Source organism: Molothrus aeneus, chromosome 1, assembly GCF_037042795.1.
Source record: "Molothrus aeneus isolate 106 chromosome 1, BPBGC_Maene_1.0, whole genome shotgun sequence".
Lineage (NCBI taxonomy): Eukaryota > Metazoa > Chordata > Aves > Passeriformes > Icteridae > Molothrus > Molothrus aeneus.
This window is the reverse complement of record NC_089646.1, coordinates 114,261,397-114,332,145: the sequence shown is the minus strand read 5'-3', so window position 1 is coordinate 114,332,145 and position 70,749 is coordinate 114,261,397. Positions and strand designations below refer to the sequence as shown.

Genomic DNA, 70,749 nt, shown 5'->3' with positions numbered 1-70,749 from the left:
GACATCTTCCACTAGACCAAGCTGCTCAAAGCTCCATCCAACCTGTCCCCTTGAACACTTCCAAGGATGAGGCATCCACAGCTTCTCTGGGAAACCTGTTCCAGTGACTGCCTCTCTACAAATGGAGGTGCTGTCTGATAGTCATTTTGGCTCTTCTGAGCCACAATGATGAGATCAGCTCTCTTGCTGATGATTTCACCAGCTCAGCTCCCCCAGCTGTCCCTGATTGCTCCAACAGAGCAGATTTCATTTGTAGGTACTTTTTAGTCAGGTGACTGCCTGTCAGTGCTTTTTAGACTATTAGTCACCTGGTACAGAAAAGAGGAAAAATCATTACTTATGGTACGGTAATGGTGGCTCTTCTGGTACATGGGCAGTAGAGGCACCAGAAGTCATCTATTGTCCTTTACTCTGAATGCGTCTTTACTGTTGGCAAACCTGAGAGAGGTTGGACTGGGGCATCCTGACATTAGTTTGCTCCATTACCACCCTGAGCAGCAGCAACTCCTTGCTTCCTTGGGTTGCATTTGTTCATCCTCTTTCCTTCCTCAACTAGGATGCCAGTCAGTGTTTCAGCTTTCCAAACTTCACAATTCCAGCTAGGACATCAACTCTTGCCCATCTATTGCTCTCCCATGCCCGTGCTCCCCTTCATCAACTACAGCAAACCTTGCCAGCTCAAGTCGCATCAGCACCCAAACCCCTCAGGTGGGAGCAGTGGTTTGGGAGCAGCAGGGGAGAGGGAGGTTGCCAGAGCAGCGCGTTGCCAGCAGTGGCGCGGGGGATTGGGTTTGTGCCACGGGGTGAGCGAAGGGCAGAGCTGGGAGCTGCCACTGCTGCTGGCCGTGCTAGGTGGGGCAGTGGTGGCCCTGCTGGGGAGTCCTTTGCCTTGTTCAGAGCTGAGGTGGTTCACAGGCACAGCCTGGATGGCTTACTGACTTCAGAGGCCTTGGTCCTGTCCGTGTGAGTACGTGCTCACCTGGGATCTGTGCGGACAGCATTGCTTAAAGAATCACAGTTCCGTAGGGTAAGTAACCACTTTCCATTTTGTTTCCTTAAAGAAATATTTGAAACCCACGATGACTCTAATGCTATTAACTCCTTACTGAGTTCTACCATTACTATGGTTCTAATATTTCTAGGACCCTTCCTTTGGTTTAAAACTGATTGATTTCAGGAATTGAAGCTAGATTTGCTGTTTTGTATAAAAGGTGAAATGACAAATACTGTGTTCTCAGTACTGTGTTCTCATTATTGCTCTTTTATTTTGAAAGAAAATAACCATGAAACTGTTGTTTTCCTTTACTGTGCTTGAACCCTCTCAAGTATGAAATGCAAGTTGGGAGCAGGATTATTGGTTATATTTCTGTATTGTCTGCATGATCCTTTCAGTTGAGATACCAAATGTTGTAAAATATTTTCAAGTGTAACTATCAGATTTTTGAATAGGAACTGTGAATTTGGGGGAAGAAGTGTTACTCTTTTTAATAATAAAAAGGAGTATATTATTTTATATTTTATATTATTTATCTTCCACCTAAGGGTTTTGGGGCACTTTTTTTTTAGTTGAAATTGAAATATTATCTAACCTGGAATTATCAGGGTGTTTGGAGACTTAGCAAAATTAGTGCTTCATAAATTATGGAAGATCTGGTAAATTGTAAGAATTGTAAGAATTCTGACAAATTAGAGAAGTTGTGTTTTGTTATACCCAAGTGGGCTTTGGGCACATGCATGTGACAGTGCATTTTGCAGTGTGATGGTTCTCTGCTTCATGTGGAGAATACTTTGAACTTTGTTATTCATTAAAAATTCTTCCTACCTCATCTATGTGAAAAGCTTAGTAACACTATGACTATAAGCAGTTACTAGGAGAATGGTACATCTTTGTCCAGTAATATGCCTCATATATTTTTTAACACCAAAAGCTTCTGAGAAAGTTGGTCTAGAAATCAGCATTGTCATGGACAACTTCTGTTTTCTGTGCATAAAGAAAAGTCTTTTATCCAATAGCATGCTTATTGTTGCAAAAATAGGAATTATTTTATCTTTTCACTTAATCCTGTCAAATGGAGTAAATGTTTTCATTATTCATACAAACATAGCCCCTTTTGTGTGTACATTGTTGAGCTCTTTCCATAATAAAGGCCCTGTAGAAATTGAGATCCCACTAATTGTAGGTGTAGCATTGCCCTCACCTGGATCCACTGCATTGTGATTTTGCTGAATTCGTAAGGTAATGAATGAATGAATGAGAGCACCTGACCGTCCTCCTTCATTCTCCTCAGCATTTTAGCTACATCACGTGTTTATCTTGTTTATTTACTTGTTCCAGCTGCTTCATTTTCCTCTGATTCCATAGTCCTTCCATGTCTCTAGTGGCCTGTCCCTGAGGTGATCTCCTTTTTGCTAGAGTGACTTTAGATGTGTGGTGAGCATTGAGGACTATAAACATTTAAGAGAAAATGTTAAATGCCACTGAGAGGACTTGATAATATTTTAACAGGATTTGTTGGGGTCTTTTTTCCAAACAGGAAATAGTTTGTAAATGTGAATAGTGAAGGAGCTAAGTCCATGAGGACGTAGTCCATTACATCTATGTGTTTGTCTTTAATATTGTCTACCTAACAATAGTAGTACATTAGTAGAAACTCTTAACAATAGTAGTACCTCAGTAGAAACATCTGGGGAATGGAACTCTTCCTTTGTGATGTTGGAAGATGTTGATATGGGCATTGAAGGGGAATGGATTTATAAGGGTCTGCTGGGAGAGGAGGTAAGGAGTCATCATCATTTTCTCCCTTAAACAAGATGATTTGGGAACCCCAAAAAGTGGAGGTGAGAGTTGTGCTCATTAGTTGAAAAGAGAGCTTTTTATTTGAGTACTAGAGCTGTTTCTGCCACCTGCCTGTATGTACAAAGCCCCACATAAATGTTCTCAGCCATAAGAGAGCTTCAGTCGGTTGTTCTGAAGCACTTCTGACATCAATAGGTGTTTAGGGACACCTGTTTGCTCACATTCACACTCACCAACAGAGGATGCTGGGGCTGTGTAGAGCTGAACTTGGTATCAAAAGGAAGAATGATTTCTGGAATGAATGGGAAGCCAGAAGGGAAAATGTTTTGTGGGGGAGAAATGTTACATTACCACAGGGCTCCTGCCAAACAGCTTCAGCCTGCTGTGGGGTATGTGTAGGGCTTTGCCCTTACACATCTGGAAGAATTGGACAGGATACACCTCCCCATTACAATGAGGCACTGAACATGTTTTTTATGTAAAGCTGTGTCATCCAGGAGGCCTTCTAGCAAGACAAGGAAGACCTGCTGCAAATTTACAAAAGGATGATGGCAGGGGAAAGGGAGATACAAGGGAAATTCCAAAAAGGCCCTCTCAGTTTGCTCAGGCATACCTAGACTTGCCCTCCTTTGAGATTTACCTGTAGCATGTTCATCATTAAGAGGTTTTATTATTTTTTTTAAATTAATTTTATTTTCCTTTGCAGGTCACCTTTTAAGCTGCTATTTCCTGTATAATTAAGCAGAATGAAGGCATTAGGTTCTAGTAAAGTTGGGCCTTATCCAGAATCTTCTCTTATTCAGTCCTTTCTGAGTAAGAAACTCAAGTCTGGGCCCAGCATTTCACATGTTTTGCTGTTACATCTAAATTATTTGTGGTCTGTGGATTTTTATTTTTTTTAACTACATGAAAACTCCTTTGCTTTTGTCTAATTTTATCTCTTTATGTGTCACTGTCCAGCATAGCATTAGTTGAAATTATGTAAGTATACTGCAAATTGAAGTGCATAATTGCTACTGATAATGCAGGAATGATTCCTACAGTTTATAATTAACAGTATATAATGTTCTGTGCATGGGTTGGATCTGTCCCTTTTAACTTTTCCTTTCTGATTCTTTCCAATCCCTGGTCTTGCCGCATCAGAGCCTTTATGAATGCGCTGGTTTCGCTGGAGTCTAGTCCATTGTTCCTTTTGTTTTTCAGAGCAGTAAAAATGGGAAGTACTGGATTCTGGTTTCCTCCAAGAAGAGTCAGCGGAACTGGTTAAGACCAAAATCTGAGGACTTTAGTGGGCAAACATCAGGTGTGCATTGAACAAAGGCTGCTTTAATCCTCTTTAAGTATATGCTTCTTTAAAAATAGTATTATATATAAGCTTTTGTGTAATGTGTTTGTTATATTTGATATTGCATATAATCATTCATCCTGCAGTTGTGAAAGCACCAGTAAGAATGTGGATTTTAAGTGATAATATGTTGAGACACAAACAGGCGGTATTACTCATAAAATTCTTTCAGCTGGTCTTTGGAAAATTTAATATTTGAGGATCAGTGTTTTTATAAAGTTTTATCTCCATTGCTCAGTCTATATATCCACATCCATAAAAAGGAAAAAAAGTGGTTATTTGCTATTCAGAGATCAATACTGACATTCTTAATGCCTCACCTATTGAGAAGTGATACTGAGATAATAGTGCATACGTGTTCTTTAATAAAACTCCATCATTATGAAAGATTGGATCCACACTATATTTGTTCTAGTGATGCATTTTTAAGGACACTTAAACACAGTTCAAAGTCAGCTTAATTAGTTTTGATTGTAGAGGAACAAAACCCAAATTTTTCATCTCTGTGAATGTTCTGACTGGTTTAGCAGCTAGGTTACCTGAAATTTTGGAGAAATCAACAGTGGTCTTATATTGGCCTGAATATAGGATGGTCTCCAGCCTGAGGTGTGATCTTTGCATTGAGAAAAGGAGTGAGAAGTTGTCAGATGTTAATTTGTTAAGCTTAATATGCTGTTTCATAATGAAGGCTGCTATTGACATCACATCAGATTCACCCTTCTGCATGGTCTCATATCCTGCAACTCCCCAGCTTGATGCATGTTCAGTTCCTTCCCACCCACCCCAGTGTTACCAGCTCACCCCTGTCCTCATGTCCTTAGATATTCCCAATGCCTATGCAGCACTCCCTGAGCCTCCCTAGCCCCACACCCTCATCCTGGTTCTGTGCACTCTCCCTCCCTGTGCTGGCTCATCCTCCTTCCCTGTATCTTTCCTGCTGTCCCTGCTTCTCTTGTCACTGTCTGGGCACAGACTCCACTTGCTGCTGAGCTGAAGCAGCAAAACTCTTACGCAGCAGACTGTGGAGGCTGTTTCCTTGCCTTTCTGCTAATCCTGCTTTCCCTGTCTCAGGCTAGGAATGGATTTGGCTGGGGGGCCAGAGAGGCTGGATCCCTTGTACCCCATTGGGGCTGTAGGTGTGCCCTGGCCATGCAGTGAGGGCTGTGACTGCTCTGCTCTCAGCTCTGTGTGGTGCGTCTCATGCAGGTGCCTGTGTGGTATAAAAGTACCCTGTGCAAGTGTAGGTCAGGTTGGATTTTTCTTCTCCCCCCTGAACTTCATTTGTCAAGAGAGATTAAACTAAAAGAAAATTTCGTTCTACATTCAGGCCAATATTCACTGAAGACCAGAGTGTTCATTAACAGAAGAACAAAATTAATTTTATTAATGGATTCTGATTAAAGCCTATATTAAAAAAAACAAAAACTTTCAATCCACAGATATATCACAACTTTGATATGAATCAGACTCTCCTTTTGATTACATTGGTGGCTTCATTGAAGTCTTTGGAACTGATCTTCATTTACTTTTATCGAAGAAAATTATTGCTCTTAGATCTCCAAACAACTGTTCCTTTTGAACTAGAATTAGTGAACTAGATTGTTGATTATGAGACAGAAAATAAAATTAAGCTGATACTTTGAAGACCTGTGCATTTTCCCACTCATGGAACTGATGTCTCCAGGCTTCATCCCATGAGTGGGAATGAGTTTGAGACAAATCTGAAATCAAGAAAGTGCTTAAAGAAATGCCTTTTCTCTCATGAGGTGTCTTTAAAAGAACTTAGTGTTTCCTTATGTAATTTAAGGGAATAAGGTGGTCTTGCAAAACTGCTAGTTTAAAGGAGGTAGAATAGTTTAACCTGTTATTCAAGGACTTCAGGGTTGAAAGGAAGCAGATTTCCATCTTGGTGTACCAGTACTTCTCTCCTCCTCTAAAGACAAGGGAAAATGGGGAGGAGGGAGGAAAAGGCTTAGACAAAGACATACTCTGTATACACATTTCAAATGGAGGTCTCAAGTCTGAGGATTTCTTATAATGCAGACATTAAAGAGGCACATCCCCTTCCTCTCCCTGCTTCTCCTGTCCTGCCATGCATTGAGGGAAACACAGGCTTTCCTTCCTTCTCACTTTCTTCCAGGACCATGCTGGGGCACTTGCAAAGACCGTGTAGTTTCCCCCCTGGCACACCTGGGCACTGTTCTCCACTTCTGTCTGGAGCAGTTGGCTGCCTCCATCTCTGCTGAGCCCCAGCAGGGCTGAGAGGACATCTAAGGCCGGGGCTCCCTCCCATCTACCCGGCCTCCCTCACTGCCAGCAGGGAAGAGCCCGGTTTGTTTTCCAGGGAGGTGGCATTGGGCTGGAGCAGCTGCAGCCTGGTGGTGCCTGCCCGGCTCCAGCTGCCCAGCTCCACCTGTCCCAGCAGCTGCGGCCTCCCAGGCCCTGCTGCCAGGGCTGAGACGCTGCCCGGCCGCTGAGCCCTGGCCCGGCCGCTGAGCCCTGGCCCGGCCGCTGCCCGGCCCCGGTGCCGCCCGGCCCGGCCCAGCCTGGCCCAGCCCAGCCTGGCCGCCTCCTGCGCAGCTGCCCCGGCAGGGACCGGAGGGGACAGCAGCTGCCAGCCATGACACGGGGGCTGGGGGTGGGTGCTGGCACTTTCAAGGGAGAAAGGCTAAATTTTGGGGCTTTCCAGCCCTCAAAAATGCTTGCAATGAGTGCTGTCCTGCTGTCCTCCTTGTCCCTGCTGCTGCAGACCTCACGCTCCACCCTTCCCACTCTGGGTAGCACAGGATTTTGGTATCTATAGTAGCAGTTGTGCTCCAAGGATGAAGTGAAGCTGTCAGCAACTCCTGACAAAGGAGGGCTGTTGAGTACCCTGTGGTGGCAGGTGCCCAGTTGCCACTATATGATACCAGATGACAAATTTAAATCTTCTCACGCACAGTCAGGCACAAGGATCACGTCACACACTTCTGACAGTGAAAGCCTCCGGTTTAGTTGACATTTTGCTATGCCACAGGGTCAGGATTTGGAGCTTCCATCCTGAGCTAGCCTGAGTCTGAATGCTTACAGCCTTCGTGTCTCACAGGGTAGCATGAGAAGGCTGGGGGTCTCCAGCACTGGGCTGATAAAACCCTGATCTGTCTAATCTAACCCCAATTCCATGGGACTTCTGTCATTCATACATCAAGCCTCTGTTAGTAGAGGGTGAGTTTACAGGAGAATTTCACCTGGTGTTAGGCATTATTGGCAGTGCATGCATTTTCCCAGCATAGATGCGTAGATGTGCAGTAATCACGGGGAGGGAGGTATATCCAATAGGGAACATGAGCCTTGCCCTCCATAGTGTCTGCATGGGTACTGCTGTGTTTTGTGCAGGTTTTCAAACATTTTGAGGCTTACAGGCTTTGATAGTTGTGTGTGTGTTGGGAGAGGGGGGATGTCTGTGCAAACACCGGAGGCGTGGCTGTAATTCCTTTGAAATCAGAAGCTGCCAAAAGGTGCCTGGGTAGGTAGGCCTTTGCCTGATGCCTCCCTTAATCTGAGAGAAACTCTGCTCTTCTCCATCAGTGCTTGAGGGGAAAGTTGTGAGGTGTGATTTCAGGGCATATGTGGATCTGTTCATCCTGAGCAATGCGTTTTAAGAGTTGCAGCAAATAGTATAAAGAAACCTGTAGGTATTACGTTAGACCAGCTGAACCTAACTTTATTTTTAAGTTTTATTCAGAAGCATCACATAGCAAGTAAACTTCAAAATCTAAGTTTAGTTACAAACTAGTTGTTTCTTATTTTTTTTTTCCAGTCCCCTTTTGCTTTCTTTTACGACCACATGAAACTTGAGAAGCCATCTAAAGCTAAATCATTTAGTGGAGTTGGGCAATTCCCAAGTGTCCAACAAGAAGGCCTGGTTTAGGCTGCGATGGCCACTGTCATTCCTGGTGATTTGTCAGAAGTAAGAGATACCCAGAAAGTCCCTTCAGGGAAACGTAAGCGTGGTGAAACCAAACCAAGAAAAAACTTTCCTTGCCAACTGTGTGACAAGGCCTTTAACAGTGTTGAGAAATTAAAGGTTCACTCATACTCTCACACAGGAGAGAGGCCCTACAAGTGCACACAACAAGACTGCACCAAGGCCTTTGTTTCTAAGTACAAATTACTAAGGTATTAAACTCTATTTATCTTTCAGATTATATTATCTATTTTATGTTGGCCGTGTTAAGCCGTGTAAAAGTATATATTTCTGTACACCTTCAGCTGATTGCAGAGAGGATGTGTTAATTAAAGTAGCTATTGGATTGTTTCTAGAATTCTAAATTACCTAAGTTTGCAAGCTAATGTCTTTGATTTTGTTTCTTAATTTGTTTTCTGCTTTTGTTTTCCGTTTGTTTGTTTTTGTTTTTGTTTTGTTTTGTTTTTAATGAGCGTAGAATTTTCATTTGTATAAGGAATTGTCACAAGAAAAAGAGTATGGACTGAAAGTTCTTTGGCTATGGACTTTTACATGAGTACTTTCATACTTGCCCATACACCCCTGTTACCGTAGCTAAGACCCACCAAAACTAAAGTGTCAATTTAAGAGAAATGGCTCGCGTTTTGCTATATTTAAATTTGTCAAACTGTCTTTGTAGTGTCATGCTTTCAGTTAAAAGGTTCTGTTGCAAAGCAGCCCTTAGCATAGTATATAGCTGCCATTAAAAAATGAGCTCATGTGTTTTTTGATCAAAATAATTACTTACAGAATATATCTGTGTTTAAAGGCATATGGCTACTCATTCTCCTGAGAAAACCCACAAGTGTAATTATTGTGAGAAAATGTTTCACCGAAAAGATCACCTAAAGAATCACCTACATACACACAATCCCAACAAAGAGGCCTTTAAGTGTGAAGAATGTGGAAAGAACTACAATACCAAGCTTGGGTTCAAACGTCACCTGGCTTTGCATGCTGCAACAAGTGGTGACCTCACCTGTAAGGTATGTTTGCAGACTTTTGAAAGCACAGGAGTGCTGCTGGAGCACCTAAAAACTCACGCAGGCAAGTCATCAGGTGGAGTGAAGGAGAAAAAGCACCAGTGTGAACACTGTGACCGTCGGTTCTACACCCGAAAGGATGTCCGCAGACACATGGTAGTGCACACTGGAAGAAAGGACTTCCTCTGTCAGTACTGTGCACAGAGATTCGGGCGCAAGGATCACCTCACGCGCCACATGAAGAAAAGTCACAACCAAGAACTTCTGAAGGTCAAAACAGAGCCAATGGACCTTCTAGATCCCTTTACCTGCAATGTTTCTGTGCCTATTAAGGATGAGCTGCTTCCAGTGATGTCTTTACCTTCCAGTGAACTGACATCAAAGCCATTTACAAACACTTTGCAATTAAATCTCTACAACACTCAGATTCAGTCCATGCAGAGTTCTGCATCTGCACACCAAATGGTTGCCACATCGTTACCATTGGGAATGCCTTGTCCAATAGATATGGAGTCTGTCCACCCTTCTCACCAGCTATCGTTGAAATACCCACTCGGTACTACCTCATACTCAATTTCTATGCCTGAAAAAGAACAGCCATTGAAAGGGGAAATTGAAAGTTACCTAATGGAGTTGCAAAGTGGTATGCCTTCTTCATCCCAGGATTCTCAAGCATCTTCATCAAAACTAGGGCTGGATCCACAAGTAGGGCCACTAGATGATGGGTCTGGGGAAGTTTCCCTTTCCAAGGGCTCCGTTCCTATTAGTGAACCTCTAAATGCCCCATCATTGGACTTTTCTCAGCTGTTCAACTTCATACCTGTAAATGGCCCTCCCTATAATCCTTCTGTTTCAGTGGGAAACCTCGGGATGAGTTATACGCAAGAGGAGGCACATTCTTCTATGACTCAACTCCCACCACAAACCCAGGATCCGCAAGATCCTAGCAATAGTATAGGTCTTGGGTCTCTGCACTCATTGTCAGCAGCTTTCACAAGCAGTCTAAGCACAACCACCACCCTACCACGATTTCATCAAGCTTTCCAATAGGATGTACAAAGCTGGCTTGTTAACTGTCTATTTGTAGAAATGCCTTAGGTGACCATTTTTAACTTAGTGCCTACTATAAAACATTATGAATTCTCTGCTTTTGTACAGTACCAATCTCATGAAGCCAGTAAGAAATTTAAATTAACTTTTTTAAAATGTTTTGAAAGTGTTTATTCTCAGCTGTGTTTACTTTGGTTTGTTGGTTTTTTTTAAACAGTCTCATTGTATTGTTTTCATTTTCACTGCCAATTTACACATTTAAAATGTTCAGTAGAAAGTCATCCCAAGCAAACTCACAACACTCATCCCGTTTTTAAAATTTTTTCAACCATACCAGCTAGTCTGTTTTATTGATGTCAGTGGTAGAACTGCCACTTTTACCTTTTAATATATTCTACTATTTGCAAATAATCCATTTAAAATATGTATCACAAGGATTCCTGAGATTTGGGAAAAAAATTCTGCAGTCTGTTTCCAAACAAATCCTCTTCCCAAATGGTGACACATCTGACCTGTTCTATAATGACAAATCTAAATTTTTAAAATAAATATAGAATTCAGATTTTTCTGAAAACTTGTGTGTGTATATATAGAGTCCATATATACACATGTACATATATATAGCATCTTGACTTGTATTGAAGTCATTATAAAAGTTGTTAAGAATTTTGCCATTTTCTGGCTTAAATTTTGGTGGCCTGTTATGGATAACAGAAGAAAAAGAAAATTAGTGTAATTCTCTAAAATTAGGGCTGAACAGAATTTCCACAGAGAATCTCTGCTTGCCTAAATGACAGATGTTTCAAGTTGAATTTGAAACTGTTGTTGTGCTTTCGTGACTCTGGTATAGGGAAACAGGCAAAATGAATGGCTGATCTTGAAATATAAAAGTGTTGTAACGTAGTAATGCAGAATATTTTGTTGCAGTTTTTGTTTGAATTCTTAACTTGCTGTTTTTTTCTCTTTAGTAGCATAGAAAGAGTACTGCATAGGAACCTTCCAGTAGTGTGTTCACGTTTGTAGGCGTCAGTCTTCTCCCCGCTGCCACCGCCAAAGGGTGGATCAAGTCCAGCCAGAAAGTGTGTACCTATTTTCAGTTCAAAACTAGTGTGCAGTCAGAAAGTGAATGTAAATTTGCAACTACCAGTTTGTTTTGTTTTGTTTTTATTGGAGTGATCTTTTCAGTTGTGTTACATGGTGTATTATGTCCTCCTAAGCAACAAGTTAGATGTTAATCACACTTTCTACACCTGGGTACTTGGTTAGGGACTTTTTCCCATTGCCAAGATTTAAAGACAGGACTCTTAGGAGTGAAGTAAAAGCATATTGCTTACACCACTTTTACCTAATGCAATATATATTCTATTCCCCAACCCCTAATAACCAAAAGAGGAAAAAAAAAAAAAACCTAAAAAAACAACCAACCCTGTGATGCGTAAAAGCAAACTAGATTTGCTGTAATTCAACAATAACATTATTTTCCTTGTCATTTTTGTACAAGGAATTAAAAAATGGAACTTGAGTACATTAGTATCTCTCAAACTATGGATAATGAGAATTCATACAAGGTTTTAAGTGGTTAAACTAAATATACTTCACAGAAACAAAAGTTGCTCCCATTTAAGGAGCTCATGCTCCGGATGTTTTATCAGTAGCTCCTACTGTTTTTTTTAATGCTAGGAGCAATATGCAGGTGTAGTTTTACTATTTTATACATATGTGTATTTAAATTTTATTACTGAAAAATAACATTTTTATAAATGTGTTTGTGTTCCAAAGGCATTAAAATAAGGATGTATTAATAAGGAAAATACCTTTTGAAATTCTGCAAACTACTCCTAGATTTGGTTTTAGGAGCACGTTATCTCAAAGTGGGCGTTTAGCTCTGCTTCACAACTGCTTCCTCTGGTTTCTGTGAAACAGATTGCTCGCTTGCTTACATCTTTAGTTGAATGATTTGTTCAATATTGCTTTTTTTTCATTCACCTTTCTAAAGGAAAGAAAAACACAGATGAACAGAGCACAAGCTGAATGCAACCGAATGTAGCTCTAGTTTACATGAACGACCATAACGCATCTAAGAAAAACTTGGATTTATTCTCAATCTTTTTAATCTGAGATGAAGATAAATGGACTTAATTCCTGCAGTGGGTTATGTCCCATGTGGAGCCAAGCATCTGCAACTCTCCCTGCCACAGAGGAAAGCTGCAGGTGCTTGGCATCCTGCAGCTGGCCCAGCAGTGTGGCCAGGCAGTGCTGCCCTCCCTGGGCAGCTGGCACACGAATTTCCAGTCTGGAGCCACTTGTTATCAGCCCCAGCTGCTGAAAGACTTTGTGAAAACCAAAACCCGCAGACACTTTGCCAACACCCGTTTCTTAGTGCGTAGCCAGAACCCTTACTACCTTGTTTGTGCCTTAGCTTCCTGAAAAGGGATTGACATTTCACTTGGAGTTAGATATACATTTCACTTGAGAAATAGAGACCTCAGACAAGATATTGAACCTCATTCAGTCAGGGTTTCAGTGGGTGGCTGCACCCAGAGTGTTTGCAGCTGAAGTAGGATGTAGAGTAACAAGGAAGCAGACTGACCCTTAAAGCAATACCAACACCACCAGAGTGCTTTTGAGCATCACTTAGGCAGAGTCACTATTGGCCACTACTAAACCATCAGTTTTTAAAACCCGTTTTCTTGATTTCCCATGGATTCTTGGTGGGAGGGGGGAGGGCTGGCTGATCATGCACCACTCTTTGTGCAACTTCTAAACTTCTAGTAAGGTTGTTTTGTTGTTGGTTTTTTTTTTTTTAAATATATATATGTGTGTACTTGTTGCTTGTGCTTTATTTAGTAGTAAATTGTGGAATAGAGTGATTTATTGTTAATTTGGCAGTAGCGGTTTTTAAAAACCATATACTGACTGAAACATGAGCCAGAGCTGATTGCTTTATTAAGCTAATAATGAATGTTAAGAGTACATATTTTCAGGATCATTTGCCTAGTGAGCTAAACTTGTATTATAGGCCAATATTTTTTAAAATAAAGCTTGGTCAACCTCTATGTTACACATATTACAAGATATAGCACTTTCAAAAAGAAAACCTAAACCTTTTAAGAAAATTTCTTACAGGTTATGCTTTTTATTATAAAACCTTTTATTATAATTTGTTTCAAGTGCCATTAGATTACATATATGTAGGCCTTTGGTATAATGCTTTGTGTACAAAATGGTAGACATTGTAATTTTAAACAGGTACATTTTTACAGTGTTTTCTTATCAATTTGCTATATTGCACAGAACCAGTGTGTCTTTCTTAAGGGTTTTACAATGGTTTTTACTAGGTTTACATGTTTCAAACTACACTGTCTTCTACTGCCATTTTAAATACCAGTCAAAAACAATTAGGAGTTTGTCCTCACCATTTGCAAACTGTCTTCTGGAGTTCTTGATGGTAAACTTTGTCAAAAATATTGAACATGCAGTATTTGATACAGATTTTTTTTTATCACATCCTATCATCGCTATGCTGCTGTCTGAAGTTAACTTTAGGCCTGATCCTGCATCTGTAAATGCTATGGGGATCCTGCATCCTTTGTTATGTCTGTCTCATACACTGGTTTAGCAGCTTCTCCTGTATTCTTCTCAGTCTATAGATAAGCCTCTGAAATATATGTACTTATCTGGTATGTAGTAAACCATTATAGGCTTAGCTGCCTGTCCTGCTTCCCCCCAGTGTACAGTTTAAACCACAGCTTACTTAGCATCATGCTCAACTTACAAGTAATGCCACAGTAGTTCAAAATGTGTTTGGGTAGTCCCAAAGCTTTTATGCAATAAGGGTGTCTTACTTTTGTTGGAAGGCAGTGTCTTTTGATAACAGTTATCTAGCCCTGGAAGTGACACAGAACTATTGCTAATCATATGTAAACACTTTTCAGTATAAGCTTCAGTGGTACAGTTGAACCAGAGTGAATGTTTATCTCCTCAGAAACACTCCTGCAATATTGTTATATTGGATCATGCTGCTAATGTAACTTGGGATACAACTCCTCTCATGGTGCTACAAACCTCCCTGTCTCATTCAGATGTATTTTTACCCATAGAAAAAAAAAAAGGACTATACTAGACCTATAGTTGTATGATATATTTTTATACTGTGACTTAATTTGTCATTAATGAACTTTTGTGCAACACCACAATGTATTCATATGCACTTGCAAAAGTAAAATTTTGGACATGCAAATTTAAACGCTGACAAGCCCAGCTCTTGTTCACAAAAATAGGTGACTGCTAGTTAATGTTAAATGCGGGCTTTTTGTATGGTGTGGAGTGAAGAACATACTATATGTTACTAAAAGCCTTAGACAAAAACTGGGAAGAGTATATTGGTGAATGATGTCACACCCAAACCTGACTCGGATTGCTGAAATTATATTTTTAGCTAGTGGAAAAATTGTTTGGACTTGTACACTAAAATGTTTTTAATGATAAAAGTTTTGAGTCGGAAAAAAATAGAGAAAAAAAAAAAGAACACAGAAAACCCTGCATTCCAGACTGAATTTGTATATGTTTCTTGCATTTAAAATTTGCTATCCTGTGATATGGGAAATTGAGTTGCTTATCATGTATATGTACTTTAAAATGTATTCACAAACTACTGTTGTATTTGTATAAAATATAGACAAAAAGATTGCATATATATTTTTGTGTATAAGCTCTGTAAAATAGCAATCACATTATGAAGCTGCAGCAGAACTTCATTTTAAACATTCACATCCAAAGAAACAGACTATTTATTGTCCACATACCCTGATTATAAAATATACCTTGCTGCTATTAAACAATAGTGCTGCAGCTTCTTGTGGCCTACAGTGTTATGTTTGCTGTACAAAAATATGTGAACTCCACAAAATATATCAATAAAATTACAGAATGGTTTTAGTTAATGAATAACTTATGCCTGGCATTTCAATAGATAATCTTGATCTGCATGTTTGGGATTGCAAGAAGTAATTACAGAGTCCATCTAGTTTTGCTGGGAGTAGTTTGCAAAGGCATAACTGTCTTTATAATTTATGGCTGCTAAAATATCAGTTTTTCAGAAAATCTTAAGGCATAAATATCTGTGTTTCATGATTTCACCAAGGAACAAATGGGATGATGCTACTGTGTCTGTGACAAGACAGATCTGAACTGAAGGAAGCAATTGAGTTTGCCATCAAATTGCGCTTTGAAACACTGTGAGACACTGGAAGGTAAGTATGGGGTGTCCATAGTGGGACCATTCCTTTGGGACACATAGGTGATTCCCCATCATTTCAGATCTGTGCAAGTCTCATACATCGTTTGTTGTAGTTTGCAGGACAAACTTTAAGGGTGTGCCATGTGCTAGACACAGTATGTTGGATGTCTCTCTGCAGTATTTCCAGGAGAAACTCAGTTGCTTTGAACCCATAGGTGATCCCATAGATGTCTGTCTGGCCTGGCACTGACTTCTGAAGAAGCCAGGCTGATGCCTGGGGAAGAGGTGCCTCGCAGCCAGACAGGCAGCCTGCACACAACTGCAGAAAGTTACCTCTGCTCATTCCACAGGTGTGTTCCCTAGCATAGACTGTTGGCCAGGAATGTAAAAGAGCAGCATTTCACATTTCTTTGCTTTTTGGAACATATTTTGTTAACATCTGTAGCACTGTCTGGATTTCCCTGCTTTTGAATTCCTTTCTTTTCCAAATCTTGGCTTTTTAGGTTCCTTGCTGTAACCCAGCAGGAGAGAAATGATTGTTAGAGAGAGTTGGTGGTTTTCAGCTTCTCCACATGCAGACATCTTTCCTTTCTTGTGATCCCTACCCCACTCCTCTGAGCTGACTTATCACTTCTGTGCCACAGGTTTCTAACTTGTTTGAGAGGGTTTGCCTTGTTATTTTGAGAGTCAAAAGCTCAACACATGCTCTATGATGTGAAATACTCTGCAAAGCAATTTATAACCACCCACAGACACATACCCCCCACATATACCCTCGAGAGAAAACCACCCCATTCACTGTATTGCTGTCCTAGCTGGTCTCATCCACTGTAACTGATTTAATATGCCCTCCTTCCAAGCAGATAGCCTCCAGAAATTCCATCAGTCTCTGCAATAATTGGAATGGCATTGCACAGATGACATTTGTATTATATGGAGATCTCTTGATGCAGTCCCTCCAGAATTTCCTTGTTAAATTCAGAGCCACAGACATCTTCCCTTCTGTCTCTCCTGTAACCACTTCTTTCCAAAACTTGCATAAGAAAAATGGTTCTGCGGTATCCTCTGTAGCTGGTCTCACTGTCCTCCAGGAGTGGAAGAGGAAGGTTGGTTTAGTCTTCCCCTTCACTTTTCCTCACACCTTCTTTTTCTTTCCACATACAAGCATGTCCTAGGATGAAAACTGTTTTTTGACAGAGAAATCCAGAACTGATACAGAGCTACTGCTGGATGAGCAAGAACTGAGCAGCTACATCCTATTGGTTTCCCTGCTTTGCAAATCAAAATATTCTATAAAACTGGATAGAAATTAAGTTTTCCAAAGTGTCATCTGCTGTAGTTGGCACAGCAAAGATTGGCGATCACACACAGGCAGCAAGCAGGACAGCAAGATAAACTCTGTTACAAAATTTAGTCTGTACTTAATAGTTGAAGAAGCATTTTGGAAGATGTTAATGGTGCTTATTGGTGTAAGCTGGGGCCTTTAGCAAATAAACAGCAACACTGTATTTCTGTTTTGAACAACACCGGAGACAATGGTATTGAAAATGACAGACCCCAGCAGCAGTGTGAAGTTTCAAGTTCCTGCTCATGTGCTATATCCCAGGTAATTCAGTATGAACGTTCTCTTCTCCTAATAAAGATGTAACACTTTGCCTGGTATTTTTATCTTTCGATACATTTATTTACTGATTTATTGATCTGCATGTCCTCAAGTAATGAACGTTTTCAGAGAAATAAGTATTTGTAAAAAATAGAACGAACAATTCTATTCTTTGTTGTCATTATCATCACTCAGCCTTTTCACATTTGTGGATATTTGTATCACAAGATCACCAGCTTCAGAGCTGGTTTGCCTGAGAGGGGACTGAGAAGACATCAGCTACCAGCTGAGCTTTCTGAGAACAAGCCATGGTAATGCCTGCTGTGGCTGAGCTGGAAATCATTTGAATTGATCCCTTGATATTTTACCTGTGGGGTTGATTCTCACTGTTGCACTGAACTGCCACGTACAAAGAATGGTTTAGTGTCACTTTTATGTGTCAGATCTCTCTTTGATGTGTGCTAAGTAGTGCAGAAAACCTGAAAAGTCACAGTTCCTAAAAATCAGTACATTGCTTGAACTCTGGTGAATATTTTGTGTGCACATGTATGTGTGCATGCATGTAGGCATGGGAAAGTAATCCAAGCTGGAACAGTTGCTAAATTAATTTCAGGGTTTTTTCATTTTGCTTTCCTCCAAAATGTTTAAGTCTAAAGTGTTTGTATTTTACAAATGCAAAGTGAATCGTATTGTTTATTAAGGTATCCCCAAGTTAGCACAGTGTGTGGCTTCCCAGGCAAGCTGGCAGAGCTTCTTCCAACTACTTGATTAATCTATGAGAGACAGCAGTTTATCTAAAGGGTGCACAGACTCCAGTGAGGAAGGTGTTTGTCAGCTCTCCTTGTGTAGTCCTAGATAGAATTTCAGCAGAAAAGCTCTATAGGCTGTGCCTCTGAAATTAGGCTCAACCCTGGCTTACTGGCTTTTGTGTTAAATTGTTACACACACATGGTCATGGGTAAATCCTTAAAGTTCCTTCACAAGTACTTATATTGAAAATAAAAATAAAATACAGATTTTGGTTATGGTTTAGGGGCATACCATAAGTGGGCAACATCTGAGCTGTAACATAAGACTATCAAATATCAAAAATTCATGACAAATAAACACAGACTAAAGTCCCAAACTTTCTTAAGTCTCACCTGAAAATTGTCTCCTTTTATTTTGTCAGTGTTTGACTCCTTACACCAGTGAAGTATTAGAGGGTTGCCCCATACTTTATATGCTCTGTTCGGCTCAGGCTGAATTCAGCAGTGTTTTTACAGGAAGCTTCTGCTTACTCACTGAAAGCTTGCAATAATGTATTTGAATGGTATGACCCATTTTAATATTGGGCTTAAAACCTTTTGACTTAAGGCACCTCTGAGATTTTGCTATGCCCCACCAGAGTACCCAGGCCACCACGTCAGAGCCATCAAATTTAGAGGATTCTCTTCCCTCTTCCCCTCTACAACCCTCCCAAGAGGTGGTGTTTGCAGGAACCACCACATTTGCTATGGCAGTGTATTTAATATACATCCCAGAGCTGGGTGTGATCTGTGTTAATGGGATTGTGCAAGCTGCTGGGAGAGACTCACCCCTTTAGGCATCAGTCTAGGCATCAGCATTAAATCCATGTACCTGGCAAAGCAGCAGCCTCCAGTGCTCGACTTAGTTCTGACATTACCCCCCGGGTCCTTTGCTGTACATGATTAATTTTGCTCATTAAGCATTGAAGCTGTTTCCTAGTCCTTAAGCTACAAGTCTTAAATTCCACCACTATATCTGGCATCTCCCTGTACCCAGCTTTGCTCCAGGGGCAAGACTGCAAAACCAGTCTTGGACAATTTGGCTGAAAATACTGCACAAGGTGCCTGCCATGTGACAGCAGTCAACCTGCCAGGATAGGTATTGGTCTTTGCATGGCCAGAAAATTCTGCTGTGGGTGAGAGCCTGCAGTTTACATTTCATTGTCTTTATCCCTAAGTTTGGATTCTTTTATCTCGTCACAAGGTGCTCGTTTGAAATTGTAGTATTAATCTGCAGCAGCAGGTCTCAGATTATTATCCCTGGTCCACCTTGATCACTGAGCCCCTGTAAATTAGCTGTGAAACCTCACCTGCCTTTCCAGTGCCTCCAGTTAAAACCTCAGTGTGTTCAGGTAAGAAGAGCCTTTGCTTCATGCTCTTGAACACATGGAGTAACCTTAGTGTGAAGGAAAAAAAGCATCAAACAGCTGTTTGGCAATGTGTGTTTGAAACTTGATCTTATTATTTATAAACTAGGGTTTAACCTTTTAAAATGTTTATTATTATTATGTCTCTGCAGTAGAACAGCATCACAGTTCTTACAGATGTATTTTTTCTTTGCATTTGGGTTTGCCTTTCACTGCTTTAATGAAAACTTGCTTGTATTTGCAGTTCCAAGGTGTCATTTGTCTCACCAAAACAGTGAAACTCTGAAACATGAACTGGATTCTTTTCTGGCTTGTTCTTGTAGGGAAAAAAAAGAAAAAGAAAAAGAAAAAGAAAAAAACAAGTTGTTAATCAGTGGCCTATCTTCAGAGCAAGCCTCTGTAGGGACTGGCTCCAGACAATGCTATCACTTACACCTATGCAATTGATCATATCAGAATTCCTTTCAGGCAACTCTGAATATCATTTGAGGTCTATGAGGTGTGGTCGGAAGCAACACTTGGACTATGAAACTCTGTGCATGAGGAGAATGTAGGTTCATCATCAAATCCTAAACTGAGATCAGAGGGACTAACAGTAGAAGAAGAAAAAAGAAAACTTGGTTTCAAACAGAGAAGAAAACCTCTCAGAAGTCACTAAGCCACAGGCTACGGAGCTGTCTTGCTTTGAGTAGGACTGTAATTTAAGCACTGAAGAGCTACACTTGGCTCCTTTAGCAAGGTTACAAAGTAACCTATTAGAAACACAATGCTACCTCTGTATTGTAAGGCAGTTCTTAGAAGCCTCTGGATAGCCAAGCCTTCAAGGGATTGTTACATAGTACAACCACCAAATGTACAAATAAATTAATCATTGAGGAGAACTATATACATATATATAACTATACACTCCTAAACTCTCTGAAGTCAGTTCTGATCCCCAGCTCTGTCCCTCTCCTGTTTTAGACAAAACTGGCTATTAAGCACAAGAGTGATGCACCTTGATGAAAACAAAACTGGTGTTTGGTACGTGACCTGTGCTGTGCTGGGTTACATCCATGCCTGCCCTTTAAGGCCCTTGGTATCAGGTCTGATTCCTCCTGTGCAGAGACCAAACAAACAGCAGTGGTAACTAAGAACAATGGCAAACAAAGAGTTTCTATATTCCTGATATGCAAGTGAAATAAGAATGGGGGAACCGAGTGAGATTCTGTACTCCTTCTCATCCAGAAGCACAGAGTAGATTGGGCAGCTGGGGCAGCACTGGGTGCACAGGTATGTTTTACTTGCAGAAATGCAACACACAAGCTTGGAACAAACCCATTGATGCTGCAGTTTATTGTAGCTGTGACATATTGGAGCCCACAGGACACAGACTGTGTGCTTCCCCCCTGTCCCTTGTAAAAGCTCCTATTGCACTCTGTACTGATGACTTCTGGCTCCTACAGCTTCCTTTTCCCTCATGGAAAAGGCAGTGCAATGGGAACAGTGCAGTTGGAGGCTGCTGAGGGCTGCCCTGGGGAAGGGTGGCCGGGAAGGAAGGGGCAGTGTGTCCACAGCAGCCCTGCTCCCCTCTGCAGGTGGCTCCCCAGCCTCACTGGGAGCTTCCCCAGCCTGCAGTAAAGCCAGAGCTAAATGGGGACATGAAGCTAAACATGGACATCCTACAGCAATTGTGGCTCCTGGGAAGTCACTGGGCCAAATCATCAATGGATTACAGGAAAATGGTGTTCACTAAGAATAAAAGCCTGCTTGCATTTAAATCAGATTTAATTGTATTCACACTGAAAGACTCTGGATGTTCCCTTCCTACGGTCCTCAGCCGTAAGATTGAGGCAGGACTGTAGGTTACATTGGGCACTTTACATCCCAGAGAATGCCCCTCTTCCTGTTCAAAAATTCAGTGTATTCTCCAAGAACAATACAACAATGTCTACAATGGCAGGGCAAAACAGAAAGATTTCTGACAGAAAAGGGTAACAAGAAAATGACCTGAAATGGCAGCAAACAGACAGCTGACAGATGTGGACATGGAATTTGGAAATAATTATATGGAAGGTCTGATACAGCCTTTCCAATGAGATTTCAATCAAAGAAATTTGGAAACAGCCCTAATCCTGTCTATTTATGAACATAGATTTTATTGCTGTTTTATAGCATTCACAATCATCAGAAAGGCTGCTATAGCTGTCAGCTTAACAGGTTTGTGCTCAGTCTTTTCATCCACACATCCTTCTACCTGTGCCTCTCCACATTCAGCTTTCCCTTTGAACTTCACTGCCACCATAACCTGGTGAAAACAGGCTTGGAGAATTCAGAGCAGAAATGTCTTTCTGGTGCTTTTATATACTGTATGGCACAGAAGCTTGTTGAAGAACTGGAGCCCCACTAGCACTCAGAAAACAGGCATAAAAATCTTTCCTCTCTTCTGTAGCTTCATCCACTTTCTGCAGCTTTTCATTTCCACCACAACTCAGCTGCCTAGAAGACATTCTCTGCAAAGATTGGAAATGAAGACTTTACATACAGGCTTAACACCTGAGTACTGCTCAAGAAAGGAAAGTTAATACCTGTTGTCTCCATGGCTTATTTCACTGCGTATTTAAAACCACACTAAAGATCCTCTGGTCCTTCCCAAAACATCCCTGAGTAACTGATGATGAGCCAGAGAAATGCCCCGAAGCAGGGGTAGCAGTAGGATATTACTTGGCTGGCTCATGCTGTACAACGGGCTGTGGCAGCACCTGGTGGGTCCTGGGGCCTCTTGCACTGCCACACTCCCTTCTGGGAGGGGCCAGGAAAGAGGAGCTGATCGTCCTAAATCTCAGTACTGGGAAAGATCTCCATCACTGATTCACTGAGGAGTGATGTCTTTGAGACACCCTGGTCCAGCTGATCTAGAGTTCAGGGAGGGTCAGGAGATGACTTTGGAACATCAGGTTTGTGTGTTAGGGTGAAAAACTGAACCCATCTCAAGGAGGAGAACACTCCAGTTCTGCTTGCACACGGTCTGGCTACCCTTGAAACCCCCTCTCAGCAGCCTGTGGTCCACATTATACACACCCAGATTAAAAAAAAAAAAACCACCAAAAAAAACCAAAACCAAACAAAAAAAAAAAAAAACCACCAAAAAACAAAAAAACAACAACAACAACAACAAAACCCAACAAAAATGAAAACACCAGGACTGCCTGTAGTCAGTGCTGCCCAGAGAGAAACGCTGGAGAAAGAGGCACTGTCAGTCTGAAGTCCCATGGCAGAATCTGTACTGAAAAATCTGTCATCCAGAGGAAGTTTCTGAAGAGTGAGGAGGTAGGAAATGGCTTCCAAGTTTTCCAAGATATTTGTCAACATGTAGAGAAAGATACTGGAATTTTCAAAAATCCTTTATCCCATAAGGGTGCTCTGCTGTCTGGGCAGTACAGCTGGTACCAAACACCATGTCAGTTAGCACAAGCACTGCAAATATGTGAGAGGGTCAAAATTTAAAAATCTCCTTAAAAACCACATGGACCACTAACACAATTATGTTTCTTTGACTTCTGCCAGAATAGCGCTGTAAATTCAGCAATAATTTTTCTAAGAAGGATCCAGAAATAAAATACACACCTGTAGTACTGCAAGGGGTGTGATGAGAAAATGACCAAATACTTATGTGTAATTCTAGTTACTGTATCCAATTGAAGATGCACAACAATAATTTGTCTTTATGCTGCTATTAAAGTTGTGGTACTGCATGGGCAAAGCTGAGCACCCAAACCAGTCCCCTTGTCCCAGTTATGTTTAAGTGGTAGGGTCCTACAACCACAATTTTATATTTATGCCTGCCATAGCATCATCAAACATTAGCACTCACCACTTCAGCTGCTTCCACTGAGAAAGACTTTGAGCTGTTTAATGCACCTGATGCTGATCATTCCTGCCTGGAGCCATGGTGAAATGCAATCACCTGTCACTGCTTTATTTATTCCTGGGGCATTTTGCTAGAGGCATTCAATGGGCAGAACATATTTCTTTTTCTTTTGAGATTAGAAATGATGTGAAATACTTATGAGTTAATAATTTTTTAGCTTTAAATCTGTTTGCCTTGATTTTCTAGAGATTTGCTTCAGGGTTGGAGAAGAATGTTTCCAGGTGAACCTGATTTGGTTCTGACAGTTGGGACAGATGCAGTTCATTTGGGGGAGGGAGGGAAAATGGTGAAGGGAGGATAAAAGGCTTTGGAAGGTGGTTTAGGGTCCTTTCTATCAGGGAAGCTTTATAGTCTTCTGTCTTAGTAGCTGCCTGTTGTTTTCTCCTTCATATTATGCCATCACCTATTCCTCTTAATTGTTTTCTTTCTTTTGAGTATTCCCCCTCTGCGAATTTGCGCCCCTGCAGCAGCCCTTTAGTTATCCCTGGCAAAGACAACAAAAGCTTTTTGGGGGGAGCTTCTTCAGCCAGGACTCGCCGCTTGCCCTCACGTCTGTCCTGGTGCTCCATTGACTGGGAGCAGCTCTGCCTCCTGCAGCCCTTGGGATCTGGGGGCTTTGGCTCTGTCTACAAAGCCACCTACCATGGTGCAACGGTGGCTGTGAAGCAGGTGAAGAAGAGCAGCAAAAACCGGCTGGCATCGCGGCAGAGCTTCTGGGCTGAGCTGAACGTGGCCCAGCTCCAACACGATAATGTGGTACGTGTGGTGGCTGCCAGCACCTGCGCCCCAGCCAGTGAGAACAGCCTGGGCACCATCATCATGGAGTATGTGGGTAACATCACTCTGCACCATGTCATTTATGGCACTGGGGATGCATGGAGACAGGGGGAGGACGAGGAAGAAGGATGTGGAGGGAAGGCCCTGAGCATGGAAGAGACTGTGTGCTACTCTTGTGACATCGTGACAGGCTTAGCCTTTCTGCACTCACAGGACATTGTGCACTTGGACCTGAAACCTGCAAATGTTTTCATCACTGAGCAGGGAGTGTGCAAGATTGGAGACTTTGGGTGCTCCCAGAAACTGGAGAAGGGCTCGTCCCAGAGCGCCCGTGTTTGCCAGCAAGGGGGCACGTACACACACCGTGCCCCTGAGCTCCTCAAGGGGGAGAGGGTCACTGCCAAAGCAGACATCTACTCGTTTGCCATCACTCTCTGGCAGATGGTGACACGGGAGCAGCCATACCTGGGCGAGCGGCAGCACGTGCTCTACGCCGTGGTCGCCTACAACCTGCGCCCGTCGCTGGCTGCCGGGGAGTTCCACGAGTCTCCCGTGGGCCAGGCACTGCACAGCATCATCAGCTGCTGCTGGAAGGCCAACGCAGAGGAGCGTCTGTGTGCAGACCAGCTGCTCCCCAGCCTCAGCGCCCTCAAGCAGAGCCTCTAGGAAAACTCAGGACTCTTTATATTCCTTTTGCGGGCTTTTCTTTCCCTCTACCCTTCCTCTGAACGTGATGAATTCAGCCACTGTGTGATCTAAAGGTTTTGTTGCTGTTTTTTATACTGGAAAAAAATACCCCAAACTGTTTTGATATAGGACAATTAAAAATAAAGAGATTTAATGAAACTGTGGGGTTTTACCCTGGAAGGGGATAGTGGCAAAGATGAAGATGTTGGCAAACATGATTTTTTCTGGTTGATGTGTTGCATGCTGCCTTGCTCATTGGGAAATGTGATGTGCAGAAAAAATGTTGGTTGTAAGTAAGTAAAGTACAAACAAGGGTCTGCTTTTGGAAGGTTCTTTATACATAATACCTTCTAGTATTTTTAAAATGTCAAATATGAGTAGTTCTTGACACCAGCTAGGGTAGTGTACTTCAGCTTTTCCTCTTCACTAACCAAGGAATGAGTATGTATTACAAATCAATGAATGCAGAAAAATAAATACAGAGTGTCAGTGGTCTATTTAAACTTGTTCTTAGATGTACCTAATTTCAGTAAGTATGCTGCTTCTGATATGGAAAATGTGAACTACTCACATACTCCTTGAAATAAAGAACCTTTTTGTCAGTCTAAGGCTACTAAGAGTAAGAAGTTGCATTAACAACTTGTCTTTTTACAAGACTTCCCTGCTACCAGGTGTGTCAGTAGCAACTTGCTAGTTGGAACACTGTAAATTTTGAAGCATTATAAGAAGATTTTGTGCAGAATAGAGTTTAAAAAAGGGGGGGGAAGAATGGTAAAGTGAGGATTATTTTGCTTTATAACACATGGCTCAGTGTTGGACAAGATACTGGAAGTACTGAAAAGGAAGTTTGCTTACAGCAGCAATAATGTTCCTCTGCTGGTGCTCAAAGCATACACTATTGAACTATCCTGTGCACTGCTTATGTCTTATCTGCTATCTTTCCTAATCTGGTTGTAGTGTGTCTGGGAAAGGAAGTGCTGTAGGCAACGCTGAAGACAAAAAGCTCTGATCCCTGACTTATCAGAACTGATAATTGTACATCTGCACCCTTATCTGGAGCTGCCTGCTGTAGCTGATATTGCCACTCTGCTCAAAGCCTCTGCTTCTTTTTAAGACGGGAGAAAGAGTGATGTTTCAGTCAAATTGTTTTTCTTCTTTACCCTCCCTTCCCCCAGTTCCATTCTGGAAAAAAAAAATCCCAAAGGAATGGAGCCAGTTTCCTGATTTCTGACACACATCTGTTCTTAGCCCCGTGAAATCCTGGAAATGAGCAACTGTGTGAATTTGAGATGATTCTGTAGGTCTTTATGGTATTTGGGTTGGTAATTGAAATTAATGGTTTATAAAGCATATCTAAGCTTAACTATTTCTTGGTCTTCTGTCCCAGTTAAGTGGAAATAGAAAATGCTGGCTGGAATAAAAAGCCCTGAAGTAAATTCTGGGAAAAGTTTCCTGTGTTTCTCTGTCAAAATAATTATGCTATAGAACCAGAACTTTTTGTGTGTGTGTTTATTGTGTAACTTATTTAATAAAGAAGTTGTTTTATAGAAGTTATGATAATAAGTCAGTTACCTTTGAAATGATTAGCTGAGGGCATGCAAGATAAATTTTTAGATAAAGCTGTTGACGTGCCTTACCTCCATATCAAGCAGTAAAAATGTTTCTGCAGCTTTGAAAATAATAAAAAATTGAATTAATTTTTTCTAGTAGCTCCTAAATGCTTGTGTTGTATTTATTTTGCCAGTCTAGGAAGCTTGCTGCTTATACTGCTAGAAACCTGTGATTTTTTTCCTTAATGATACTTTAGCATCAACAAGTGCTACTTGAGCCTCTGTGAAAAATCAAGCACCCTTCAAATTCTCTGTTGTACTTGACAGAAGGATACTGAATGGCCAAGGTCTACTCTTGAAGTATAATCAGCTCTGCAGATGTTTCTGTCAATTTTATGGGGTTCTCTTTTGATAGTGTGAGAGAGAGCTCTGCACAGCACTCAAGATGTAGGCACACCATACTCTGCTGCCATAATGATGGTCTCTGTTTTATTAACTTCAAAGGTTTGTTTTGTTTTTTGATTGCTAATGAGCTCTGAGTTAATGCTAATCAAGAAATATCTCTAGCCAAACAGCTCAGAATCCTTGATTCTATGTAAGATGGTAAGTTTGCCTGTTTGCCTCAGTTTATACCAATATACCTTGAATTTCTTTCTGCCAGTTTGTAGTTGGCCCTTGCAATTAAATAACTCCACCATTAGCAAATTTGTTCATATTCTGGCTCTCCATCTGGAACATCATTTGTGGATGTGCTGGGCAGCAGAGCATCCCCTGAAACACCAGTGGCCACTTTTTCCTGCTGGGAGAACTGACAGTTTTACTCCCTGTGCCTATCTTTGACTTACCCAGCCCCTTACCCAGCAGGGATTTCTCCACTAAATGTGGCTGCTTAGTACCTTTCAAAAGTTTGTAGTGAAGGATTTTTTAAATGCCTTTGGAAACTCCAAGGGAACATATCAATCAGTGCCTTATCAACATGCTGTCACTGCTCCTAAAGAATTCCAATACAATCCAACACAACTGTGAAGTGCAATTCTTCCAATGAAAGCAATATTGGCTCCTTCTAAACAAATCATCTCTATGTATCTGTTATTTCCTTTAATATAGAATCTGCTAATGTATCCTGTACAGATATCACTCATGGAATTTAGGAAATTGATTTTTTAAAGACTTCCCCAGGATATGATCCTGGAGAGAAGAAGGGCCAACAACACCTGGTTGTTTTTCACGGATTGCCTTCTCCAGCCTCAAGACTGGTCCATCCCCATGAGCAGCAAATCAGGTAAAGGTGACAGGATGCCTCCAAGGATAAGCAAGGAGCTTCTGATTAAACTAAAGCATAAATAATAAATATGCAAGAGTTGAGAGACCAGTGTGGGGTCTGAAGCAAAGAAGATTTACTATTGATAAAGAAAGATCAGGTTAGGGAACACAGAAACAACCAAGGTGTACAGAAGTTCTTTGGCCCTGATGGGATGTGCTCGCAAATGCTGAGGGAGCTTGCCAATGTCCTTGCTAGGCAACTCTAGGCTGTCTTTGGAAGGTCGTGGTGCTCAGGAGAGAATTCTGAGGTCTCAAAGAAAACAAATGTAACTCCTGTCTGCAAGATGGCCAAGAAGGAGGAGCTGGAAAATGTACAGCCAGTCAACCTCATCTAAATCCCTGGAAAACTGGTGGAAAAAAAAACCTCTGGAAATCATTGCCAAACATATGAAGGACAAAAAGTGATTTGGAGTGGTCATCAGGGATTTATGAAGAAGAAATCATGCCTGACCAACTTAGTAGCCTTTTGCCATGAGATTACTGGCTGCAGGAGGGCAGTGGTGGTTGCTCATCTTGACCTTAGGGAGGTTTTTAGCACTGTTTGCCATTACATCCTCAGAAGTTGATGAAGTACTGACTAAATAGTAAAAACTGAAAATTAGCTGAGCTACTGGGCTTAAAGGGTTGTGATCGGTGATATGAGGTCCAGTGGGAGACCAGTCATTAGTGGTGAATCCCAGAGACCAGCACTGGGCTGGCTAACATCTGCACTGAGGGCTTGGATGATGGGATGGAGCACTCTCTGCAAGTTTGCAGGTGATACAGAATTGGACGGAGCAGGTAACCACCTTGGGTGGTTGTGCCGGTGTTCAGAGACATTACCAAGCTGCAGAAATCTGCTGATGGCAACCAGTGCAGGGAGCTGCGGCCGGTGCACCAGGACGCAGCCGGGGCCAAGGGCTGGGAAGGAGTTTTGCAGGAAGGAGCTGGAGCTGCTGGCAGCCAGCGAGCAGAACATGAGCGAGCAATGCGCCCTTGCGGCAGAGGCGGCCAACAGCACCTGGCGTGCGCTCCAGAGGCTGCTGCCAGCTCTTCAGCACGGCTGCAGGAGATTATTGAAGATAATAATCGTACACGCAGGACAATGTGTCAGGGCTCTGCCGGAACAAGAAAGTCACGGAGGTACTGGACCAAGAGTGCAGCAAAGGGCCATTAAGTTGATCACAGAATTGGAACTTCTGCATGTGAGGAGAAACTGAGAGATGGGAGCCTTCAGCCTCAAAAAAGAAGGCTCGGGGGGATCTTGCCAGTTTGTAGAAATACGGATAGGAGGCAGTATTTATCATCCAATAAAGATGGAGACAGTGTCTTCTCAGTGCTGCTCAGTGGCAGGATGAGATGTAATGGACAAAAATAGAAGGACAGGAAGCCCCATTTAAATGCAAGAGAAAACATTTTTACTGTGAAAATGGTCAAACACTGGAGCAGGTTGTTCAGAAGGGTTAAGGAGTCTTCATCCTTGGAGATACTCAGAGCCCAGCTTGACATGGTACAGAACAAGCAGCTCTAGTTGACCCTGTTTTCGAGAGGATTGGACTAGACAGTCTCCAGAGGTCACTTCTAACCACAGAAGTTCTTCAGTCATAAAAAGCATGAGTTAAAATGCCTGATTCTGGCCTTTTTTCTTTTGTTTTATAAAAAATGGCATTCGCCATCCCAATCTCCCCTGCCGCATCTCCTTCCTCAATAATTACATTCATAGATATTTGAATTTCAGACATCTCCTGAGTTCTACAAAAATCCTAGTAAGAGCCTATGTTGTGTTTCCTTCAGGACGACGTACATGCAAGGATCACTCTGCTTCTTTACAATGGCTTGTTGTCTTGAGGGGGAAACAGGTGAAAATGTTTAGGTGGGGGTAGTCTTGATCTTGTTTTTGGGATTTTTTTTGTTTTGTTTTGTTTTGTTTTTCTTTTAAAAACCTGAAACCTGACATCAATAGATCTGCCAGTGAGTCTTGACAGATTTCTTGTTCTTGATATTCTGAAAATAAAAAATTATGGAGTTTCTGTTAGTTCCTTGAAGGTTTTTTTTTTCCCCTCTATTTTTATATGTAATCCACCAGACTTTTTTCCTTTTTGTTTTCTTCATCTGGACCCAGCTTCAGGTTTTTAAAAGATTCTTTCCTGCTCCTAAAGCTGGAATGAGCTAATGAGTGTAGCTGCACTTTGCTATTAACTTTGTCACACTTGCATACCCCCAAAAAACTTTCAGTAGAAGGGACATGATGCTAGCAGAGCAGTTGCAGACAATTGTGTCACAACTCTAAGGGGATTCTGTTCATCAAGATTTTTCCCTTTCTATAAACTGGTTTTGTCTTTTCTCTCTCCTTGCCCTTGCATGTGTATGCAACACAGCTCCAGATGGTTAGCAGACATTGTTCTAACTTATAAACCTTAAGGGCTACTTGTACCTAGTTTATTTATTCTCTTTGTTTCTGGAACTGATTGCCAGTAGCTTGATCAGCCTAAACAGAAGATTTATTGAAGTATTGCAGAGATTCAGATAATGCAAGTGTAAGTCTGGGAATTGGTGGTATTGGAATGTCTTTGACAGCCAGGGATGCTCTATTCAAGGCATGAGCTATTAGCTACTGATGCTAAGAACATCAATAAGAGTGTACCTCCTCAAATAAGAATCACCACTCATCTTGACTGTGTTCTGTGGAAATAACAAAGCCTCATTTCTCCCAGCTGGTAAATGTAAAGGTCAAGTCTTTCTATTAAGATCAGATCAGATCTTAAGATCAGGTCAGATCTGTCTTACTATTAACCAAATTTCACAGCTTGTTATAATTATTTTCCTTGGAAACTCAACTATTCTGGTGTTTAGTTTAATTAGTTTGTTTATTTGTTTCTTTGGGTATTGTTTTCAATGTGCCAAGTGCTGGTTCTGGGACCCTGGGATGCCATGTCACAGTAGCCAGCTTCTCAAGGTGAGCTTTTGTTTTGTTTTATGTTTTCTGTCCCTAAGCAGCACAAGCTGCCTTTCAAACTTCCAGCTCTGCAGCACTGAGAGCTAATTATTCAAAAACTGGGTGGGTTGGCTCCTGCCTCATAGCAGTCTGGGGTAACCACAGCCTGCATGGAAACCTCAGGTCTTTCTCATTAATTCCCAGTACTTAACTACCAGACCTGGTTGCATTTGGAAAGCACATATAAAGAAGATACTGGAAAGTGATTGTATTCTTATGGGTACTAACCAACAGCAGTAATGCTGGACATATTATCCATATTAGAGTGTTGTATTTTGTGCTTTCTTGGTTATACAGACAGTATTGTCCACTAAGGGAAAGCATGAGTTAAAAGTCCTGATTCTGGCCTTTTTTTTCCTTTTATTTATAAAAAATGTCATTCACCATCCCAATCTCCCCTGACACATCTCCTTACTCAAATGGGCTCATGTATAAAGCTTGACAGGATACACTTAATAATGATTTTTAATGCACTTATAAATTTTATGCAATTTTACCTAATTCAAACTGAATCCCCAGATAAGAGCCAATACTAGTTAGTGCTGGAATAGTTTTAGGTCAAAATTAATTTTTTTCATGCCTTACAATGAAAAGCAACTTCTACATTATCCTGAGTTCTGCAAAGTGCAACAATTATTTTAGTAGTCAAGTGATTACAAGAAAGACAAGAAAAGATGGCTAGAAGCATGGGAACAATGCAATTATAATAAACAGTTTCTAGGAAAATGAGAAAAAAGGAAAAGAAAAAGCATAGATGCCTATAATTCCATATTAATCTTCAATTACTATAGCTATTATTGAAGGCTAAGTGTCTTTGGATCCCAAGTAGAAATATCAAGAGAAATTTCATGATAGGTTTTAAAAGAAGTTAGCATAAGATACAATGCTTGATGCTATGCTCTTTATATTGTTTGCTACTCCTTCTACTTTTTTTTTTATTATGCTTTATCTCAGTCCAGAAAGAAAGTGATAACATCACTATTTTCAAACAATAAAAATACTACATAACTTGGAAGGGGGCACATAGTCAATTCAGAAGGTAGGATGGGAAGCATGAAAACATAAGTCTGAAGAAGTATGGGTTGCTTCTGTATTCTGTGGTAAGATATACCACAGCAAAGAAAACAAACAAAAACTGTTTCACATGATATACCACAAACATTTGTAAATTCAATGGGACTTAAGTGGATGCTTATTATTTGACTCATGTATCAATTTTTTGCAGTGTTAGTATCTGTGTACATAATTTCATCAGCTACAACTAAGATGAAAATAAGGATAGGAAATGGTTATTTTTAAAATTAACTGTATGTGGAATATTCTAGTTTTACTTTGTTCTAGTTATTTATCTGCTGCAAATACCTTCATGCAGCGCTCAAAGAGGCTCTTTCTATGCTTCAGTTAACCCAGCTGCCAAATATTTGTCTGCCTGTCAAAGAAAAGCCTTAAAAACAGTTAAAGAAGGCAAATGGAACAAAAAAGTTTACTGGCATCTATCCCAGTCTGCCAGTAGCTAGGGATGCCATGGGACAATTTGACAGTGGAGGCACCACCACCCAGCCCTGGACTTCTCTGAGCACGAGGCTGAGTTCTGCTGTTGACCCAGCCTGAAGTTCAATAGCCCAAGTGTTCAGCAGAGCAGGGAGGTGATTGCATTTGCCTTTGCAGGGCACCTGGGATAATAGAGCAATTCATAACTTAATAAATATTCTACTGCACATGTGCCAGGCTACAAAGAGCAAAGTAGGCTGCAAATTGGAAATGTAAATGTCCAGTTCTTTTTAAGTCACTCCCTCCACAAGGGCAGAAGGAAAACCAGTTTTATTTTCAAGCCATGTATTTTTCTCAACCACTTAAAAATGGTGAAAGGGTTTTGATTCAGATATGGCACAAATGAAGCCTGTACCAGAGACAAGTATAAAAAGTTGCACCTGAACAGAGATTGTAAAAAAGCTGAATGTAAATAAGAGAACTGATATACTGGGGAGGCTGGATTTCTTTTTTAATAGCAGTTAATAGTATATATTACATAGTACAGTAAATTTAGAGAGATACCATACACCTTTTCCACATCCTTGTTTTTCTCTTAATTAACAGTTCCAATAAAATGGTTTGCAGATAACACAAAAGCTACATGCAAAACCTTTGAAGGAATGTATCACTGCACTAACGTGCCAATAGATGAATGTCACACTGATTTCTGTTTGTTAAGAAGCTTACAGAACTCCAGACCTCCCATAAAGTTGTCAATCCTTGTACAGCTTTTGGGAGTGAAATTATTTCTATTAGATGTTGTCTCATTGAAAGGGGAAAGTTAAGATATTCCTAAAGTTTAATAAATCATTCCTGCCAACAGCTGACTTTCAGAGGAAACAAATGTAGTTAGTAGTAAATTTTAAAAAAGTTTTCATGGTTGCATTGTTTGTTTAAAAAGTTGTAAATTGAATTGCAAACAGCATTTGAAAAAGTGTCATGATCATGAAAAATCAGCACTACCTGACTGATCACAGCAAAAGAGCCATTTGCCCAGGGAGACAAGGGAGGGAGCTGGAGGAGGCAAGGAGATAAGCCAGAGACAGGGAGACAGGAGACACTCCAAAATCCAAACCTATCTGCTACAACCCTTTCAATCAGTGAAGCTCTCACTGAAAAGTAAGTTTATACTGGTGTGTGGCTTTCTCTGCTGTATCCTGGAGATAGCTGCTCACTGAACTGTCAGGGTCCTGAGTCTTGAACTAGTGCTTAACACCAGAGAAGGCCACTGATTCAGTTCAGAGTGGTCACCTGTTTTCACCAGGTCAGAGTAGTCTCTTGGTTTGTGGAATGAAGCATAGACTTCCTCTTGCTCCCAGCCCCCAAAAGCCCCAATTGATCTTAAAACTTGTTTAATTTTAATGGCTCTGCAAGCCATTACCAGTGCCCAGACTGCCTGAGAGGGCTTTAAAATTTCCTTTTCTTTATGATTACACTATTACTGATTATGATTAGTTAGTGTTATATTTAAGTAGCACCAATGACTTAGCAATGTATGCTAGTACACAAGAACTGGTAAATTTTTCATTGGAAAAGAAATTTGCTTTATATACAGAAGATTTTTAAGAGTAAAAAACTCCCTTTTCTGTATCAAAGGTGTGCTGCTGCTTTTGCCTTTTTTTTTTCCACTAGGAAAAATGAGAAATAATTCCTAGGTATTAGCATAAGCATTTGTTCATGCCAGAACAAAGGGATTGGCTCTCCCTCACATCAGGAACATTTCAGAAGAGTGTGTGAGAATCAGTTATTTCTCTGAATAAGGGACTCTCAAAAAGGAAATACACCTGTGGCAGTGTGGTAAGGGGCTATTGGTAAGATGAAGTGACTGCTGGATGCTCTCAGAAACAACTTCCAACAGTCATAACTATTGAAACAGTATCTTTAAACATATGTGTTTCACACATAAACTAAAAACCTGAGGTCATAATGCTGAAAAAATGACAAGTATTAATATTTACAAATTCTTGTCAGGGGATATAGGTACCATACTCAAACCCACCTTCTATGTTTACCACAGTACTTAATTTTATTTGCCTAAAAATTGAATGCTTGACCACAACCCTAATAAATGTTAATACCATCTCTTCCTCAGTTTTAAACCTGTAGGAAATACTGCTTCCCTTGATCTGGAAGACCTGTTGCTGGGGATTTCACTGTGTATGGAGGCAGGAATGTCAGATGTGCAATCATTTCACATTTGTGCATATTAATTTACATACAGTTGCTGTTTTTAAGTGATTGCTGCAGGGGGAATAATACTTTTCTGTTTTATATCATTTCCTAGGGGAAAAATAGAGCAAATTATATTCCACATTTACAACCACATTTTGTAGACTGGCGTGAAAGGCCATGGACAAGCCCCATTTTCATGAAGTAGGAACTTCTGGCATGCATTTAGGTGAAAGATAAGTTTAATAGACTTGCTGTAATCTCCTACTAAGGTATTCTCTTAAACAAATCTTCTGAGCCTTCTATGAATGATATTACAAGCTCAATGGTTGTTGCTCCGGCCCTGCTACTGCAACCTCATAACTTCCATGCAGTAAACTGCAGCTGCCACTTTGCCACATTAGCCTTGTGGAGAAGTTAGTAAACCCTTTGAAACCAAAACTTCTTCATATTTGATGCCTCTTGGATCACTTTCATGTTATATTGTGGATCTGACCAGCTGTTCTGAGCAATCACAGTGTGATGATTTCCTCAGTGGCTACTGACTCCTGTTTCTAAAGCACATCTTTAACACCACAATATCTCCTTTAGTTCCAGGTCCTAAGTTCTGTGTTACTATTCCTGTTTCTGTCAGGTTTTGAGTAATTTAGCTTGGCTGGTTCACAGAAGGTCAGGTCACAACAGGAGAAGCATTGCTGAATGGGTTTTAATCTTTCTTTCCAGATGCCAGGGTTGGGAAGGGCACCTTAAGTCCCAGAGAAGGCTGACACCTGGATGTAATCTACATAAGATTGCAAGTTGCAACTAATATCAGGCTCTAATAGTCCTGTAACATCAAGGTGGAAATCACCCCTTGCTTTAAGTCTCTTCGTCATCTGTGGCAAGCCTTTGTTAAATTTTTTGCTCGCAAACATTCATCATCTGAAAACTCGTTGGATCAAGAATATCACAAAAGGACACCAGTTCTCAAGAGATGAGGAAAAACTTTTCACGAACACAAAACCACAAATATAGGGAGTGATGCATTCCATATCAAGAGAAATTTTTCCTTTAATCATAAGGCAGTGTGAGGCCAGAACCATTCCTTAAATTATCCCTGTTCCATGACAGAGAAGCAGCACAAGCCCCGTGAAACAATTCCCTACTACTCTGTCTCGCCAAAGAATTACATTAGATTAAACTGGTCTTTGGATGAAAAAAGCCATGATCGGCAACTTCATATCTGGGCTCTAAAACACATGGGCAAACATATATATGGTCTACATATACTGGTAAACAGAATTGCTGTAAAATGAAACACCATTTCTTCCTCCCAGGACAGACATCATGCAACCCTGCTAATACTCTGAGGCTGGGAGCCTCCCACAGTCTTTGCAGGAGGCAGACACAAAGAGAAAAGACAACTCCAAAGTCTTTCATAGCACAGTCCTGTGAGAGTTTGCATGCACCAGTATGTGCCACCAGTGCCTAAACACTGTCAATACAAAGCATCCATAGAGAAGCCAGTGAGGTAAGAGCAGCAAAACAACCTGTATCCTGGAAGCCACCAGCCAATTCTGGTGTTAAAACAGCTTGTTCTGTTCAATAAGTCACACAGATATTATTTGGGTAGGTGCAAGTTTTCAATGTGTTCTAAGAACTACTGCAATCTCCTTGAATTATTTTCACAAAGTGAAAAGACCACAACAAGCAATGCCAAGTGGTGCTGCCTCAAGTGGCCAAATCCAGACTGGAGAGATTTGTGGAGTTTATTATTTTTTGTACTTGATTAACATTTACCCACACGAAGTCATCTGAGGTGATTTCTAAACTGAAAACTGGATGCAAAAATCCCACAGCACTAGTTCTGCTTTCACTGGGCTGATACTGGGGAATTTTTGTACAGGAATTGCATGCCCCCACTCTTGGTAACCTGGCCTGGATAAGGACAGGTGATAGGGTAGGAATGCAAGTATAAATAGTGTGTGTGAACAGAATACCCAAACTGGCATGTTCTGAGAGGATGCTTGCCCAAAACCTGATAACACTATGAGGATATTAACAATAAAAAAGCTTGCTTAAGACAATGACCACCCAGATTAAATGCTAACCAGGGAATTAGATTAATAAAAGGCTTCTGAGGGGGGAAAAAAAGCTTGAAAAGCAGTATGAGAATTTGTGATTATTAGAAGAAAACTTGCAGCAGGTGCTAATATTTCTAAGACCCTCCTCATCAGATATGGTAAGTAGCTGCCACCCCACTGCTGGTATAGACAGTGGGGGGGGACTGACAGGATGAAGGAATAGTAGGGACCCACACCCCTCCTGGTATGTGGAATGGCTGCACAGGCTTCCAAAAGTGGGACTGTGTATTGTAATGCACACTTCTTGCAAGAGAGTGAAAGTGCATGCAAGAAATGTGTGACTATGTAAGTGAGATCAGTGTAGAAGGGTATGAAACTTGTAGGTGCTTACCAGCAGTTTGTAAGCCTCTTGTATTCTGATTTCTGTTGTAGTGCTGATACTGACCCACAATACATAGTTCATTGATTACCAGCAAATCATAGGTTGCTAATCAATAAACCACCAGTTGCTATCAAGTCTGTGTGAGTTACAGAATCATTTACTGCCAAAGCTGGTTTTTTCATTATTACAAATTTGACAGAAGCATCACATCTGCAGAGCAAGGAGTGGAGAGAAAACAGTCTCCCAAGAAAGCAGAGAACATTTAATTCATTAATTTGAAAAAAAAATAAAAATTAAGATTGAACTAGAACAGGACGAATTCAAATATCCTCCTGAAAGCCTCCCAGATGGACAAAGCTGTTTCAGCCCCAAGTGTTTGAAGACATATTGTAAGGATGTATCACAGATTCAATGTCACTAGAAATGCTGTAGCATATCAGCAGCTTTGTATTTTTTGTCACAGTGACCTGTGTCAGAAAAACAAGGCAAAACAGGCTGACAAGGGAGAAGTTTTGCTCTAATCACATCAATGATATTAGAAGCCAAGTCTATATCAATGATATTATCTGCCAGGCAAAAAAACACACATTTAGAAAGAGCTTGATGAAGTTCAAGTTGCCCACTTGAAAACATCTCCTAACAATCAATATTTGTAGCAATGTTTGTCAACAGTAAAAGACTCCATCAAGGCACAGTTGCTCTTTTTCTGAATCACAGATCGAGTCGTGCTTACATGAGGACTTTTTAAGGTAAAGACAATCTAGTATTTTAAGAAGTAGTTGCATTTTTATATGCTGAGCTTTATTCTAGAATTAGCATGAAAATTTAGAAATGGTAAAATGGACAGGCTAATATGAGAACTCCAGCTGTGCATTCTGTCTGCCTACTACCTTCAGAGAGCAATACCAGTTAGCTACGCATCTACAGAAATCAGTCTTTTAGAAGAGAGTATTTTTTAGTTTCAGGTTTTTTTCTGAAGTTCCAGTAGCTCAGGCACCTGTAGAGAAAGCTAATTGCTGAGCAAAGAACTTGGATGAAAGTTCTGCAACATGATACAACTGAGAAACTTAACACAAGAGGATCAGCAGATACCTATAATTAAGACCAAGCAGATGCTGTAGCCATTCTTAAAAGGCTATTCTTAAAAGGGTTGAAAATAGATTTCACTGGATTTCTCCTGAGTGGTTTAGTGACTCAACCATCTACTGATGACCTTCATGGAAGCCTGCTTCCTATGATCCTGCTTCACAGGTATTTGAAGACCAGAAGCTCAAACAAAATCCTTAAAAGTGTGTTGGAGAAGGAAGTGATTTACAAGTAAATAGCAATATGTTCATCACCACTGCAGGCAAATATTAGAGGTATTAGGCTGGCATAACCAAGACAGCTTCCAGGGAGCTGCCCACATGAAATAACCACTATGAAAAGTGACACAGCAGATTTAAGAAAGCTACTGTGAGCTCTACCAAAACCATCCACGGGCCACCAGTGTGAAACAAGCAGAATAAATCTACTCCAAAAAATGGATGGTGTTCACAACCCAAGCTGCAAAGTCTGGAGAGTATGTCTGTCCTTTCACCCAGCCAAAAGTGCATCAGAAAGGTTCAACATTCACCAGAAGACAACAAAAATCTGCATTTCACTAAGTTACTACAAAAGACCTGACTGACTACAGCACATGCTCCTTCTGTCACATAGACAGACTCATCCAAGGATTTACTCTTCTGAAGGACAAACTAGTCAAAGGCAGAGAGAAAAAAAAATCCCCTGTGATCTGTAAACCCCAAACCAAAAGTCAGAAAATATCATGAATGCACATGGACTGATACTCTGCATGATAAATCATTAAATTAGGTATCAAGTTCTTTTTGCTACAGACTACTAAATCATGTCTTGCTTCCTAATCTCCTTGTCTAGAGCATGTCTTGCTTCCTAATCATTTATCCTCTTAATTACTTGACACAAGGGAAACATTCCTGGAAGCTTCACCTAAAAAGCACAGGCTGTTGTGTATTAATTTAAGTCACAGAATCAAAATCTCTTAACTAAAGTTAGCATTGTCTGGGGAGAAGAAACCTACACGAAAAGCAGTATGTAATCAGAGGAAAACCAGGCAGAATACAAAATATGAATTAGAGGCTAAGAATGAAAAAATACAAGATAAACAAAAAGTTGTATTTTAAATGGCTTTTTACTCACATGAATGGCAAGAAGGAGCATTTTTTAATAGATAGCGTATTTCAGAGAAAACAGAAATGTGCAACTTCTGTTGCACATTTGTGGAGAAAAACAACATATATCAGAAAATTCCAACAATAGCCATGGTAAGCCTTAAACATAGGAACAGAAGTGAGGCGGTTTTTAAATCAGCAGCTCCAGATAGCCTGCATCCAAGAATTTTAAGAGCTGGCAAAGGAGACTTGTGTGCTGTTAATGTGGATTTTCCATAAGGTCTGAGAAATTTGGGGAAGCTCAGGAAAAAAAGGAAAAATCTCAAAGAAACCTGAGGTAATGCCAATACTAGGAAAATAAGTAAGAAAGGAAGAAATTCGGCACTTATGTTCAACCTCACCTTAATCCCAGGGGAAAAAAAAACAAACCCAAACCAACTTCTTCATATAGGAATAAGAAATAAATGAGCAAATTGTACTTAAATTACACAGCTTAAATGTATGGAAAAGGTATATTTTCAAAATTACTTTTTTTTTCTCATGCAATTACAACATTTGTTTGGTGGACAATAGGAACAGTGTTGATATAACATATTTGCACATGGACTTTTTCAGTAGGACACAGAGAAACTGGCACAGTCGTGCACCTACAGGTCACAGCAAGCAAATTAAAACCAAGGCTACAGGTCTGTCTCAGACATCTTTCTAATTGAATCCCACAGGAATTAGTTCTTGGCAGCAAGATACTCAGTATTTTATCTGGAAATAAAGTTTACTAAGAACATTCATAAAAGCTCTAAGTAAATAGTGCAGCAAGGCTGCTGATTGGGAACCATCTGGATTACTGGAAAACTAAGTGCTTCAGCATGATCAGTGTGAGGTCATGTATTTAAGAGTGATGAATTTAAAACACATAGATGGAAAACTTCCTCAGGAAGTAGCTGGAATAGCTGGTAACAGAATAAACATGGGTATGAGTTCAAAAATAGTATATATGTAATTGTTAAATGGTTCCAAAACAAACCACGAGAACAAAATGATGTTTTCATTGCAGAGAGCAAGAGACCAGAGAAACATGAGTATCACCAAAACATATTTTTCACGTACTGATCTCCAGTGGCAAAAGACATTGCTGCATATCAGGAAACAGCAACAGGATGACAACTTCTTTATCCACATTTTTTTCAGCTGCTTTATCAGAATACAGCCTCTAGTACTTTCAAAGAGGATATTAGTAAATTAGAGATTTCAAAGAGTAGAAATAGTCCAAGTTTAGGTAAACAAACCTAAACAATGGAATAGTTGGCATATAAAAGTTAACTGCATCACATGAGGTTTAAGGACCAAATGAAGACATCTAAAGCAACTGGCAAGGGGAAAAAAAAACATTAAAGCAGAGTGTGACAGCTGAAAATAAGCTTATCTTAAAATACCAAGCAAACTTTCTTGAATAACTGTAGTAATAACTAAGCTTCCACAGGTGCAGTAGTTATGCTAACATTATACATGTCTATGATTCCTGAACATAACTCTAAATTAGAATTTAGTAATTAATTTTAAAAGACACTCATAGTGACCCTACTATATGCCATTATTTCAATACACGTTTCTCAGGTTCTCCAGTGAGCTAACTTGAAACAAACATATTTTCAGCAAAACGCTTGGTTTGGGACTAACAATTACCACTGTCCAGGCCAAATCAAAGACAATGCTCAGTAAGAAATATCCCTCCAATGCCCAAACTGAACAGATAATGGAACTTCCATAAATAAAATTCATTTAAGTTTTTAAATTTAAGCATGAATATAACAAGTGCTTTTACTTAAAACATTCAATTCTGATCTCGCAGCTCCACTTGACAGATTCACACTGGGCTGGAGCAGACCGCTGGGGCCATCGAGTGCAACCTGTGCCCGAACACCACCACGTCCAGCTAAACCATGGCACATCCAGCCGTTCCTTAAACACCTCCAGGAACAGCGCGCACCATCTCCCTGGGCAGCCCATTCCAATGTCCAACCACCCTGTCTGCGAATAAATAAATCCCTACTAAATTCCAACATAAACCTCCCCTGGCACAACTTGAGACCATTGCCTCTCGTCCTGTCGCTTTCAGTAGCGAAAGAAGATGAAAAGACCCAAAGGCTCAGACGAGTACGAGTTCGCTGTCACTGGAAGCGATGAAGCGTCGCCTGTGCGCCAAATCCCGGCCCTCCCCCCAGCAGAACACCGGAATCTCCCGGGAAAGGCAAGCGGGAGCCCGAGATGCCCGCGGGACCCGAGCGGGAAGGGCCAAGCCCGAGGAGGGGGCACGAGAGGTGCCAGCCCCAGATCCCGCTCCGCTCGCCACGGGCCGGGACTACAGGGCCGCCATCCATCCATCCCTGCAGGAAGCGGAGCCCTCACGGCTTCCGCGCCCGGCGGGCGGGTGAAAGGTCCCGCGGCGCCCGGATGGAGGCGGCGCCGCTCCGCTATATAAGCGCCCGCCGCCACCGCGCCCGCCTCTCCCGCGCCGCCGCCGCCTCCTGGCTCACCGCTGTTCGCTGGGCCCCGCGCCGCCCGAGCCCGGGAATAAGTCGGTCAGGAAGGCTCCGCTCCCGCCATGGTGAGGCGGGGGAGCGCCAGGGACGTGGGGGAGGGAGCGGGGCCGCCGCGCCGGCCCCACCGCGTGGGCGCCGCGCCGGCCCGGGCGGTGCAGGCCCTCGGCCCCGGGAGAGCGCTGCGCTTCCCGGCCGTGCGGTGGGCGGAGGGCTCACCTCGAGCCGGTGGCCAGGGAGGGCGGCCTGGGGGCCCGACAGTGCCGTTCCTTTCGGGAGCGGCACCGCGGGGCAGCGCAGGCGGAGGGGAGGCGGCCGCAGCCCGGCGTGAGCGGCGCTGATCCGGCCTAGTGTCTGCCCTCACGGGCCGCCCATGTTAGCGAACGCGGTCACTTAACGCGGCAGGTAGCACCTCATGGTCAGTGTGACATGCCGTGTTTCACAGAACCACAGAATAGGTCACGTTGGAAGGGAGCGCAGTGGGTCGTCCTAGAGCACATGGCACAGGATTGAGCCCGGACGGCTCTTGAGTATCTCCTGTGGGGGATACGCCATACACAGCCGCTCTGGGCAGTCTGTTCCTGTGCTGAGTCACATGCACGGTAAAAAAGTTCTTCGTGTTCAGGTGGAACTTCTGTGCATCAGTTTCTGCCCGTTGTCTCCTGTCTTACTGGTTGGCACCACCGAGAAGAGCCTGGCTCCATCCTCTGGGCAACCCCCCCTGTTTACGTTTTTATAGAAGTATATGTAAATATATATTTCATTCCTCTTCTCTTAAGACCTTCCTTTGTCCATGTTTTTATTCCTATTTCATCAGCTCATTTAACTCACATTAATGCCCCATTATTTGCAAGTGTTTAATTGCTTAAGCTCCTCAAATCAGTTTCCTGAGTGGCCGAATCAGTCTTTCTGGCCAGGTGCCCCTTTTTGTTCTCGTGGTGTGAGTTGTTGCAGGTTTATTGATCAAGTCTTTGCTGCTTCATTTGTGCTGAGGTTGTAAGATACACAAAGACTGACTTTTTCTTTTTTTTTGAGGAAAAGGAATGTTGGTTACAGCTGTATATAGGCAAACCATATATATACAGCTGTATATAGGGAAGGGTGTGCTTGCAGCTTCCCACCCTGAGGTGTAGTTACACACTAAAAAATCACTTTTCCTTAGAAGTTAGGACTTTGACCTTTCATTCTCTTCCCATTATTTCTACCATGCCACCATGCCCTTCAGATAGCTCTTGTAGTCCCATAGCTAAATTGTTCTTTACGCTTTGGAGATCTGTTTTTACGAGACAGTGGATAGTGTTAGTTGGTGTTTACTGCAGTGTCTGATACTTGTAACTTCAACATTTTAGGCGTTTAAGGATACTGGCAAAGCACCCGTGGAACAAGAGGTGGCAATTCATCGCATTAGAATCACTTTGACAAGTCGCAATGTAAAATCACTGGAGAAGGGTGAGTGTGCTTCTCTGCTTACTTGGGGAGCTTGTCGAGTAATAAATAATAGGTGCCATGCAAGGCATTGCAAAATACAATGTATTGAAACCAGTTGTAATTAAAGATGGTACTGTTTGCCTTTTTGTACATGCCTCGGCTTGCAAAGCCAACCCAAAGTGCTTCATACACCACAGAAAGTAAATTCTGATTTAATTTTTAATGACAGTTAGTGTTTAGGGGGTTTTCATTATATGGAAAACTTACGTCATAATGACTAATGTAAGAAAGTGCAGCTTCTTCCCTTCAGCTCTTATGGAGAATTTTGAAATAGTTATCACACTTTGAATGTATAAGAACTGAAAAGCACTGGTTTCTCCATATTTTGTCATTTCTGTTATGAAGAGTTTAGTGTAACGTTCTTAAAAAAAAAAAATTAAATCTTGTTTAGGAACTAGCTTTGCCAGTGTTTAATCATATAATAAAAATGTAAAAAAAGTTACTATTTGCAGGATCTTCAGGCTGATAACAGCTTAAATATGGTTTAAATGTCTAGTAATGGTTTTTGCTTGTTGTTGCACCATGACTTTGCTCATCATGTCACAACACTTCCAGTTGTACGTGGTTGGCTATGAGGATAACGCTTAAAATGAATTGCAGTGATCACTCATACGCTATTCTGAGCCAACATCTTGTTTAAAATACTTGCTCAAAAAATCAAGCAAGTAAAATAGTCACAAACCTGAGCTGTTGCATGTCTTTTTACAGTCTGTGCTGACTTGATCAGAGGTGCTAAGGAAAAAAACCTGAAGGTGAAGGGACCTGTTCGCATGCCTACCAAGGTACTTGACACTGTTTTCCTGTCTTAAAAGTAGGTTTTCTTTTTGCAACTGTGTGCTTAAAAACATATTTTTTTTAAAGAGCAAAAGGTGAGGTAAAAAGCAGTGCTACTAAACTGAGGGTTGACCCAATGTAAAAAGATTATCTCACACATTGTTTTGACACTTAGGGTAACTGTTAAGTGGTAAAAAACATGTTGAATGTGGAGGGGGCTTTTCTGTTCAATTTATTTTAATAACGACCTCATTTTTTAAATGAAATATAGAAGGGAATGAGTGTTAACATCAGTAGACCTATTATAACTTCACAGGTAACTTCCTAATGGCATAGGTACCATACAGTATTTGTAGGTGATGATCTTTCCATGTGGTTGTAGATTACTCCTCTCTCTCAGTGCATCAGCTCAATGCCCCGTGTTTGACTTTTCAGACCCTGCGGATCACTACCAGGAAGACGCCTTGTGGTGAGGGTTCCAAGACCTGGGATCGCTTCCAAATGCGTATCCATAAGCGGCTCATCGACCTTCACAGCCCTTCGGAGATCGTGAAGCAGATCACTTCCATCAGCATCGAGCCAGGCGTAGAAGTTGAAGTTACTATTGCCGATGCCTAAACATGGTCATCCTTGAATAAAGTTGATTTACAAATTTTCATCACTCGTTTCTTTTCTTAAGTGTGCCAAGAGATAGTTCTGTGACGGTTTTTGTGAAGGACAGCAGAAACCACTGTCAGAATGCTGTGAGAGGACTGTATATTTAAGGAAGCATATGCCAGTTGCAAATACAACTGTATTTACAACTGGCATATGCTTCCTTAAATATACTGTCCTTAAATTTTGTTAAATTTTGTATATTAAAGGAGTCCACAGGCACCAGGGCTAAGTCCCCCAGTGCCTGTGGACTCCTTTAATATACAAAATTTAACTTGGGTGTCCGGTTTCATTGGAGGCTGGCAGCTACATGGTTGTGCATCACTTTATGAAAAATATATTTTCCATAATTTAGGGTTTGATTTTGGCTGAAATGTTAGTTTATACACAGTACCTGCATTAAAATTGATATTTAGGTAAAATTACCAATTTTTTTTTCAATTCCTGGTTCTTGCTGTGCAAGACTGAACTAACGCTTAGCTTATTTGGATTTATTTTTCTTCCCATGTGTGTCACAATCAAAGGATCCTGGGGGCAGGCTGCTATTTATAAAACTTCATGAATTGTGGTGAACACATTGAATTAACAAGTTTATTCTTTTGATGTGCGTGTAGAGTCACAATACTGAACTATGGAACTAGTTGTCTCTTCATGTTTAGATTTCCAAAGATATTATTAATGCTAAGAGTAAGCTTTATATGTAAAGCAACAGAACAGCCATTTTTATTGCTGCTTTTAAGTCTCTCAAAGGAATTTTGATTAATCCTTAAACCAACAAAACAAAGCCCAGAGTTGTAGAAAACATTTTGTTTAATCCATTTAGGATCAGGCTGCTGCTTCTGCTTCAAGCATAGGAGAGAACTTGAATTCTAATTAAAACAAGCAGTGGTGGTTCTCTGCAAGCAGGTTGAGGTCCTGTTTATGTTTGCTGAGACCTAAAACTGACCAAAGCTTGAGCTTTTATACTCAAGGTATGAGAGGTTTTCGATTTCCTTGAATTTAGGGCCTTGCAAGTATTCTGATCCTCCCAAGTTTCCTTAAATTGAAGGCCATGCAAGGATTCTGCCCCCCCAGTCAGTAGGCTTGAGAGCTTTGGTTGAAGGGAGGTGAGTTAATGGGAACAGATAGTGTCAATCCTACTTCCTTGAGAAATAACTATGTGAGCAGAGGGGACAATAGTCCCCACCACAAAGCACTTGTGTCTTCCTTAAAGTCTGTTTCTGGTAATATGCCACAAGTATAAAGCTGTAGTTTTGAAATTACTTGTATTATATGGGTTGCTCTTTACAGGAATAATTGGCAAATAGCACATGGAGAGATAACTTAGCACTCCCTCACTGACATAAATTACTTGTACTCAGGTAGTCTGATTAACAGAGTAGCCCTGTGAGTGACAGCACTTGGAGGGATCTAGGCACGGCAGGCTGGGTTTGACATTATTGCTGCCTTTGGTTTTTCTGTTGGTCAAAACTGTGGAACAGTTTTGTACTCGCTTACACCTGGCTGTACCTCTGACCTGCCGGGTGCCTCTTAAACACACCTAAATGACCTGAAGTCCCACCGATCTTCTTTCAGCTGTGGAACTTCAAGGACCAATTTCCTTTGTCATCTCTTCACTTGTCTCCTACTTACCCATAAACACAGATGCAACTTTACCTTTGTGTCTGGGTCCCTCACTGTGCAGAAATACTGCTGCCCGCCTCCTGTGTGACCAGGCCGGCTCACTCGGGAGGGTTTTACATTTGTTACCAGGAGGGTCGGTCAATCCTTAGCTTGTGGAAGGCCCTGGACCGTGGAGCTCTTCCAGGCTCATCCTGCCTTCCCCGCCGTCCCTGACCCGCACACTCCTGGCTTTCGCGTTACCCACACATTTCACGATTTCACTTATTTATTTCCTAACTTCGTTTTCTACTCCTACACCGCGGCAGCGTCGGGACGGTTACGTAACACCCACGCTGACTTTATATAACCCGCTCGGATGGAAACATTTCGGTACCCGCGTCTTCCCCGCCCATCCTCCCGACCCCCTCCTCCAGGCAGAACACCTCTCTCCTCTGGCCGCCCGGCTGTCGGTTCAAAGCTCTTCTTTACCGCCGTGCCTTACTCAGGACGATAAGCAAACCCTGCGTACCGAGCACACGCCGCTACATCCCGCTCCCCTCATTCCCCGTTCCCTCCTTCCCTCACGAGCCGGCGGCTCCAGCACCGTGCGCTGTGCGGCGGCGCCCCCTGCCGGCCCGAGGGAGCTCTGCCCGCCCCTTCCCCGCTCCCCCGCGCTCGACCAATCAGCGCCCGCCTTCCCCCGCGTCCGGCCAATCAGCGCCCGCCTCTCCTCCCAAAATGCCCCCCCACCCTGGCGCGGGCCTGGCTCGCGGGTTCCCGCGCGCGCCCAGGTAGCGGCGGCGCTCCGGGGGCGCTCCCGGGAATGGCAGCCGGGATCGGCGCTCGGCGGCCTCGGGAGCGGGGGTGGCCCTTGGCCCTGTGCCTGCGGGTGTCGAGCCTGCCGGGGAGGGGGCTGTAGCTGGATGAGAGCAGTGTCCAGCTGAGGCTTTCCCCTGTGTGTTTTTCCTAGTATAACCTGCCAGGTGTTTTTTTTTTTTAAAGGTTGTACTCCCCAAACTTCTCCAGATTGCCCTGTTTTCTTCGGAAGTGCTTTTTTATATACGAGCTGCCCCCATCTTTGTTATGCTCCGCGTGTATTTTTGTCCGTTCTCTCAGAAAATGATGGGCTTTTTTTTTTCTTTCCTTTTAAGTTCCTCTGCAGAGAACGATGGCTGATGAGGGGAAAAGCTGTGTTCCCACGAAAGTGTGTGATCTGTTGGAATCGGTTTCTTTTCTGAGTGTAGAGGGTAAATCTTCACCCTTGGCGTCAACAGTATTGCCTAATACAGAGGAACAGCAGGTGTGCATTGGTTTTACAAGGTGCATTCTGCTGATGCTGGGTTATTTTTTGGTGGATTTTGGGGTTTTTTTAAGCTTTAATAAATGTTTCTTTGGTGACAACTGCTGTACTCCTCTTCCCCTGAGATGTGTTTGATTCTTCTGCTTATTTCTCTTTGCTTACATACGGGTCATAACCTGCATCAAATGCAGACACATGGTTAATGCTATGTCATCTGATGTGCTAAACTTTGAGAAAAAAAGTAAAGGACTTCAGTAATTGCAATTTAAATGTAATGAGACAGTAGTGTTCGTTTAAATAAGCTTTAAAAAATACATGGATCCTTGATGTGAAAGCTCATTGGGTGCTTGGAACTAAAAATCTATAATGCTCTGCTGTGCTCGAGCAGAAGATAATATACCCAGCTCTGCCTTTTTAGAGGGATCTGTTTCCTGGGTGACTTTTCCTCAGGTGACTTCACTTTGCCTGATTAGTGCTGGTCATGACAGGGCTGTGGAGAGCTCTAGTAAATCCATCTGCTGAATGAAACGTTGCCAAAGTGAAGACAAACTCCTCGAGAAAGGAAGGAGTGCTGGGATCCCTCTAAAATGCTCCCTGCTATCAGTGCTTTACCTGGGAGGGGAGGCTGTTTTATAATGGTTGGGGAATGGAAAAGGCCACCTGAGCAACTGAGAGCAGTTTCCTGCTTGTGACTGTGAGGAAGATGAGGGTCTGGTGCCTGGATGGTGGTAAGGAAGCGGTCTCTTGGGGCTAGGAATGTGTCACTCGGGGCTAATGCTCCATAGGAAATGAAAGTGCTGGGTAGCAGCTGTTAGAATAACACAGCTTGAATTCAGTACAGCGGGAGACCAGAAGGTGGAAGCACTGCAGTTCGTGCCTCCGATAGTGTGCTCTTGTAAAATCAAAATACTGCTTTTGTCGTGAAAGAATGCTAAAGGGAGGGGAGGGGGGGCACACACAAAAGAAGGGTTACTTAAGGACAGTAGAAGGGAAAGAGGCAAATAAAAGCTTAGAGTCTGAACTTGACATGAAAGGAAAACGTAAGGCATTAATATAAAATAGGAAACACCGTATCAGATGGTATGCTGATATGATTTGGGGCTGTTCTGTTTAAAAAGTGGCAATTATAACTGTGTTTTGTGTCTTTCTTCTTTTTATTGAATAGGTGTATGAGCCTTTGAAAGTCTTCTTGAGAGTGAGGCCCTTTTCTATAGCAGAGCTTGAAAGCCATGAATCCCAGGTTTGTTGTAGAACTAAGAAATAATGTGGGTTTTTTTTTTTTTTCCCCTCCCCTGGCCAACACACAGTGTTGTAAGGCAGAACTTTCTTTTGCATAAGCCATGTACTGCCCTTATGTAGAATTATTTGGCATCTGGATAGATGCAATATTTTTTCTTTCTCACCCCCATGACTTTTAATAATTTGTATGATATAGATGTGCACACCTGTAGCTCTTCAAAGTTTCACTGGGTACGTTATTTAAAAATTGGTGTCACCTCTCTGTAGTGCTCAAGATACCAAGGAGTTCCATGGAAGAGATTATGCAATTCTAGGCATAATTTGAGTATCTGACCTTTAAGCTTCTTTGAAATGCTTGAATAATCTCCTACCTCATCCTGGTGACTTCTTGATCTGCCTGTCAAAAATCTTCTGTAACCTCCACACTGTCAGATTTGGATGCTTCAGTGTTTTATACACACACATGTACAAACATTTAGGAGTGCTCCCCTTCCCCTCAGTGTGATCACTGATGCAAAGAATTCCTTTAGCTGTCTTTGGAGGACAAGATCTCTATATCATATCTCTTAGCCCTTGTCTTTGCAGGCTGTCTGATTGAGGAAAGATCAGCTTGAAGAGCTCTAAGAAGGATTTAGTGTTAGTTCTTATTTGCTTCTTGCAAATTTCTTTTAAAAAATGCATTCTTGCTTTTGATCTACCAGAGTTGAAACCTTTGTATTGTTTTCAAATGGATTATTCTTCCCCCCTCCCTTGCCCCCAACTTCCCTTTGCCTTTTCTTAGCTCTCCTTGAATAGTGTGTACTTCCACAGTGCTTCCAGTTTGGTAAATTCAGCAGTCTGAGCTGGCTCCAAGTGTAAATTGATTTGCAAAATCAAATTGTTTCAGGAGTTGTTTAGTGCATTCCTCTTTGGAGCGAGACATTTCTTAAAAGCAGGGAGGAAAAAGTGAACATTGAAGTTTGTCCAAATTTTTTTTTTGTTTTCATGTAGTTCAGGCTGAAATAGTTGAACTTCCAACCTTTTAGCTGTAGAATTTGTTTTGCATGGGATTAAGGCTTTTTTCTCAGCCTCCAAAACTAGAATGATTGAAAGATCTTCAACATTTTTAGTGTTTTCTACTTTCTTTACTATCAACTGAATCCAAGAAGAAAATGCTTGGTAACAAATGGAAGAAGCCCACACAAAACAGTCAAGTTAGCCTCACTTCCTAATTGTTAAATCAAACAGATCAATTTAATTTTTAGGTCTTATTCCTCCTTGCCATTCATAATTTTCAGGAAAGCACCTTTGTTCCAAATCTGTAGCACAAAAAAAAAAATGAAGAACCTATTTCTTATAGTTACAGGCTGATACTTTAAACAAAGACAATCAACAGGTTAACAGATCAGCTGATGCTTATAGAAATAATGATTTATGGAAGTAAAGCGTGAGAGCTCTGGGTGAAATTCTGTACTCCTGTCAGCAATTCTCCAGTCACCTGTGGGAAAGCAGGAAGTTGTGTTTTTTGGATATAAATTATGTCTTCAGTGCCAGAAATGGTGCAGCTCCTGCCAACTTACCTGCAGGGTTAGCTGGGGGAGACAAGTGGAGTGAATTGTTACCAGCTGGTTTCCATCTCTGCAGATCTCACTGCTTTGGGCCTCTACTCACAGGCTTCTGTGAGGTTGGTGGCAGCTTATGGCACATGCTGCACATCCTGGATTATTCTGTAGCTCTCTGGGGTTTAGTACATCTGACAGCACTCCTGTCCCTGCTGATGTGGGAGAAATGTTAAAGACTATACAGGTTCAGAGCCTGGCACAGGGAGCAGGTGATTGGTCTGAATTCAGAAAGCAGTTTCTTAGAGCTTCTCAGAATCACAGAATAAGCTGGGTTTGAGGAGACCTGCAAGGAGCATCAAAGCTCAGCTTCTGGCACAGGATAGCCCCAAGAGTCACACTGTGTGCCTGAGAGCATTGTCCAAATGCTTCTTGAGCCCTGTCAGGCTTGGTGCTGTGACCCCTTCTCTGACAGGGGAGCCTGTTCAGTGTGCAGCCATCCTCTGGGGGAAAAACCTTTTTCTAATATCCAACCTAAACCTCCCCTGACAACTTCAGGCCATTCCTTCATGTCTTGTCACTGGTGACCAGTGAGAAGAGATGAGTGCCTGGCCATTTTTGTTTCCTTGTGAGCAAGTTGTGGGCTGCTGTGAGGTCTCTGCCAGTTAATTACTGGCACAGAGCTTCTATATCAGTTAATAATCAGACTTGTTAATTGAGGCTCCTAGGAACAGCAGTTCTTCCTATGTACACACCACACGTGGATTATTGATTTTAGAAGTTCTGGCCAGTCTCTGAACATAAATGTCAGATTAAGTTACAATCAGTCCTTTCAGATGATGGATCAAGACATTGTTAAGCTATACTGGGAGTTCACTTTGCATCTTTGGTGGCCTATCTGGTATAAAATAAATTTTCCTTCAACACTGCAGCCTACAATTATCAAGCTAGTGAGTGTTTGGTAATTGTGTTTCACCTTTACTTAATTGAGAAATAGCAATCAAATTGCTTGAAACTAATTTGGTTTCCTTCAGTACTGGTAACACTATTTATCAATCAAAGGGTAACTTACTTTACTTTGTTAATTCTGCTCCTAGTCTGTTTCACACTGAAAATGACTGATGGGGAAAAATAGTAGATTTCTATGTAATTTTATTTTTGTAGTGATTGTGCAAGTCACAGTCACAAAATACGAGGGTTTAGAAAGTGTTCCCAAGGAAAAGTTGCTGGAAGGAATACTAGTAGAAGTTTTTACCTCTTAGAAAACCCCAAAGGATTGCCTTGACTTTGTCTGTACTCTGGCTTTCATGTGAAGTGAATATCTCTGTAGTGACATGCCTTAAGATGATAATTTAATGTAAATTGAACATTTAATGTAAATTGTGGCACTTCTTGTAGCTCTGGTAAATGGATGAAGATACTTGGCTTTTGGGGGTTGTTGGAGGGGATGTTCATTTTTTTTTCCCTTTAATTAGCTTTCTTCCTGATTAACTTTGTGCTGTGCTTTGGTTTACCTTGTCTTGTTTTTTTTAAGGGTTGTGTAACTATTGAAGATGCACAGACAGTAATTCTTAATGCACCCAAAGAGTCTTCTGCAATGAAAAACAGTGAAAGAGGGATTGGTTGTGCTGTGCACAGTTTCACCTTTTCTCAGGTAGGCCAAATTATTTCAAATTTTTGGTTTTGTTTTTTTTTCACTATAATGAAAGCTGAATTTTGTATTATGTCATGCAGTATGATTTTTTTTTTAATTACATGTGGTACTTGCCTTTTTTTAAAAAAAAACCCTGAAAACTCTGCTTATTAATTACTGATAAGGTGTCAGGAAAGCTGTATTACCATGGGGGTGCCTATTAGATGAGACAAAGAAGCTTCTTTGGCAGGTCTGTCGTTTCCTTTGATCAGATGCTACAGAAACATATTGTAGACACAAACTTACTGTATTTCTGCTGTTCCTGCAGATGCTTTTATCTCAGAGACCTTATGTTTGTAGGAATTTATGTAAGCATGTCACTTAGTAACTTCCTTTTGAAAGAATAGCAGCTTAACTGCTTAAACCTTCTATTCTGAAAGCAAATTTCTTGCAGTAGCTTTGCTTACTGCAAGAAGTTCTGTTTTTACAGTGCCAAAAGATAAACAGTTCCAGAGATTGAGTTATTTAGACCATTGTAATGCTGATTTTTCTCATCAATTGTGGGTGACTGGTGAAGAATGAGGAGGGAGCTTCACATCACCAGCAGAGCTCTTGAAAATGTATGCTGAACAGCATGTTCTCAATAGAATTCTGAGCAGTTTATTTTAGGAGTAGGAAAATATTCAAAAATGAGTGCAAGCCTGAGTGCCTCTCAGAATTAAGCAGGCATCCTGTGAGAACCCAACAGAAAACATTGAATCAGAAGGGTTCAGGCAAGACAGGAAATTAAGCTGGTGTCTCCTACCCAGCTTGTTCTGAAAAATCAGTCATGTCCAATCAGTACTCAATATTTTGGCTTATTAAACTTCTTTGTGCCATTTGTCACTCCTTTTTTCTTTCTTTCCCTTATCCTAGGTCTTTGGACCAGAAACTACTCAGAGTGAATTTTTTGAAGGCTCAATGAAAGATATCATAAGAGCATATATTAATGGAGTGAATGGACTGGTATTTACTTATGGAGTTACAAATGCAGGCAAGACATTCACTATCCAAGGTATAAAATATTTGCATGTGTAAAACCCGAGTCAAAGCCAATGACAAGCTTACATGAATCTTTACACTTAGTTTTTTAATATTTTTAAGGGACTTCAAAAGATCTTGGTATTTTACCTCGTTCACTTGATGTGATTTTTAACCACATAAGAGGAAGACATTACCTGAAGATGAACTTCAAACCATATTTGAGCAATGATGTTAAGAAACTAGAAGATGAACAAGTTAAGCAAGAAGAAGCCTTAAAAACTGCTATTCTTGCATCACTGAAAGAGGTCAGTGACCAAATGCTTCTTAAAGCTGTTCTGTAAGACAGGAAGTTTTAAAAGTCTTTATTCCACTATTGATTCTTTATATATGTTAAAATCTACAGTATGCATACTTGGTGAATTTTGGAATAATAAGGCAATTGGCTGTTTTTGGAGCTCCGGGTAAACTGGAAGAACTTTCTGCAGCACAGAGTTCAAACCAAAAACCATCACAAAGCCAAATCTCAGCTTCTAGAGAGAGCAGTTCTGACACTGTGGTGACAGTAGCCTTTGAAAAGTGTGAGAGCTGCATGATCTAACTAAAACCTGCTTCTTGTTAAGTGGCTCTTCGTGCAGGTTGGGTTCCCAGGCTGGATCTTGGTGCAGTCATTCAAATGCTTGTACTAGCTCAGGAGAGATGATGGCACTGTCTTAGCAGAGGCAGTGAAGAAGGCAGGGAGAGTCTCTTTTGGTGGAAGACAGTCTTAAGGCAGATTAAAAAGTTTATAAACCTGTGATTTATGTAACTTCACAGTGAAGCTTTCTGACTCAGCATGTGAAGGGAGTTGCCACAAAATGAATGTCCTAAAAGGATTCTTCTCTGCCTTAGGGGATAGTTATGTGACTAAGGCTGGTCTCAAAGACTGTAGATAGAATAGAGAAGTCTTTACTGTGGCAACCCTCCTGTTCTTATTATCTAGTGATTTCTGTTTCTATGGTAAGAAACTGCCTCACCAGAAAGTGGACATCCATGTACCTGGGACTATTTTATATTTCTAAGTCAAGTTGCAGTTTGCTGTCAAATTCCTTTTGCTCAGGACACTTTCCCCTGATCTGTGATTCTGTGCATCTAATCCCAGGATGCAGTAGGCTCAGCTGGTTATCATTCAAAGCAACTCTAAATTAATTCTGGGATGTACAGAAATAGTGATTGGTTTTTCTTTTTTCTGTAGTGTTTAACACTAACCTTGTTTAAGTACTCCAGTTAATCCTGAAAAAATACCATTCTATGATTCAAATTCATATGTTAAGTTTCACATTAAATTTTGTTGCTTAATTTAAATCCTGCAACCCAAAATTTTGTTTATGGTGAGTCTGGTAAACTCTTGAGGAAACATCTCAGATGAAAAATCTAAAAGATTTGAAAGATTACCTATTTCTTTTGAAAGTGTCTCTGAGTGTGTGTATGAAGATAGAGGAGGAGGGCATCTTAAAGAAAAGTTGAGATGGTTAGGAGAATAGTAAGTAAATACCTTCAAAAATTTTATGGAAGCTACAGTCTTGTAGCTTCCATAAAAGAGGAACAGGCAGGAGCCCAGGGTCTGGAACAAAGGGTCAATATCTTATTTTGAAGATAACTCTATAAAAATATTTCATTCTGTTAAGTCACAGTCTGACTTACTTGTAGCTTAGTAACTGAATGTTGCAGTAGGTGGTCTAGATGCTGATGCACTGCAGTGCAGAGAGAGCAACACTCCACTATCAGAAGGACAGGTAAAGCTGAATCAGGAAACTATTACATGACAAAACCCTGTTTGTGTGTTACAATGCTTCCATAGAGGTAGCTCAACCATCCCCAGTTCTGATAGCTTATGAATGAATAGCATCACTGTTTGGATGCTCCCTCTGCTGTAATCTGAGAGCAGATAGGATTTGGTGGGCTTGGCTTTGGTTGGCATGGATTTCTGTAGGCTCATTTCCCAGGCTCAGTTTACATATCTCACAGAAAGAGCTTGCTGTTCCTTTCATTCTCCCAGTTTTAACTGCTCTGAGTTACTGCAGCACTTAATGTCCTACTTTCTATTCTGTATGCAGTTCTGTTGCAGTACTGCAACAACTCTTGCTTAGCATGGTTCTTACCCTCCCTTCCTTCCCTTTCCTGGTTCTCTTCATGGGGTTAAATACTGTTTTTTACTGGATTAAAAGATGCTTTACGTGCATTCCTATTCCCACCTGTTATTGTATTTTCTATTAAATGTCAGCTTCTGTTGTTGGCAAACAATGTCAGTTCCCGTTCCCACTTGTTTTTTAGCATCTTCATGCTCTTTTCTGTATTCCACTTGAAAAGCAGTATAGCAACAGTTAATTCGCTCAGTTTTCTCACAATACCTTTATGAAAACTTATCACATGCACAAGTAATGTGGTGCTGGGTTTTCTAAATTCCACTGCTTTTTTGACATGCATGTGTGTCAGTCCCATATCCTGCTTGGCACTTCACAAACAATGAAGAGAACCCCTGCTGTGGTTAGGCTTCTAATACCCAAGAAACAATCATATAGACAGTGCAGCTTCTGCAAAATGGTCACTTGTATGATTTTGTTGTAATTCTATTCTATGCTATTTATTTTTAAAATGGAAGACCTCAAAGTATGGTGCTGTGCCTCTCTGTTTGTAAGAATTGTGGTTTGGGTGTACCAAGTGGGTAACATTGGCATCAGCAGCCAATCCATGATCAAGTTAGTGCTGCATTTGAATAACTCTAACACTAGGGTTTGCTTCTCTGGATCTGTTCCCTCCTACTACAGGATGATCCTCTGTCAGGAAAGAGAAATCAGGGTGAATGTCCTGATTTATGGGGCCCTATGAAATATGGAGAGAGGGGTAGTATGTAGAGATGCTGGGCTCTAGTGGGAGTTCCTACTTTGTTACATTAGCTTTTCCAGCGGTAACTTCAAGGCTGTGCTTTGGTGAATCTTGGCAGATTTAAAACAGTTCTGTTGGTGTAAGGAAATTCAGCAAATGTGTGTATTTAAAGAAACTATGTCTGTATTTCATGGCCTTTTAGTTCAGTCTGAATTAAAGCAACGTAGCGTGTTGGTTTGTCATAATTGAAGTCCTACTGCCTTGGCAGTACTCGTGGAGGAAACTTCTCCAGTTCTTTTGGATGACTGAAGCACTGCTGAGATTTGGTCAATGGCTCATAAAGGCACTCTGAGCTGTTGCAGTCTGACAGAATCCTTTTTCTCCTAGGACTCTGAAGTTAAGTCTCCAGTGTTAGCAGCAACTGGCCACTAAAACTGGTTGCTGGGAGTAGGAGCAAGCAATAATTCATGTGGTGGAAAGAGCAGTTATTGATTATAGTTCAGTACTATTAAATACATTTTACTTTCAGCCAGAGTAAGGGTGGCCTAACACTTAATATCACTTCAATATTTAAATCTCAAGTACTGGAATTGCTGTCATTTTAAACTTCTGCTTTTCTCATCATCTGTTCATGTGGATTTAATAGTCTCTTATTTTCTCAAGGAGACAGAGAGCATCTCAAATACAATAACAAATTCCTTTGACGTGAAGTTGGACTCTTCTACCTGTACTTCAGACAATTACCCTTCTAACTCCCTAGGTAAAGTGGAAAACTGTTGTGTGTGGGGAAAAACATAACATGAATTAAGAAATATTAGTGGGTTATTACCAGTGGATAAAAAAATCCTTATACTGTACTGCAAAGTAAATATATATAGGTTTTAACCAAATTTTTGTCTTCCTCTGGAGAAAGGGCAACTATATAAAAGTATTTTGATAGTTTCACTCCTTTTGGGGGGAAGAGGGAGACTTAGTTTTGCAAATAAAATGTATAAACTGCTGGAAGTCTGTGATAAAGCAAGGCCATCATCTTAGAACTTGGGCATATTCTTGTAACAGATGACTGCTGAGAAGTCTGAACATTTTTGGAAAAAGCTGAAGTTATCCATGTGCATTTAATTGTACAACACAGATGAATTTAAGCCTTCTCCTTTAGCAGGTTCTATAGGTCCTTTTAGAAGATTCTATATACTGATTTAAACTCTCTGAGTTGATCTTTGAACTCTTCCTTTGTTTTGGGTTAGCAGAGAAGAACTTGGTTCCACTTGACATTCATAAGACCAATATGCAGCAAAGAACACAAGCATCTGTGTGGATTTCCTTTTGTGAAATTTACAATGAATATGTGTACGACCTATTGAGTATTTTATCTACATCAAAACCTCAAAGGCGCAGAGTTTTAAGGATTTGTGAGGATCAAGGAGGAAATTGTTACATTAAAGGTAATAATACTGTTTTGTGGCCTGGGCAGTTGCACAGAATTTCTCTGATGATCAGAAATGTATGTAAAAGATCTCTTTTTGCAGATTTAAAGTGGATTAATGTTCAGAGCACTGAAGAAGGCTGCAGACTACTAAAAATAGGAAACAAGAACCGAAGCTTTGCCTGTACTAGAATGAATGAGCAATCAAGTAGAAGGTTTGTTCCTCTAATTATAAGCATACTTTGTCCCTTTTGATGGGAAGGGAGGGCACTTTAGAATATGTGTGAAATGAACCACTCTTCAATAATGGTTTAATGCATCACTTGATTATTCTGCTTTTGTTATCAAATTTTCTCTGAAATAAAACCAGGAGAGACTCTGTGACTAGTAGTAGCTACACTTGGGTTGCTATTCATGCCTTTGGAGAACCAAAAAGATCAAATCATGTTCATTTTTGAGTGCCAACAGGGCTATGCATCTTGGCTAATGCTAGTGGTGCTGAGTGAGAATGGATGTGTGAGGATGCTGAAGGAAAAGCTGGTTAATTTTTCATAACTGGCAGTATAATTCTTGGAAACCTGGAGCCTGCCACTGCGGGATATAGGAAGTATCAGATCATGTGGTGTCTTGCAGTGCTGCTAGATTTTCTAGATGCTTTTAGATTGCTGTGTTCAAGCTGAGCATACTTGGTATCTTAAGAATTAAACCCCTACCTTTTTATCCAGCTCTGGACAGAGATCAGGGAGAATCTGGCTTTTGATGGAGCGAGAGGAAATAGAGGAGGTTGTATAATTTCTATTGAAAGTGCCTCCTGTCTTGATTTTAATGACCTCTTAATAATTTGTCCTTTAAGTGTGGAAGGGTTGTGTTTTATTTTTAGCTAATACAATCATAGTGTTACTAAGCCTGCTTTTTTCTGTAAAAAGCAAGAGTTATTTTGTTCTGTGTTAGCTAAAGACAGCTGCTGGTAAAGTTCATGCTCTTCTTACAGAGTTTTATGCCTAGAATGCCCGCTGCTTGAGGAATATGCTAAAGAAGTTTGTGTGCTGTGCTTCCTGATGAATCAGAGAAATTGGGCACTTCTGGTTTTGTGACTTTTCTCTTTGGTTTCACACAGCATGCCCTACTGCCTGTGTAGATTGTTTTCTAAACCAGAGTTACTGGATTTTCAAGTGTTACAAACTCAACCTTTCTGGAAAACAGATTTATTTTAAAACCAAACAAGTAACTGTGCATATTGAAGTAGGCAAAATTACAGGACTGTAAAACTTTAACTTATTCCCTTCTCCCTACCATTTGTTTCTAAGTTAATCCTTCAGATTTGCTGAATTCAGGTGCTGCCAAAGGTTTTCTATATGAAGTAGCTACATGTCTACTCTTCTTTTGACCAGTAGACTTTAGTGAACTGGCTTGGTGTTTTTCTCCAAGACAGATTGTAGGCTTTATGTGGTATTTTTCTTTTTCCTGTGTGAAAAGAAATAGAGAGTCATAAAATATAGCTTTTTTTGCTGCTGAATGAATGCATTGCAAAAGTAACTAATATACCAAGATAACTAGTGAATTAATTCTTGTCCTCTCTTCACCACTGAGCTTTCTGTAGCATACAAATTTTACTTTGCTTCAATGACTGCTTAATTTTCATAACTGACTATTAAAAAGAGCTTTTTTCCATTCCAGTCACAGTATATTTTCCATCAGGCTACTCAAGCTAACTGATGAGCCTCAGCCTCGTGTTCTTGGAGTGTCAGAGTAAGTGAATGCTTCATGTGATTACCAGCAATGTAAATATTTTGGAAAAATTATTAAGGTGTAAGCATGCCAAACTGCTGAACTTTTTAATAATAAACAAATTCTCTGAGAGTTGAGGAGGAAATCAGAACTCCACTGAGCACATAAGCTGACTGGAAGCTCAACAGGGACAAGCACAAAAGTGTTTTCCTGTCTCTTACTCTAAGGTTTTGCTGGAGCAGCTCTGTCAGTAGTGTGTAAATTGAGGAAAATGTCTTTTCTCACATAATGGGGAGGTGGTGGCAGAGTAAGACCATGCAGCACCAGATGATATGTCCTGGTAAGCAGAACTGAAGTGTCTGGCTGATAGAGGGTGATCTCTGCAGCTGGAGGGCAGCAGTTGCTGCTGAAGGGCCAAGCTGTGCCAATCTGTCTTTCTGCCCTGGGACCAGACTAAACTTCATGGGTCAAATGTTTGTGACAACACATTTAGTGTGCTCCTAGAATGTAAATGAAAATCTTTCATCCCAAAAGAATTCTGGTGGCATGATCTCAGACTGTTCCATAGTCCAATGTACAGTAAGATGGGACCATCAAATGATTTGCTTGAAAACTGTTCTCATTAATGTAAAATTCCAATGTAAGTGCATCCTGTGAGAGCAGTGTTAAGTCCTTACACTTAAGTCTCTGCTCTTTCCTGGTTTAGGGGAAGCAGCCTTATCTTCTGGCCTGAAGGCCAGAAGATAGCTTTTTTTGGGATGGTGTGTCTGTCTTTCTTCTGATTAATTTAGCTTGATAGAGAAAAATTGATACAGACAGCCTGTAACAGATTGTTTTAGTTCAATCCTAGCTCCTACTGCTTTCTCCCTTGTCTCTGCTGAGCAGGGATGGTAATAAATATACTTCACTGTGAGGTAACACATTTAAATGTCAGATGTTACAGTGATAAATACTCTTAAGAAAAGATAACTTGAGAAAATGACTGCATCTGTTTTGGTTTTTTTTTTTGCTGTTCTCTGTCATAGTGTATCCCCCTGGCAAAACTTGCAGCAGCTGTTAGGTGAATGACAGAGTTTGTATGTTGCTTAAGGAAGAAAAAAGCTTTTCATCTTGTGCTGGAAAGGATAAAGAACATAAGGTTTTCATACATTTGAAATGGTTGCCTTAATGATTTGTATAGGACTTATTTTTGCTGTATGAAAGGTTATGGTCTTACAAATTATTTAAATAAGTTTATGTATGAGTAATGGTATGGTCACATAAATTATCCAACTTCCAGAACTTCCTGTATTTCAACAGCTTTCCTAATATAAAGTAAAATTTATTGAATTCCTTGATTATCCAGGCTGATTTTCTGATTGTAACCTAGAGTGCCACGAGGGACAATTCAGTGGCCTGAGTTTAGCAGCAAATAATTCTATAGCCAAGCAAAGAGCTCTAAGGTGAGCTGAGAAGGACTTCATGCGTGTGTTCTGGATAACTCTTTCATGCAGGTTGTCCTTCTGTGACTTGGCTGGTTCAGAGAGGTGTAATAAAACACATGTCTTTGGAGACAGACTAAAAGAAGCAGGAAATATTAATAATTCTCTTCACATCCTTGGAAAGTGCATTGCAGCACTGAAGCAAAATCAAAACCCAAAGTAAGTGACAAGTTATTTACATGCTCAGTTTTAGGTGGAAGCACTAAGTATCCCTTTGTATTTCTGCAAGCAGTTTGCACAGAGAAAATTGGAGATCTACAAAATCTTTTAAGTCTTCTTTTTTATGGATGTCACTGTAATACCTGCAAAGAACCATCTCTCCACAACTGGTGTTTGTGGAGAGCAAAAAAAGGTAATTTGCAGTGAACTGCCAACATTTTTTTAGTGTATATATATGAACAATACACTTTGTGTACAAAGCTTCAGTTTTGTCATCTTCACTTCCACCTGCAAATTATACAGATATATTCATCAGATAGCTGATAGATGACCTGCACTTAATTTTAGCTTGTTCCAGTATCTGCTTTGGAACAATAGGAAACTGTGATGCAGACACCATGCTACTTTTACTTTTAAATAGTTCAGTTTGTTAGAAAGCCTATGAAATCCAGCAAAGATGTTGCTCTTTGATGTAAAAATCACTTAGGCTTAAATATGAGCATCCTCCTGGATGTCTTTCCTGAAAGAGAGAAACAGAATTAATGTGAGCTACAATAGCCCACAATATAATTTTTTTCCCACAGTTTAATTTTAATTTTTTCCCTCCCTGAGGATGAAGCCAAGCTATATTCCATTCAGAGAGAGTAAGCTGACTCGTCTGTTTCAGCCATTTTTCTGTGGGAAAGGCAAAGCTTGTATGATTGTAAACATCAATCAGCATACTTCCACATATGATGAAACACTGCATGTAATGAAATTTTCAGCTCTAGCCAGACAGGTAAGAGTATATCTACTTTTTCTGCTATTCTGCATTTTTTTTTTTGTTTGTTGTGATTTGTGAAATTATCAGGTTGTATGGATTTTAGTGTGATTTGGATTCTTGATTATTCATATTAGTTCTTCTGCACGTGGCCTCTCTCTAAAAGGCTTCTAGTAGCCTTGCCCATCTTCAAACCTATTTGTCATAAGAGGTTAAGACAACTGCAGCTGTCTGACTGTTCAGTTCTACACCACTGATGTTCTGTGTAAAGCACAGGGCACTGTCAGATATGACTGATTTATACCATATAGTTGAGCAAATGCAGGATTTCAATTTGAAGTTTTGATGAATTACTTAACCTGGGTGCAGTTAAACATCTGTTGCACAAGATGAGTTGTTAACAACTTCTTGGACAGTTGGTGGTGGTTAAAGTATCATCATCTTCTGTAGTCTAAATGAGATATTTTCCAACTGCATTGCTCCTATTTGGCTAAAGTAAGTAATTAATGCTAATAATTAATAATAAAGAAGTGTCTTGGCAAGCTTTTCCTCCATCTTCTTCAATACTCTTAGGTGGATCCCATCCAGCCACATAGACTTGTGTGTGTTTACGTGCTGCAGGAGGTCAATGGCCATTTCCTCCTGGAATATGGGGGCCTCATTCTGCTCTCTGTCTCCATCTCCCCCTAAATTCAGGACTTGGGGTTGATGTTTGTCCTTCACCTCATTGAAGTTCCCTGAAGCTTCTTCTTGCAGGGAGTGGGATGGTGGGCTATGCTGTGTTTCATGGCAGAAATACAGTAATTTTTTAGTCTGGAGCCACAGATGATTTCTGTCATGTTGTTACAAATCTGTATGAGTATGTCTAATATGATCTCAGAGAGGAAGATCATTCTAATTCTCTTCAGGTGTGACTTTTGTTATAAGTGTGTACTGTGGAGAAAAACTTCTCTGAAATGCTGTCCTATGGCATAGTTACTTAAAGTCTTTATGTAAATAACATGAATTTCTGACTCTTAGTCATGTTGTTTCAGGAAGGAGCAATGTTGCAGGGATTTTCTGCTTTTCATTAACTTTGCAGGAAACAACACCAAAACTACTTATATTTTAGGGGAAGAGAAACCACCTGTCTAGACAAGTATGCTAAGTTTGCTAGCAGATAATATTTCCATTTTCACTCTTTTTAGAGTACTTAAGTCTTATGTTCATGTAAGAATTATGTTACATTGATGGATTCTTCTTTTTTCTGCAAAAAGGCATGTAAGCTTTTGTTTACATTCATGTAATCATTAAATATTGTGTAAACACAACAATGCATTCATGCTACTTCTTCCTGGTATCCTGATACCTACAATATTGACAGCATTAGTAAATAATTTCTGGATTTTTCAGGTTATCCAGACAATCCTGCCCAAAAATTTTGGTTATTTTCCACCAAAGCTAGTTGGAGGTGATGGCAAACCTATGATGCACTTTGATGCTAACACATCTGTAGATGACTTTGCTGACAGTACTGAAACCTCTGCAGAAGAGGAAGTGGACATCACCATTCTGAGTCATGAGGTAAATGCATGTCTACTTAGAACTGCACCCAAGAAAGCATTTCTGTTAGTTCTAATATTGTTTTAGCATAAGACATGTGCTGAAAGCTGCATCAAATGGGAAGTTTAAGTTTCTGTTCAGTGTCAGACTGACTAGACTTTGAGTGGCCTAGTTCAGTGTAGCTGTGGAAGGATGCCCTGTGGCTTTCTAGTTAGATCAAGTGCTAAATTTGGAATTCAACTGATTGTTCAACAAGAAGACTAAGGAAGCAGTACATATCTTTAATATAACATAATTTAGGTTTTTTTGTGCCTTTTTTTTTGAAACAGCAGTAACAAGTTAAGATGCAGCATTTCAAAAACAAAGATAAACAATCTAATAGCAATCAAGTGTCAAATCAAAGTACAAATCCTGATTTGTAAAAATCAAATAGGTTTTATGTTGTTATGCTGTACAAACGAATATTTAAATGCCAAAACAGAAGTGAACTTTTTGATAGTGGACACCATCAAGATGTCCACTTTGTCTACTGCAAATACAGGATGTATTTGCAGTAGAAATTTATATTTGAAAATATTTAAACTTTGGTGCAGACCCTCAAAAAACATTAGTTTGTAAATGTACCCTCTGTGGATGTCTGCCTGTATGAATATTTTGAGATGCATGTCAATATGCATTTCAGTGTTGGTTTTTGAAGTGAAATATTTTAAATTTAGGACCTCTTGAAAGCTGCAGAGGACTTAAAGGAGAAGGTAGCTGCAGAAAGGCGAAGCAAGCTCCTTCTGGAGGTGAAGATCCGTAAAGAGATGGCAGAAGCAATGTTTCGACAGCTGCTGGAAACAGAGGAAGCCTGGAGGCAAGTCCCATTGCAGCCTGCTTTGAGACTGAAAGGGTTCCATGGGTGTCAATGCACACATGTGGATGTGTGTACGTACAGGTGTATATTCAGGACATTTCTGCTGGTGTTATTTAGAGAAGACAGGGCTGCACAATTTCAAAACCTCAGAAGGAAAGGGAAGAAAGAGCATTAAACTTGTTCAGAACAGCCTCTTCCCATTTACAGTGAAAAAGTAATGCTGTTTTCTCTTCAACTTTCCTCTGCTGAATGTGTAATTACTGGAGCCTGTCCTGGCTTGTTATTGCTACTTAGCAGATGTGGAAGATTGCTACAGGTACCCCACTGAGGCTATTTTTCCAAAACACACTCTGTCATGTTAATATGCATGCATGTGCTTAAGGTAGTTTGACTCATGGCTCTTTTGAGCTCCTCCACATGACTTATGAGCCACTGTTAGTTTACTATCTATTACTGTGCCTTTATGAATTATCTTATGAATTATGAACCCTGCATTGATGTTAATTTAGGAATTTTTTTTTCAAGTCCAGATTCTTCAAGTTGAGTTCACTTCCTCTTAACTCTTCTTTAAATCAGTTTCCTGCTGTTTGAATTGTTTAAAAAATTAACACCAAGTTGCCAGCTGAGTACACTATGGTTTAACCCCTGCACTAGCTTTAAAATTGTTTGGTGTTCTTTGGCCAAACAGATGAATTAGCATTGATGCTTTTTCTCTGAGGTGATTTTCTGCATCATTGATGGGGCATGTTTTTAAATTTTGACAGTAATGTGGGAAGTATTGAAATAATAGATGGGGAGGGACTTCTCACAAGAGTATGTAGTGACAGGAGAAGAGGGAGTGTATTCAAACTGTGAGAGTTGGTTTAGCTTGGTTGCTATGAAAAAATTCTTTACTGTGAGTGTGATGAGGGACTGGAACAGGTTGCCTAGAGAAGTTGTGGGTGCCCCATTCCTGGAAGTGTTTGAAGGACTTGTTGGAAAGGTTTAGTGAAAAGTGTCACTCCCCATGATAGTGATGTGAGATCTCATGATAGGGATGTGAGAATTAGATGATCTTTAAGGTCCCTCCCAACCCAGGCCATTTTCTGATTCTATGAAAATGGATTTGGCATTTATCTTAAATGGAAAAAAAGAAAAACCAACCAAAACTCAAAGTGAAAGATGGCCCCAGGATGCATGTTTCAAATATAACATCTAAATGGGTGTGGTCACTTCTGTTGCTGTATGTTGGTGGATTTTCTTGATTTCTATAATTTTTTTTCTGACAGGTGTTAACTGTGTGTTCTTCTATAGCATTTATTTGGTATAAGCCAAGTAGAAGTTACACTTTGGTGCAAGTCTGTAGGATCATTAAGATCAAAAGGAAAAAAAAGTGCATTTTTGTCTTTTTGTTTCACTATTTCTGATTAGAGAAATAACTTGAATATTCTCAGTTGAATACATGTAGTCAAACGCACTAGCTGGAATGTAAAGTTAGTTATATTATACATAACTAAGTTATATTATACATAACCAACATGTTCTCTTCAGCAACCGCTTGGAAGACATGAAAGACAGCTATGAAGAAAAACTCGAGAGCAAATTTGAAATGTATAAAGAAGCCATTAAGAAACATGCATATATGTGTGCAATGGAACAAATTGAAGAGCATTATGTCCCCATAGAGGAATTTCTAGCTGAACAAGAGAAAGTTGAGGTATGACTTGACTGCCATTAAAGCGTGCTCTAGCTTCTTAACTGTAAATTTTGCTTTTCTTTAACAGAATCACTCTGGGATTTTGGATATAACACTAAACAAGGAAAATAACTAGCAGTTCAGCCTTGCTGTTCTGTGTTCAGTGCTCACCATAAGCATGCAGATGTCTTTTTTTCTGGCACCACCTATAGTGCACACCTAAACCTCTTGATTTTTGAGGGCACAGTTCAGTTAAAGCCAAGTAGTCTTTATCTTTGTGATAAAGGTGCAATGTGATAAAGGTGCAGTGACTGGAACACCCAGGGAAGTGATGTATACAGGAGTCTGGCTTTCTAGAGATCTTTGGCATCATAGGATGTAGATTACAATGCTACTCTGAGAGGGTGATGGGGAATTTGTTACAGGATAGCTATTTTAATTATAACTGGTCTGGAGGTGGTGGGAGGGTTGTGGGATGAGAAACCCATGAAAAATCCAACTTCATGCAGGAGAGAACTGAATCTCCTGAATGTACTCAAACATAGAATTGCTCAGTGTTGGCATCAGTGAGTTGCTACTCCTTTTGCAATGCAGCCAGGTTAGCTATGAGCAACTCAGTTTTCTAACCTCTGCATAGATGGTTAAGTGCATCCAGGCAGCAGATGAGACCCGTGGGTCTTGTTTTCAGAAGGTTTTAGTGGAAGAATAGAACAGCTGTGATGTCCACTAGAGGAGCTTTCTCGCTGCACTCCCCTGTTCTGGAACTGATAAGCCATCACACTCTATGCATAGACAGGTTCCTTTCAAGAACTGAGAAGTGGGTTTCTCTTGTAGATTGTGGTATAGAAATATTTCTGCTTTTACAGCTCTCCATTCAGGTGCTGACAAGCAGCACCATATTATGTAATGGCCTGTGTTTTTCCATCTCCTTCAAATTTATCTCTTTTCCTCACTTGGACTCTGTTTCTGTGTTCAGTCAAATCCTAGCTATACACTATGTTAGAGTGGACAAAAAGAGTTTTAATAGTGCTCTTATACTGGCCAAGAGGCTGCATAAGGGAAAATTCAAAGAGCAAGATGCTTTTGGTTGCAAGTCAGATAAGAAACTACTGAAATCCCTGAGATGTAGAAGGGTTAGCTGACAAAAGAAGAGAACAGCATGAATCTGAGTGGGCAGCTTCAGAAAACCAGAATTAGATGAATAACTTTTCTTGATGACGCCACTTTTTTGATTTCTTACTCTGAAATACCACACCAGCAATCTGACAGATACTGGGAAAGGATTTGAGATTAAAATGTAGCTCTGTGAAGTATTTTTTTCCTTAGTTAGCAAGCTAACTTGCAACAATGCTTAGCACAGACATGCTAAAGTTTCCTTTCTGACATATGGTTACTTTTAATACTGTTTGGAAATCCTCAGACTGGAAGAGTTGACTCCTTTGTAAAGAAACTTCCTCCTAGATGTTTTTGTGACCTGAGTGTTATCCCTTACTGTGATTTCCTAACCATAACCTGTGAAATAATTTAAAATTACACATGCGTGTGGTGTAATTGAAGGATGCACACTAATGCATCAGATAAGCAGAAATGCAAATTCTACCCTATGCCCTTATTTTTTTTCAGGATAGAGAGAGGAAAATACTGCAATTGGAAAGGCAACTTGATGAGCAGTCAGGGAGGCTGTTGGCTCTGGGAAGCCTGGGCTCGGATATTCCGACTTCTGAAAATAACATGGAACGAGGTAGGAATGTAATCTGGGTATTCAAAGTTCTGTTTACTCCTGGTAATGTGTATTAACAAACCTTTCTTTTGCCTTCTTTTTCTTATAGATCTTATGGACAGCACGTTGAAGAGAGCCAATGAAGGATTGCAGAAACAATGTGAAGAGAAGGAAGAGGTAGCTCCTGCTTAGTATTTTTCTGGGGATAAAGATTGTGAACTCTATCATGGTTCAATGCTTAAAGACGTGCATTGTAGACAAAAGCACGAAGATTCCTGCAAATGGGCATTGAGCTTATCCAAAAAAAGCCCTTGTTCAGTTGTGGATGACTTTTGCCAGAGACTGTTCTGGCTTCATTCTGGTCTGTACAACCATTTGCTACTGTAACAAGTCTTGGTGAATGTGGTGCGAGTTGGAAGCAAGGAAGTATGTTTAGCTTTGTGCTGGAATTCATTGTAAATATTGCTGCCATGACCTCAGAGCTTTCCTTTCTGAAATGCTGCCTGCTTCTGCATAGGGGAACAGTTACAGAATCTGGCAATAGTTTAAATTTTAGATCTAAAATAAAAAATAATGCGTTAAAGCAGTCCTTTCTGGAAGTACTCAACTCCACTATCACCCCAAACTTAAGTAAAGGTGAATATCTCTGTTCTTCAAACAAGATCTCTGTGCTCTGAGTACCATATAGAGGTGGGAATTATGGAAAACAATAATTTTTAAGTATGCGTTTGTATTCTACTCCTTGAGTGATGATCTTGTAAAGATACAGTTTGTTTCCCATGTTTAAAGAGGATATGGGGAGAAGGGAAGACATAAGTGTTGCTTCTTTCTCTAACATCAAATATGAGTAGGGATTGGATAAATAGTTCCAGCTGGTTCTAATAAGCCATGTAAATAGAAAGTGAACTTAAATCCCTTTCTATTAAGAAAGAATACTCCAAAAATAACTTTTTCCTTACCAAGTTTAATGTCTCGTGCTATGGCTGTAGGATTTGTTTTGCACAGTTTTTGAGAGCTCTACTTTATTTTCCCATGTCACTTTCAAATTTTGGTGAAAGTTTGGCTTTTATGCTTGTTGTGAGGATACAGTTATTGATTGTTTTGTGTGGCTAGAAAGTGCTAGAATGATGAGATTGATTCCTGGCAATAACTGAAGCAAGAATGGTTTAAACCAGTTCATTCCATCAGTGCCTTTCTGCTGCTTTGCCTCAAAGATCAGTGCACGTGTGATTTGTAATTCACCATTTTTTTCTTCCCATTCAGCCATTAAATGGGCTAAGGGTGTGAGTTTTTTTAGCAACTCTATAGAAGTAAATTAACAATAATATCTATTAACATCTATTTTTCTGCTTCAGAATTTTTTGCCTATTGGGGCTTAGGCTTAATTAATTAATTTTCCCATCACAAAGATGAGGCCTTCTGTGCTAGCTGTGCTCCAATGTGAATAGTATTAATGAGACAAAAGTGTTCTTTTAACCACTCTTACTGAAATGGAGCAGGCTGTTCCACATGTAGCCTGGTCTGTGTTACTGTTCTTTGATTGGCAGCTCTGTAAATCACAGTAGCTTCAACTCAACAGTCTTTGAATGCTCCAGCTGCATTTTATCACCTGAAAGGATGAGCTGGGACAGAGGATGTTGAGAGAAGCAGACTTTCTTGTTTTGATCTTGCAGTTTGCACTGTTCTAGTCATAAACAAAATCAGTGTAAAACATGCTGTTCTGAACTTCCATGTGTATGGGCTTTATTTTCAGCTCATAAAATCTCTGAAGTTTAAAATACAGAAACTAAATGAAACCCTGCTAGAAGCTAATGAAGGCTACAGAAAAATGGCAGAAGAAAACAGTCAACTGAAGCACACAATCATGCTCAAGGTTAGTCAATGATTTAAAACCAACTTTAACATGGCTTGTATCTATAGTTGTACTGGCTGCTTCTGCACATTTTTACATATAAAACCACTGTTAAATTAGCAATTTGTTTTCATGTTAGCATTTTTTCTGTACCTAACTTCCTGAATTATGAGCTCAGAGCCCTTGTGTTTCACTACTTGACTCTGAATCTTGTAAGACAAAACTCATTTTTCAACTTAAGTGAATGACCGTCAATGGGGTAACTCTGCTGACAAAGCCTGCTCATCTGAAGATGTCATGAATTCTTGTCAAGCAAAGAAAATACCCCTTAGAACTCATCATGAGGCATGTTGCTGAGGCAAGCAAGGTATCAGTGCACAAATTCCACTGCAACAAGGCCTAAGGATCTATGGCCAGAAGTGGCCAAACTTATATATGGGCAGATAAACTGTTTAATACAGAAATAGACATCTTTCCTTCAAAAGCAGGGACTTCCTTTACTGCATCTGACCTCAGATATATCAACTAGAGTCCTAAACAAAAAAATGAAACTTTTCAACTCTTGGCACTTTGAATCTATGTGTCACTTGTAATCTGCAGGTATAATAACTGTTTACTGATGTCTTTCTTTGAACATTAGATTACTTTCTGCATATTTTTTAGTTTAAATCTGAGACTGAAAATTATTTGACTTGAACTTTTTAATTGGAAGTTACCTTCCTATCCCTTATTGATAGGAAGGTGATTTTGCTAACCTCTGGTAATCTCTGCTAACAGAGATTAAAGGGTGTATTTAACACTCTGTATTCTGCCCACTCAAAGCATTTACTCAGTCTTGGTTAGCAGACTTATGCTATGAGAGTTTTGATTTGCCCAGTTTTGCTTTCAGAAATTGCAAGGCAGGAAAGCTACCTTTATCTGGTTCCTAGAACAGCATCAATTCTTTGCATAGTGTGGCAAAGCATTTTAGCATCAGCCTCTTAGTCAGAGTTGGTCTCTAACTAGATTGTATGGCCCTGTAGTTTGCTGGGTTTTTAATTACTTTGTAATTTAGAGGAAATGGCTAGTGAATGGCCATATGACACTGCAATAACAAGGGTGTTTATGGGTTTAATAAAATAATGTGAACCAGAAAATTAACTGCATGAAAGAGAGAGAGACCATAGAGTGTTCACATACTTAACAGAGCCTTATCCTCATAGGATCAAGAAATGGATAGCCTTCAGAACTGGGCTAAACGTGTTCTTGAGCTTGAAGAAACAGTGTCTTCCCTGCAAAAAGAGCTTGAAGAACAGAAAAAGAATTTCTTTGCGGAGGAGTCAAAACAGAAACCCAGGAGAGGTTTGCTGGCTAACCTGAAATCCACAGTAGCATCCACTGCTAGTACACCTCTTGGTAAAGGCTGGGGGAAGTATGAAGAGGCTTTACCCTATTCAAGAAAATAAGTAATGTTGCCTCATAAAGCAAAAGAATAATATTTGATAAATCCAAGTGTGAAGTTACTAGGCTTCTTTATTAATCTTAAACTGTTGGTAGCTCTTTCTCACTCTTAGATGCCATCTTCACTGTCATATTGATGGAGAAAAATGTTTAATACAGAACTTTAATTGAATCAGGGTTGAATTTAGAGCTATAAAAGTATGAGTCTAGACATGTGCTTTTACTGTTGATACATGGATGTGATTTGAGAAATATATATATTTTAATTCTGGAGTAACTGCTCTCATGGTCTTCTGTACTGATAAATGTGTGTAAGAATCTGTGTCTTTAGTGCAGTTCATGTGTGGTTCATGCAAAGTGGGATGTCCCTCATCTGCTGTTCATTATCTTTTAAAGTTATTTTATATCATGGTTGATTCCTAGAAATCAGATGGATTGTAAACTTAATCCTAAGTAGTTAAAATAGCATGGTTCTTAGTTAATATTCTGGTTTTGACCTGGAGACTTGCTTCTAAGCAAACTGCTAGAGAAGGTGATGAAATGAAATCTGATCTGGCTCCTTGCTATTTTTCAGCTAACTTGGCTTTGTAAAGAAATTTCTTTAAATAAAATTTGAATTTCCACTAGGAATATGTATTAAACTTTGAAATGTGTATTTAATAAAATTTTTCATTGCTAAATTCAGCTCTGACTCTTCATTTTATAAATCAGCAAAACCAAGATAAGATCATGAAATTAGAGCCCAAATAATGACAGCGATTGATATA

The 70,749-nt window shown here is 40.5% G+C and overlaps 4 protein-coding genes and 1 non-coding gene across 5 annotated transcripts; all 5 read left to right on the top strand.

The window, feature by feature from the left end:
• The first annotated feature begins 7,978 nt into the window (after positions 1 to 7,978).
• Positions 7,979 to 10,198, top strand: PLAG1 (PLAG1 zinc finger). Its single transcript, XM_066546788.1, has 2 exons — positions 7,979 to 8,300; positions 8,897 to 10,198. The coding sequence occupies exons 1-2, from the start codon at positions 8,059 to 8,061 to the stop codon at positions 10,158 to 10,160; spliced, it is 1,506 nt and encodes a 501-aa protein (XP_066402885.1). The 5' UTR covers positions 7,979 to 8,058; the 3' UTR covers positions 10,161 to 10,198.
• A 13,167-nt stretch (positions 10,199 to 23,365) lies between these two features.
• Positions 23,366 to 24,623, top strand: MOS (MOS proto-oncogene, serine/threonine kinase). Its single transcript, XM_066546776.1, has one exon. The coding sequence runs from the start codon at positions 23,461 to 23,463 to the stop codon at positions 24,508 to 24,510; it is 1,050 nt and encodes a 349-aa protein (XP_066402873.1). The 5' UTR covers positions 23,366 to 23,460; the 3' UTR covers positions 24,511 to 24,623.
• Positions 24,624 to 41,166: 16,543 nt separating this feature from the next.
• RPS20 (ribosomal protein S20) lies at positions 41,167 to 44,153 on the top strand. The gene is made up of 4 exons (XM_066546763.1): positions 41,167 to 41,301; positions 42,583 to 42,682; positions 43,430 to 43,503; positions 43,931 to 44,153. The coding sequence occupies exons 1-4, from the start codon at positions 41,299 to 41,301 to the stop codon at positions 44,111 to 44,113; spliced, it is 360 nt and encodes a 119-aa protein (XP_066402860.1). The 5' UTR covers positions 41,167 to 41,298; the 3' UTR covers positions 44,114 to 44,153.
• Positions 43,288 to 43,351, top strand: LOC136567586 (small nucleolar RNA U54). Its single transcript, XR_010785135.1, has one exon. It is a non-coding gene; the product is annotated as a small nucleolar RNA U54 (small nucleolar RNA).
• A 2,766-nt stretch (positions 44,154 to 46,919) lies between the features above and the next one.
• LOC136554630 (kinesin-like protein KIF20A) lies at positions 46,920 to 69,987 on the top strand. Its single transcript, XM_066546754.1, has 18 exons — positions 46,920 to 47,051; positions 48,217 to 48,291; positions 51,363 to 51,482; positions 52,377 to 52,515; positions 52,605 to 52,789; positions 56,010 to 56,106; positions 56,591 to 56,788; positions 56,873 to 56,984; positions 58,447 to 58,518; positions 59,991 to 60,137; positions 60,750 to 60,915; positions 62,290 to 62,460; positions 63,156 to 63,295; positions 64,826 to 64,991; positions 66,594 to 66,711; positions 66,800 to 66,867; positions 68,444 to 68,563; positions 69,745 to 69,987. The coding sequence occupies exons 1-18, from the start codon at positions 46,920 to 46,922 to the stop codon at positions 69,985 to 69,987; spliced, it is 2,469 nt and encodes an 822-aa protein (XP_066402851.1).
• The last annotated feature ends 762 nt before the right edge of the window (positions 69,988 to 70,749 follow it).

What these genes read in the sequence shown, in the direction of transcription:
- LOC136554630 (XM_066546754.1), top strand. Translation starts at nt 46,920, where the DNA reads ATGGCTGATGAGGGGAAAAGCTGTGTTCCCACGAAAGTGTGTGATCTG. An exon ending in TTCTTGCATCACTGAAAGAG is followed by an intron (nt 52,790 to 56,009) that starts GTCAGTGACCAA and finishes TATTTTCTCAAG; the next exon opens with GAGACAGAGAGCATCTCAAA. An exon ending in TCACCATTCTGAGTCATGAG is followed by an intron (nt 62,461 to 63,155) that starts GTAAATGCATGT and finishes TTTTAAATTTAG; the next exon opens with GACCTCTTGAAAGCTGCAGA.
- RPS20 (XM_066546763.1), top strand. An exon ending in TGTAAAATCACTGGAGAAGG is followed by an intron (nt 42,683 to 43,429) that starts GTGAGTGTGCTT and finishes GTCTTTTTACAG; the next exon opens with TCTGTGCTGACTTGATCAGA. An exon ending in CTGTTCGCATGCCTACCAAG is followed by an intron (nt 43,504 to 43,930) that starts GTACTTGACACT and finishes TTGACTTTTCAG; the next exon opens with ACCCTGCGGATCACTACCAG.
- MOS (XM_066546776.1), top strand. Translation starts at nt 23,461, where the DNA reads ATGCCATCACCTATTCCTCTTAATTGTTTTCTTTCTTTTGAGTATTCC.
- PLAG1 (XM_066546788.1), top strand. Translation starts at nt 8,059, where the DNA reads ATGGCCACTGTCATTCCTGGTGATTTGTCAGAAGTAAGAGATACCCAG. An exon ending in TCTAAGTACAAATTACTAAG is followed by an intron (nt 8,301 to 8,896) that starts GTATTAAACTCT and finishes CTGTGTTTAAAG; the next exon opens with GCATATGGCTACTCATTCTC.